General features: G+C 39.5%; 3 protein-coding genes and 1 pseudogene across 3 annotated transcripts; all 4 read right to left on the bottom strand.

The window, feature by feature from the left end:
• Window positions 1-177: 177 nt before the first annotated feature.
• Window positions 178-2548, bottom strand: LOC129251375 (putative nuclease HARBI1; annotated as a pseudogene).
• An 18747-nt stretch (window positions 2549-21295) lies between these two features.
• On the bottom strand, window positions 21296-22081 carry LOC129251374 (uncharacterized). The gene has a single exon (XM_054890773.1). The coding sequence runs from the start codon at window positions 22079-22081 to the stop codon at window positions 21296-21298; it is 786 nt and encodes a 261-aa protein (XP_054746748.1).
• Window positions 22082-24768: 2687 nt separating this feature from the next.
• Window positions 24769-58723, bottom strand: LOC129251373 (uncharacterized). The gene is made up of 3 exons (XM_054890772.1): window positions 57757-58723; window positions 53958-57480; window positions 24769-24985 (listed from the first exon to the last, which is right to left on the bottom strand). The coding sequence occupies exons 1-3, from the start codon at window positions 58721-58723 to the stop codon at window positions 24769-24771; spliced, it is 4707 nt and encodes a 1568-aa protein (XP_054746747.1).
• Window positions 58724-60660: 1937 nt separating this feature from the next.
• Window positions 60661-64378, bottom strand: LOC129251371 (uncharacterized). Its single transcript, XM_054890771.1, has 3 exons — window positions 63412-64378; window positions 60758-63135; window positions 60661-60678 (listed from the first exon to the last, which is right to left on the bottom strand). The coding sequence occupies exons 1-3, from the start codon at window positions 64376-64378 to the stop codon at window positions 60661-60663; spliced, it is 3363 nt and encodes a 1120-aa protein (XP_054746746.1).
• Window positions 64379-72089: the final 7711 nt, after the last annotated feature.

Below are 72089 nucleotides of genomic sequence, written 5' to 3'. Positions count from 1 at the left end.
ATTTTGTAACGCTATTAAATAAAACAAGAACAACTTTATAAACCAAAAAGGTGGTGGCGTGAGTTTTATTAATTACTCAGAACTAAGTACAACATTAAAGAGTGTTAAGTGTCTTATAAGTAAAAAACCTTTTTTGTGTTTATATAAAGCTTAAAAAATTTATTTTTTACAAAAGTTTTAAAGTGTAAGTGCGTTCATGCAATTTTGCTGCGCCCTTCTGCCTTCAGAATAATATGCTGTTGATATGCCTCGTTTTTGCAGCATATTGTGGAATACTGCGCATGTATAGATGATAGCTGCCGCATTTCTGTGCGAATATCTGAGAACGCGCTGTTTGGATAGTCACCGAAATCGGGATTTCAGGACTCCAAAGGCACGCTCAATTGTGTTCCCTGCTTTTATATGTGTTTTATTGAAAATCTCTTCGCCAGCGGAAGATGGTGTTGCTACTGGTGTTAGTAGCCATGGCTCCAAAGGATAACGTGAATCACCTAAAAGCCATTTAAATACTCCCAAAATGTGTTCCCTGATGTGTTTGATTCTCACCGGCGAAGTTGCCCAAATACCGGCGTCATGACATGATCCTGGGAATCATGCATTGACCTTTTGAAAAATTAGTTCGTCGCTGCAAATCTGGGAATGGGGTTATTAGTTATAAACATTACAAAATGTTGATAAACCAGGACTTATTTTTTATAAACTCACGGCTTCAACATTAATGCTGTAGTATCCCTTGCGATTCATATACTCATGAGGCACTACTCCAGCGATTAAAGATTGCGGGGAAAGTCTTGCAAAATGTGTGCAGTCAATAGCACCTATGACACCTTTTATTCCGAATTTGTTATGGAAACTGCAAATTTTAAGCCGTTGAAATGGTGCAAATGCATATTTTGTACCATGTTCAAAACTTACCCCATCTTTATGCTGTTGTAATGCTCCGCCGCATTGGGAAAACTAATTTCAAAGTAGTTCCACTACCATTTTGCAAATTTGCTCAATACATCTCGATACGCTTGGTTGCCTCATTGCCGAGAAGTGGCAGTTTCCTATAACGCTTTGGTAAGAGCCACTTGCCAGAAAATATAGTACTGAAACAAACTGAAAGTAATATGTTGTAATGCATACCTATATATTTTTATTAATATATCAAGCCCACAAGCTCAAATGGAATTCTCGAATTCCGCTCAAACTTGTCAAGTGGTTTGAGATCTTGACTAAGTTCCCAGCAGAAGGATTTCGGGAATCTAAAAAACCTCCTGAAAACGTCTTCTTCCAGAAGGAATGGGTCTTCCGTGCTGCGAAAACTTGCCAGAATCCGTCTACGCATGTTTATAAAACGTCAACAAGTACACAATTATTCGTGTTCTTAAGAAATTTTTACCCAAAACATATTACTTCGCTTCATTTTCGCGCTTTTTTTGCAATATATATAAAATAATTAATTCCTCTTCCATATTTTTCGTTTTGTGAGCTGCTTAGATTTTTTTTTAGACTAATGACGTGAGATTGCTTACTGAATTGCAACTAGTCTCAAAATCAAATTTCACCACGAATTTTTCAATTAGTGACTTGAGACTGCTTACAGAATTCGGGCATAAATATCATTCGAGAAGGCGGCTTCATGCCGACTTGCAAGGTAAAAGATACAACACACACAACCAATCAATCACACCAACACAATCAATTGCAACACATAACAACTACACATACACCACACACTACACCATCACGCGATCAGAAGCCACACCGTATTCTTCAAAAATAAATCAATTAATTATGCTATTTTAATTGTTCGCCATCACAGATACAAAGACAAATTTATCATTTGCATGGTTCAATGGTGCCAACACCAGATGAACCGCATCAATTTCTGCAAATATATTTCATTTCGTCGCTGGTGGATCAGCTGAATGTGCGGTCCAATATACAGGGAACACAACAGTTAAAGAGACGAATTATTGAACAGTTGCAAATGCATATTTTGTACCATGTTCAAAACTTACCCCATCTTTATGCTGTTGTAATGCTCCGCCGCATTGGGAAAACTAATTTCAAAGTAGTTCCACTACCATTTTGCAAATTTGCTCAATACATCTCGATACGCTTGGTTGCCTCATTGCCGAGAAGTGGCAGTTTCCTATAACGCTTTGGTAAGAGCCACTTGCCAGAAAATATAGTACTGAAACAAACTGAAAGTAATATGTTGTAATGCATACCTATATATTTTTATTAATATATCAAGCCCACAAGCTCAAATGGAATTCTCGAATTCCGCTCAAACTTGTCAAGTGGTTTGAGATCTTGACTAAGTTCCCAGCAGAAGGATTTCGGGAATCTAAAAAACCTCCTGAAAACGTCTTCTTCCAGAAGGAATGGGTCTTCCGTGCTGCGAAAACTTGCCAGAATCCGTCTACGCATGTTTATAAAACGTCAACAAGTACACAATTATTCGTGTTCTTAAGAAATTTTTACCCAAAACATATTACTTCGCTTCATTTTCGCGCTTTTTTTGCAATATATATAAAATAATTAATTCCTCTTCCATATTTTTCGTTTTGTGAGCTGCTTAGATTTTTTTTTAGACTAATGACGTGAGATTGCTTACTGAATTGCAACTAGTCTCAAAATCAAATTTCACCACGAATTTTTCAATTAGTGACTTGAGACTGCTTACAGAATTCGGGCATAAATATCATTCGAGAAGGCGGCTTCATGCCGACTTGCAAGGTAAAAGATACAACACACACAACCAATCAATCACACCAACACAATCAATTGCAACACATAACAACTACACATACACCACACACTACACCATCACGCGATCAGAAGCCACACCGTATTCTTCAAAAATAAATCAATTAATTATGCTATTTTAATTGTTCGCCATCACAGATACAAAGACAAATTTATCATTTGCATGGTTCAATGGTGCCAACACCAGATGAACCGCATCAATTTCTGCAAATATATTTCATTTCGTCGCTGGTGGATCAGCTGAATGTGCGGTCCAATATACAGGGAACACAACAGTTAAAGAGACGAATTATTGAACAGTTGCAAATGCATATTTTGTACCATGTTCAAAACTTACCCCATCTTTATGCTGTTGTAATGCTCCGCCGCATTGGGAAAACTAATTTCAAAGTAGTTCCACTACCATTTTGCAAATTTGCTCAATACATCTCGATACGCTTGGTTGCCTCATTGCCGAGAAGTGGCAGTTTCCTATAACGCTTTGGTAAGAGCCACTTGCCAGAAAATATAGTACTGAAACAAACTGAAAGTAATATGTTGTAATGCATACCTATATATTTTTATTAATATATCAAGCCCACAAGCTCAAATGGAATTCTCGAATTCCGCTCAAACTTGTCAAGTGGTTTGAGATCTTGACTAAGTTCCCAGCAGAAGGATTTCGGGAATCTAAAAAACCTCCTGAAAACGTCTTCTTCCAGAAGGAATGGGTCTTCCGTGCTGCGAAAACTTGCCAGAATCCGTCTACGCATGTTTATAAAACGTCAACAAGTACACAATTATTCATGTTCTTAAGAAATTTTTACCCAAAACATATTACTTCGCTTCATTTTCGCGCTTTTTTTGCAATATATATAAAATAATTAATTCCTCTTCCATATTTTTCGTTTTGTGAGCTGCTTAGATTTTTTTTTAGACTAATGACGTGAGATTGCTTACTGAATTGCAACTAGTCTCAAAATCAAATTTCACCACGAATTTTTAAATTAGTGACTTGAGACTGCTTACAGAATTCGGGCATAAATATCATTCGAGAAGGCGGCTTCATGCCGACTTGCAAGGTAAAAGATACAACACACACAACCAATCAATCACACCAACACAATCAATTGCAACACATAACAACTACACATACACCACACACTACACCATCACGCGATCAGAAGCCACACCGTATTCTTCAAAAATAAATCAATTAATTATGCTATTTTAATTGTTCGCCATCACAGATACAAAGACAAATTTATCATTTGCATGGTTCAATGGTGCCAACACCAGATGAACCGCATCAATTTCTGCAAATATATTTCATTTCGTCGCTGGTGGATCAGCTGAATGTGCGGTCCAATATACAGGGAACACAACAGTTAAAGAGACGAATTATTGAACAGTTGCAAATGCATATTTTGTACCATGTTCAAAACTTACCCCATCTTTATGCTGTTGTAATGCTCCGCCGCATTGGGAAAACTAATTTCAAAGTAGTTCCACTACCATTTTGCAAATTTGCTCAATACATCTCGATACGCTTGGTTGCCTCATTGCCGAGAAGTGGCAGTTTCCTATAACGCTTTGGTAAGAGCCACTTGCCAGAAAATATAGTACTGAAACAAACTGAAAGTAATATGTTGTAATGCATACCTATATATTTTTATTAATATATCAAGCCCACAAGCTCAAATGGAATTCTCGAATTCCGCTCAAACTTGTCAAGTGGTTTGAGATCTTGACTAAGTTCCCAGCAGAAGGATTTCGGGAATCTAAAAAACCTCCTGAAAACGTCTTCTTCCAGAAGGAATGGGTCTTCCGTGCTGCGAAAACTTGCCAGAATCCGTCTACGCATGTTTATAAAACGTCAACAAGTACACAATTATTCGTGTTCTTAAGAAATTTTTACCCAAAACATATTACTTCGCTTCATTTTCGCGCTTTTTTTGCAATATATATAAAATAATTAATTCCTCTTCCATATTTTTCGTTTTGTGAGCTGCTTAGATTTTTTTTTAGACTAATGACGTGAGATTGCTTACTGAATTGCAACTAGTCTCAAAATCAAATTTCACCACGAATTTTTCAATTAGTGACTTGAGACTGCTTACAGAATTCGGGCATAAATATCATTCGAGAAGGCGGCTTCATGCCGACTTGCAAGGTAAAAGATACAACACACACAACCAATCAATCACACCAACACAATCAATTGCAACACATAACAACTACACATACACCACACACTACACCATCACGCGATCAGAAGCCACACCGTATTCTTCAAAAATAAATCAATTAATTATGCTATTTTAATTGTTCGCCATCACAGATACAAAGACAAATTTATCATTTGCATGGTTCAATGGTGCCAACACCAGATGAACCGCATCAATTTCTGCAAATATATTTCATTTCGTCGCTGGTGGATCAGCTGAATGTGCGGTCCAATATACAGGGAACACAACAGTTAAAGAGACGAATTATTGAACAGTTGCAAATGCATATTTTGTACCATGTTCAAAACTTACCCCATCTTTATGCTGTTGTAATGCTCCGCCGCATTGGGAAAACTAATTTCAAAGTAGTTCCACTACCATTTTGCAAATTTGCTCAATACATCTCGATACGCTTGGTTGCCTCATTGCCGAGAAGTGGCAGTTTCCTATAACGCTTTGGTAAGAGCCACTTGCCAGAAAATATAGTACTGAAACAAACTGAAAGTAATATGTTGTAATGCATACCTATATATTTTTATTAATATATCAAGCCCACAAGCTCAAATGGAATTCTCGAATTCCGCTCAAACTTGTCAAGTGGTTTGAGATCTTGACTAAGTTCCCAGCAGAAGGATTTCGGGAATCTAAAAAACCTCCTGAAAACGTCTTCTTCCAGAAGGAATGGGTCTTCCGTGCTGCGAAAACTTGCCAGAATCCGTCTACGCATGTTTATAAAACGTCAACAAGTACACAATTATTCGTGTTCTTAAGAAATTTTTACCCAAAACATATTACTTCGCTTCATTTTCGCGCTTTTTTTGCAATATATATAAAATAATTAATTCCTCTTCCATATTTTTCGTTTTGTGAGCTGCTTAGATTTTTTTTTAGACTAATGACGTGAGATTGCTTACTGAATTGCAACTAGTCTCAAAATCAAATTTCACCACGAATTTTTCAATTAGTGACTTGAGACTGCTTACAGAATTCGGGCATAAATATCATTCGAGAAGGCGGCTTCATGCCGACTTGCAAGGTAAAAGATACAACACACACAACCAATCAATCACACCAACACAATCAATTGCAACACATAACAACTACACATACACCACACACTACACCATCACGCGATCAGAAGCCACACCGTATTCTTCAAAAATAAATCAATTAATTATGCTATTTTAATTGTTCGCCATCACAGATACAAAGACAAATTTATCATTTGCATGGTTCAATGGTGCCAACACCAGATGAACCGCATCAATTTCTGCAAATATATTTCATTTCGTCGCTGGTGGATCAGCTGAATGTGCGGTCCAATATACAGGGAACACAACAGTTAAAGAGACGAATTATTGAACAGTTGCAAATGCATATTTTGTACCATGTTCAAAACTTACCCCATCTTTATGCTGTTGTAATGCTCCGCCGCATTGGGAAAACTAATTTCAAAGTAGTTCCACTACCATTTTGCAAATTTGCTCAATACATCTCGATACGCTTGGTTGCCTCATTGCCGAGAAGTGGCAGTTTCCTATAACGCTTTGGTAAGAGCCACTTGCCAGAAAATATAGTACTGAAACAAACTGAAAGTAATATGTTGTAATGCATACCTATATATTTTTATTAATATATCAAGCCCACAAGCTCAAATGGAATTCTCGAATTCCGCTCAAACTTGTCAAGTGGTTTGAGATCTTGACTAAGTTCCCAGCAGAAGGATTTCGGGAATCTAAAAAACCTCCTGAAAACGTCTTCTTCCAGAAGGAATGGGTCTTCCGTGCTGCGAAAACTTGCCAGAATCCGTCTACGCATGTTTATAAAACGTCAACAAGTACACAATTATTCGTGTTCTTAAGAAATTTTTACCCAAAACATATTACTTCGCTTCATTTTCGCGCTTTTTTTGCAATATATATAAAATAATTAATTCCTCTTCCATATTTTTCGTTTTGTGAGCTGCTTAGATTTTTTTTTAGACTAATGACGTGAGATTGCTTACTGAATTGCAACTAGTCTCAAAATCAAATTTCACCACGAATTTTTAAATTAGTGACTTGAGACTGCTTACAGAATTCGGGCATAAATATCATTCGAGAAGGCGGCTTCATGCCGACTTGCAAGGTAAAAGATACAACACACACAACCAATCAATCACACCAACACAATCAATTGCAACACATAACAACTACACATACACCACACACTACACCATCACGCGATCAGAAGCCACACCGTATTCTTCAAAAATAAATCAATTAATTATGCTATTTTAATTGTTCGCCATCACAGATACAAAGACAAATTTATCATTTGCATGGTTCAATGGTGCCAACACCAGATGAACCGCATCAATTTCTGCAAATATATTTCATTTCGTCGCTGGTGGATCAGCTGAATGTGCGGTCCAATATACAGGGAACACAACAGTTAAAGAGACGAATTATTGAACAGTTGCAAATGCATATTTTGTACCATGTTCAAAACTTACCCCATCTTTATGCTGTTGTAATGCTCCGCCGCATTGGGAAAACTAATTTCAAAGTAGTTCCACTACCATTTTGCAAATTTGCTCAATACATCTCGATACGCTTGGTTGCCTCATTGCCGAGAAGTGGCAGTTTCCTATAACGCTTTGGTAAGAGCCACTTGCCAGAAAATATAGTACTGAAACAAACTGAAAGTAATATGTTGTAATGCATACCTATATATTTTTATTAATATATCAAGCCCACAAGCTCAAATGGAATTCTCGAATTCCGCTCAAACTTGTCAAGTGGTTTGAGATCTTGACTAAGTTCCCAGCAGAAGGATTTCGGGAATCTAAAAAACCTCCTGAAAACGTCTTCTTCCAGAAGGAATGGGTCTTCCGTGCTGCGAAAACTTGCCAGAATCCGTCTACGCATGTTTATAAAACGTCAACAAGTACACAATTATTCGTGTTCTTAAGAAATTTTTACCCAAAACATATTACTTCGCTTCATTTTCGCGCTTTTTTTGCAATATATATAAAATAATTAATTCCTCTTCCATATTTTTCGTTTTGTGAGCTGCTTAGATTTTTTTTTTAGACTAATGACGTGAGATTGCTTACTGAATTGCAACTAGTCTCAAAATCAAATTTCACCACGAATTTTTCAATTAGTGACTTGAGACTGCTTACAGAATTCGGGCATAAATATCATTCGAGAAGGCGGCTTCATGCCGACTTGCAAGGTAAAAGATACAACACACACAACCAATCACTCACACCAATCAATCACACCAACACAATCAATTGCAACACATAACAACTACACATACACCACACACTACACCATCACGCGATCAGAAGCCACACCGTATTCTTCAAAAATAAATCAATTAATTATGCTATTTTAATTGTTCGCCATCACAGATACAAAGACAAATTTATCATTTGCATGGTTCAATGGTGCCAACACCAGATGAACCGCATCAATTTCTGCAAATATATTTCATTTCGTCGCTGGTGGATCAGCTGAATGTGCGGTCCAATATACAGGGAACACAACAGTTAAAGAGACGAATTATTGAACAGTTGCAAGCATTTTTTCACACTAATAACGTTGTGTTTAATATGTATGTTCAAAACAGCATTGGAACGAATGCCAAAAAAATTTAGAAAATCATTGTTTTTCACATAGGCAGCTATATATACGTTGCGTGTTCTCCATAGGGCACACTGCATTATAAATTTAGCAGTAATCAGTAAAATTTTACTGATAATGAAGTTTAATTTGCATTACCAGTAAAAATTTGCAGTAAAAATATTTTTTTACTGATTACTGAAAAAAAATTGCAGTAAAAATATTTTTTTACTGATTACTGAAAAAAATTGCAGTAAAAATATTTTTTTACTAATTACTGAAAAAAATTGCAGTAAAAATATTTTTTTACTGATTACTGAAAAAAATTGCAGTAAAAATATTTTTCTACTGATTACTGAAAAAAATTGCAGTAAAAATATTTTTTTTACTGATTACTGAAAAAAATTGCAGTGAAATTACTGATGATGCTTTCCATTTCAATTCAATCGGGCTACTCGGGTCATGTTCTTCGATTTCGATGTAACTCAAATTTTTTTCAAGAGTTATCGGCAATTTTTTTTTCGGCTCAAAATCGATTTTTTTTTATTATATAAGACATTTTTTTTTTTGTTAAATGCTCATAACTTAGTCAAAAATGAACCGATTTTAATGATTCTGGGTTCAAAATGATCGTCATTACTAACACAAATGACTTCATGTAGAAACAATTGCAAAAAAGTAGTTGAACACTTTTTATTTTCCAAAAAACAAAAAGTGCGAAACAGGTTTTTTACACAAAAATTCATTACTCAAAAACAACTCATTTTAGCTACTGGGTATTCAGCTCAATTGAAGTTTGAGGTGTCCTCTTGATTTGGAAAAAGTTATAAAAAAAATACACTTTTTGAAATATTGAATTTCGAAAAAATTTCAATTTTTTTTTTTTTTTTTGCTAAATAAAAAATTTTCAACTACGTTTTTGCAATTGCTTCTACATAAAGTCGCTCGTGTAAGTAATGACTATCATTTTGAACCCAGAATTATTAAAATCGGTTCATTTTTGACTAAGTTATGAGCATTTAAAAAAAAAATTTTGACCAGAGAGCAACATATTTGAGTTACATCGAAATCGAAGAACATGTCCCGAATAGCCGGTTGAATTGAAATGGAAAGCATCTGATAATATAATTTGATTTGCATTATCAGTATAATATTTACTGTTTATGGGAAGTCAAAATGTAATACACTCTCATCACGAAATTCAATCATTTATGTACTCAATAATTCTTTTTTTTTTTTGGTTTCTCTTATTTTCTTAAATAACAAAATAATAACCCCATAACTATAACTCTCGTACAATCCAAACAAAAGAATTGGATGAAGATGTAAAGAAAAAAACAGGCCAATAAATATTTATTGCTCGCTACACATATCTATACAACATAGAAGGAGTAGAGGTTATAGATATATTATTTTTACATAAATTATTAGCTTCTTTGTCAGAATCGATTAACCTACGTTCTTTCGTTTGTCAAATCAAGTTTACTTCAATATAATAATAAGTACACTTTAAATTAAGAATTATCTTCAAGAAACGCTCTTATACCTGGCCGAACGAGAAGAAACAACAAGTTGCCTAAATAAATATCATCTGCACCTGTAGAACGGTTGTTTTCATTCGCTGGAATTGTAAATCGGTCCAGAAGGCGATGCAAATTTTGAAATGCTTGTGTTAAGAAAAGCTAATAGCTAATAGCAAATCAAATTATATTAACAGTATTTTTACTGCAATTTTTTTCAGTAATCAGTAAAAAAATATTTTTACTGGAATTTTTTCAGTAATCAGTAAACAAATATTTTTACTGCAATTTTTTTCAGTAATCAGTAAAAATATTTTTCAGTAATCAATAAAAGTTTACTGGTAATGAAAACTTAATTGCAATATCAGTAAAATATTATATTTACTGCATTTTTACTGTTACTGCAAAGTGCCCACCTATAGTGTTCACGAGTTGGGAAACCATCCGCTTTGTTTGTGTTAACGTCAGACCAAAGAACAAAAAATGTGGTTTACCAAAGAGCACTTCAATGAAACGGATAATTTGCGAACACGTATAACGAGTCGATTTCGTATTCGATTCAGTATTTACTTTGGATTCACTTTCATTTTTACTTAGAGAAGTTCAACTAAATTACTTTTCATTTTTGTAATCGAAATGAGTTCATCACTGTTGTGAAATGAAATACAATTTTTCCTTTTCAAATATAAAGCAAAATAGTTTTTCTTCATCTTTTAATCCCCAAACTAAATGTTACAAAAAACGAACCCATCTGGTGGCGAAACGGAGTTCACCAGTCCCGAATAAATAAATTATCGTCACCAGTTAATGAATAAATAAATTATCGTCGCCAAACTTCCAATTATAAGAAGAAAAAATTCTGCTACACTATAAACAGCATGGGGCATTTCGACTTGGTAAAATTTAGTTTAAGGCCCCATTGAATGCTACAAACGCGGATTGCATCGATCTTATCCTCTAAGTCCGTCAGAAGCTCGGAAAAAAGCACTAAGTCATCGGCGTACATTAAAGGTTTGATACGAAGATTAGTTATTTAAACCCACCAGGAAGGAAATCGTTTAAATCATTTAAATACAGAGAGAACAAGGTTGGACATAGGAGACAACCTTGTCTTACCCCTTTAATTTGCATAAAAAAGGGGGGAAAGTTCGTCTTGAACCCAAATATGATTTGAAGTGTCTTCGTATAACAGTTTTAATATTTCTATCATATGGGTCGAGAGGCCATAAGACGCTATTTTATAAAAAAGTATATCTCGCGAGATAGTATCGAATGCACATGAGAAGTCAACAAAAAATGCAAAACAGTTGGATGATGCAGTCAATTGTTGGATGATTGAGTCTCTCAGTTCTTCCATTTTTGTTTCTATTCTCTCCACTATAGTTGATGCAGACGTGAGAGGAGTTTGCAGGTTGTAGAGACTGTGGAAAAATCTCTGGAGGGCGAACAAGATTAAATAAGGGTAGGGTTAAGAAGTCCACGCAAGTGGGGAAAGTTACTGATCGCCATTCACTTGGGAGTGGCCAGGACGATTCTTCTGCATATGGTTCAAGCAGCTCACAACGTCCGGGATTAGCCCACGTATCCTCTGGATAGCTTCCGAACACCCGTTCGGAAGTGAGCTAACGTGAGAAGGTGGATAGCTGGTTGTGCGCTGGGTTTGGGACCCGCCACTCAGCCTGCACAACGAAACATCCGGTAACGGACAGAGGTTGATCGACCTCGCCGGGGCCCGAAACATGGTAGTCTGCAGCACCAGATTCCAGCATAAAAAGATCCACCAAGCTACCTGGCTGTCTCCTGATCGAAAAACGCGAAACCAGATCGATCATGTTGTGAAAGATGGAATACACGCTTCTAGTGTATTAGATGTACGTACGATCTGAGGACCCAACATCGACTCGGATCATTACCTTGTTGCAGCCAAACCTCGCACATGCCTCTGTGCAGCAAAAAACGTACATCTGCCTACGCAAAGAATGTTCAACATCGAAAAGCAGCAATCATAACAGACAGCCAGAAGATTCGCCACTCGACTCTCACTCCTGCTCTCTGAGAGCACTGCCCAATAAACCGGTACGAGCAATGGAGCAACATTTCTCGTTCCCTACGTACAGCTGCCGAAAAAGAAATCGGATTCCGGCAAGCCCGATAAAACAATTGGTACGACGAGGAATGTCATGCTGCCGCAGAAAGCAAAGATGCCGCCTATAGAGCCACGCTGCGATCGGGCGCAACGCGAGCCATGTGGGATCGCTACAGAGAGCTAAGAAAGGAAGAGCGACGTTTTATCCGAAAGAAAAAACGAGAGGCCGAAATACGTGAGTGCGAGGAGCTTGAGATCCTGGCCAACAGGAACAACGCCCGAAAATTCTATCAGAAAGTTCGGCGGCTTACAGAAGGTTTTAAGGCTGGGGCGTTTTCCAGTAAGAACAAAGACGGCGAACTGGTGACTGACATCCAGAGCAATCTTAAATTATGGAGGGAACACTTCTCGAACCTGTTAAACAGGGATAGCTGCGCATGTCACAGAGAATTTGAAGATACCGATACCCCAATCGATGACGACGGAATTGACGTTCCGCTACCCGACCATGACGAAGTGAGAATAGCGATAACGCGGCTAAAGAACAACAAGGCCGCAGGCGCCGACGGACTACCGGCTGAGCTATTCAAACATGGCGGCGAGGAGCTGGTAAGGTGCATGCATCAGCTCCTATGCAAAATATGGTCGGATGAAAGCATGCCTGCCGATAGGAATTTAAGTGTGCTCTGCCCGATCCATAAGAAGGGGGATGCTGCAATCTGTGCCAATTACCGCGAGATTAGTCTTCTAAATATCGCATATAAGGTTATAGCGAGCGTATTGTGTGAAAGGCTGAAGACCACCGTCAACCAACTGATTGGACCTTATCAGTGTGGCTTTAGACCTGGAGAGTCTACCATCGACCAAATATTTACGATACGCCAAATCTTGGAAAAGACCCACGAAACGAGAATCGACGCACACCATCTTTTCGTCGATTTCAAAGCTGCATTCGACACCACGAAAAGGAGTTGTCTGTATGCCGAGATGTCTGAATTTGGTATGCCCAAAAAACTAATACGGCTTTGCAAGATGACCTGATAACAATGTCAGCCTTGAAATCCAACGTAGAATCTCTCTTGCCAACAAGTGCTACTTTGGACTAAGCAGGCAACTGAGCAGTAAAGTCCTCTCTTGACGAACAAAACTAACACTCTACAATACTCTCATCATGCCCGTCTTAATGTATGGCGCAGAACCTTGGACGATGACAACATGCGATGAAGCGACACTTGGAGTGTTCGAGAGAAAGATTCTGCGTAAGATTTTTAGACCTTTGCACGTTGACAACGGCGAATATCGCAGACGATGGAACGATGAGCTGTAAAGCGCAGCGACTAAAGATCTAGCGGTTACGTTGGCTAAGTTATGTCGTCCGAATAGATACAAACGCTCCGGCTTTGAAAATATTCGATGATATTCGATGCGGTGCCAGCTGGTGGTAACAGAAGAATAGGAAGGCCTCCTCTGCGTTGGAAAGATCAGGTGGAGAAGGACTTGGCTTCCCTTGGTGTGTCCAATTGGCGTCGGTAAGCACGAGAAAGAAGGGACTGGCGCGCTTTGTTAGACTCAGCCAAAATTTCGTAAGTGGTTATCTCGACAATTAAGAAGAAGAGGGTTAAGAAAGTAGTATACGTCAATGACTTGGCCCTAATGTTATCGCTGGGCTGCCACTTGCGGCCTCCGAGTCCACTCTGAAAAAACGGTGCTGGTGCTATTTACTAGAAAATATAAACGTAAACACTTTAGACTTCCCTAAATAAACAACCATGTTCTCCCGCTTTCATCAGAAGTTAGGTATCTGGATGGATACTTGACTCCAAAATCCATTGGAAGCTACACATTGAAAGTCGAGTAAAGAAGGCAGGCGATGTTTTCTACTACTGCAAATCTGTGTTCGGCAAAAAATGGGGACTCAAGCCACAGGTCGTGCTGTGAATGTATAACGTAGTGGTTCTGCCAATTTTATCGTATGGATGCTTGGTTTGGTGGGAAGCTCTTCAGAAGGGCCATAATATTACTAAGCGGGAGAATGCAAAGGACTACATGTATTGGCATCACTGGTGTAAAACTTGCCCCGGTGGTGCCCTAAAGGTCGTTTTGCACTTCCCGTCGACGTCTACGTTATTTCCATCACAGTTCAAAGCTCAATAAGATTAAAGGATATTGGTCTCTGAAGGCAATCTTTCAAGGGACTTTGTAGAATTTTTGGACAGTTAACACCGTATTTTCTGGAAACATCGGACAGATCTCTCTATCCGCAAATTGGAGTTTGAGGGTCGAGCTAGGGCAATTTTTCTAAATGGGCAGGATTGGAGCCATGAGAAAATCTGCACCGAAGCTTGCACTCTGTCTTTACTGTCGGCTCCAAGCTGGAATTGGGAGTTGGAGCAGGCGTTTTCTCAAAATCAGTCAATTTATCTATCTTCTTAAAATTGCCAAATACTGCTAGTGTCTTTCAGACGGAAGTCTTGCTAGTAAACTCTTGTAAGAAGGAGATTAAATCTCTTGGACGGGCATATAACATTTCTCTGATCTGGGTTCCAGGACACTGGAACGTAGAGAAAAATGAAATTGCTGATGAGCTTCCCCGGAGGGGGCTCCTACCTGGTCATCGGCATCCCGCTGACAGTTATTAAAGGAGAATTGCTTAACTTATTCCTCAGTACAATAGAAAGAGAACTCAGAAAATCCTGGGGACTCCACGCTATTCAATTTCCAAACTCGTTACTGTATTTACCGTTCTTCGGACAACCGGCACACACGCGGAAAAGCCAGATTTGACACTTCATACAAATTGCAGAAGCTGTGGCACCTTTCAGAGAAGGAGACTGTTAAGCACTTTCTTTGTAAATATCCAGGTTTGGTAGCTAGACGATTAGCTGTTGAAGGTCTCATATTGGTATCAAAACGGCGCTTTAGTTCTACTTGGGGAGTATCAGAGTGGTACCTCAACCATTACACCTACCTACCTACGCTGTTGTAAAATAAAAGTCCAATTTGTTTTGATTCGAGAACCGGGTAAGAAAATCAACTTAGAAATTACTTCACTACAAGTTAACAGTAGGAAATTAATCAACATGGCTTGCGTACAGAATAGATTCGTTCATTTGATATGTCCATATGATTTGTATGCATGTTTACAGATTTTTTCTTTTCGGTTTTTTTATGAGAATTGCACGAAATTGTATGTATGCATGTTTATATATATTAGCATAGGACATATGTAATTAAGTTATGAAAATTGCGCGAAATTGTATGTGTGCATATCGATCATATAAAATTAATAACCTTCATAGAGAAATGATTCAGGCACACAGGAAGATAGCATATGCAAATGCAAATATGTGAATTTATATTCACATGCGCATATAACAGGTAGCGCTAAAGTAATCCTCCTATCAGAAAATGCTATAAATTTTGCGATTGGCCCCTAATGTCAGTTCTGTTTTGACATTTGTGTAGTAAACACATGCGAAATACACGTTAATAAACAATGTTACGCTACACTGCTCCAGAACGCGGAATATTGCTGGCTATTTATTTGACCAATAATCGGTCGGTGACTTTGGCACAACGTGAATTTCGTCCCAGATTTCCTCGCCGTCCAACGCCTACTGGTGAAACACTGCGACGTTTAGCCGCGCGCCTCGAAGATACTGGCACAACACGAGATGCTGCCAGGCGTGGCAGACCCCGGAGTAGCCGTTCTGCAGAGAATATTGCTGCTGTAGCCGAGGACGTCATGGAAGCGCCATCGACATCGACCAGACGACGTGCCACGCAAATGGATATCAGTCGACGGTCTTTACAGCGAATTTTGGTACAAGATTTGAAGATGTTTCCGTACAAAGTCCAGACGTGTCTAACATACGCTTAAGCCATCCTTAATCACCACCAAGAGGAAGATGATTTTTCATCAAAAATAATCATGAGTGATGAGGCCCATTTCCATCTTAGCGGGTACGTAAATAAGCAAAATTTACGCTTCTGGGGCACTAAAAACTCTCGTGTAACCCACGAAGAGCCATTACACCCACTCAAAGTCACTGTATGGTGTGTTGTTTTCGCTGAAGGAGTCATCGGACCTTTTTTCTTCGAAGACGTCGCGGGCCAAACGGTTACTGTGAATTGTGAGCGCTACAGAGCAATGATCAACGAGTTCTTTTTGCCGCAACTTGATGAATTGGGATTGGAAAACATGTGGTTCCAACAGGACGGTGCAACGGCACACACTGCACGTGCCACAACCGATATGCTGAAGGTTGCATTTCCCGGGCGCCTAATCTCCCGTTTTGGCGATTTGCACTGGCCAGCAAGATCGCCTGATTTGACCGCTCCAGACTTCTTTTTGAGGGGCTTTTTGAAGTCGCGGGTTTATGTCAACAAGCCTCAGACTCTTGCAGCTCTTAAAGACAATATCCGCCAAGAATGTGAGGACCTATCGCCGGAAGTTTTGGCCAAAGTGATGGAAAATGCCATAAAAAGGGCTCAAATGGCAATCAACTGTGCCGGCGGCCATTTACATGACATCATATTCTCGACTTAATGTAAAAAAATTACAAGACCAAATAAAAATAATCCACAAGAAGAATTAAAGTTTTTCATTTTTTTTTTTAAATTACAGCCAAAAAACATCGCAAGGTTACTTTTGCGCCACCTTGTATATGTTGTGTTCTCAAGAAATCCAGAGCACATTCATAGGCGCAGCATTGTATATACATACAGTAACCGTCAAATACTCTGATTTCAGAGTAAGTAACCTTGGCGATATACGAATATGCACATGTTTTTGTGCACTTTTTATCAATCGAAGATATACGTAAAGTATTATACTAATTAACTACTTACCTACTATCAGCTACATAAAATAACTGTTTCGAAATTTTCTGCAGTATTGAAATGCCGACACAGAACTTTTTTATAAGCTATTTGTGCTGTTTTCTGCAACTTACTGTGTGCTCATGCGCGCACTTGACGCACAGCAGCTGCGGCTGTCGAGTACGGAGCCGCGGCCACTCGTCTTCACAAAAATTCAAGATTTACCAAATATTGGCAAATAATTCTACGAGAAATATTCCAATATTGACTATTTTCGAATGGTCGAGAAAATTGACATATGGGCGGCTCGTTTTAGGAATGAAAGTACTTTGCTCATAGAAATATGAGCTCGAACTTATCAATGAATTTGTTTTTGTTGTACTTTACAATATTTGAAACTGTTCAACGGCGTCGCGGGTAAATAATCCCGACCGCTACAGCTGCGCCTATGAATGCATTTTGTTCTTGTAGTCGCTAGGCTTAGAATTTAAGTTTTGGATACATGCACATGTATTATATGTATGTACATATCATACTTATGTTTATACGAATATGCATTGTTTTGCTAAGCACAGAAACATCTACATCTACGTATATACGTATGCATAAGTAAACGCATACGGTTTAGATTAGTTTTTTGCATATGTTTATCTATTTGCTCCTTAATTTTTTATATGTATGTAGATATGCATATGAGTGATGTTATGAGGCAGGTCAAGATTTTTTTCTGCCACATAAATATGGATGGTATATGTATTTGTAGTATATGAAAATAAAAAGTACACCATATTGTTGAATACTAACCCTTGATGTAAATGAATGGTTTACAAAGTTTATTTTTTATGTGGATTTTTTGAAATAATTTTAAATTTTAATAACACACTTAATATCAATACAATTTAGTTAATTAGATGCTTAAAATTTCATACATACACATACTTAGAATTAATTTATTCATCTCCCAAGGAATAATCCATTTGCGCATGCAAAATGCCGACGGCAAATAAGCATGAAAAAAAAGTTCAACTTTGCTGTTATTTTATTTTGCCTAAACACCAAATCATGGCATTTTACATTTCAATGCAATCGCTATTTTTAATTCTGTTGACTACGCTCCGCTATGTCAAGTGAAATAATGCAAATTTCTTAGCCGCGTTTTGTTAGCATTTGACATTTATCCTGCTCATTCGTTCGTGAGCCTTCTCTATGAATTTACGTTCTCTGTAACTATATGTACAGGCGAAAATTTGAAATAATGACCGATCTTAGGTCATTGTTAGAAGTTATGAAAAAAGATTATTACAAGTTACCATCAGTAAAATTACGGCAAATACGCTTGAAGTTAGAAAAGTACAAGTTACATTTTACTTATCTACTAGGAGCATTTTTATATTTAGGAGATTGGCTATCACACAGTTACAGAAATATTATTTAAAAAGAAGATAAAATCAAAGGATTGGAAGAAATGGAAGAATTACATACGATTAATGCAAGTGAAGAAAAGGAGCAAAAATTAAAAGAGGAAACAACATAAGACATAATTTTGAAGATTTCTCGTGAAAATATAAGAAAAAAAAATATGGCAAAAAAAAAAAACTAAAATACATCAGGATTTAAGATGTTTATGGGAATATTTTTTTGTGGAACATTTGTCTTAAAGTAGCGAGATATGGTTTGGAGGAAATCAACAATTTATTTATGATATTAAGTCCACATTGGTCGGTGTTCTGCTGCATTTACGAGTATTAAATTCTCGAAACTTTTACAAATCTTTATTTCGTTGCTATTGTGCTTCTTCTGTGAAGATTCCTATAGGGGTTACTCCAAAATGTTGAACTACTGCAGCTCCATGGTACAGAATTTTGTGTATTGAGGCAGGCATGTGAAATCAGTTATATATTTGAATGTAGAGTGTTCACGTTTATGTTATAAAGTTCTTAAATTTGTCTACATCAGTTTGTCTACTACATGCAAGGGCTTGAAGGATGATAGATGAAAAATTAAGGTTTGATTCACACCTGATTCACACACATTTCTGATGCTGTTTCAGAGTCTTGGGAAAACGCCTGGGGGTATTGCCATCGTTAGCTGAACCTGAAACATGCTTCGGTACATCTATTACAAGACACACTCGTTCTTTGAAAAATAATTTAATTCGTGTTTTTTCTTCTCCAATGACTTTTTTTCTTCCTCGCTTCTTCTCAGCCCTTTTCGAATTCTTAAACGGTAACCAATATGTAGTACATATTCCATGAAACGTATCCATGCATAAGGAGTGGATAAACCGTATTTGTAATTCTCGGTTTCCACTTCTAATGTTTTTAGAATTGTCTCGTTGTTCATCTGCGAAGGTTTGTCTCCGCATAACGAACATGATGCGCATGTTCCATTCAGCATTGTTACTTTCAAATTGTGAGATATTTCAACGCGCCCAAGTGCATATTTTTCATACTTTACGGTGCATTTCATTGGTATAAGTTTTTCAATTTCACTACGAATAAGTGATATTCCAAATGTAGTTTTTCTGACGTATCTTTTGCGTATTCAAATCCAATTGTGCGACAATATCTTGTTGAACCGGTATTGTTATTACTCCATACTTTAATGCGATCATTACTTTGAGAGGTTTCTACTTCTATTAATAATGGGACAAGCCATATCGTAATAAAAAATAGTTTAAAAAAACTAAAAAACACGCTTTTATTGCTAATCGAACTAAAAAGTAGAAAATAAATTTTAATGACAAAGAGACCTATAATGAAGTAATAGCAAATCGAACGATCAGTCATAGTCAACTACCTCAGAACAGAATTATAACAAAAATTAAGATACAAATAGAATAATTCAAATTAGAGTCAAAAGCGTGGGATGCTTGATATAGTAAATATTGCAATCATTCTATTGGCAACTACCTATGTACAGAAGGTTATGAAAGTGAAGCTAAATGGTCCTAAAAATTAGGTTAAAAATGGTTGTTATTTCCAAACTGCTTTACACATCTTCAGATGGATCAAATGTCAAAAGAAACATTTCAGTGGTTTTTTGGGCTTCCATATAAATTTGTTGATTACACCTTGTTGATTAGAATTTGATTTTTGATTTAGGATATTTTTGGCAATTAATTCTTGATCAAATGTGTAAAGAAGGTCTTCTACTAGTCCTCTTATTGCCCTTGTTTGTTTCTCTTCATAACTGAGCCAAGGAATATTTTCGTTACTTAGAACTTCCTTACCATTATTTATTATCTTTACAAAGAACTTGGGAACACAATTTTTTAAAGTCATTAATAACAATTGGAGGTGGCCTAGCTGTTTTAATAGCTATTGTTTTTTTTTGCATTAGGATCCGGGGATCCGCGTTGATTACCCACTTCTGTCAAAGAATCGGCATTACGTTTTCTACTTGGTATTTTCTTTTTAAATATCTAGTTGGTTTCTTTGGCAAGTTCGGCTTCATAGATAAGTATAAGTTTGGTTTTCATACATAAGTATAAGTTTGGGTGTTTGGCCGAACTCCTCCCCCTATTTGTGGTGGGCGTCTTGATGTTGTTCCACAAATGCTTTAAGCCGACTCCGAACGGCAGATGTTTTTTATGAAGAGCTTTATCATGGCAGAAATACACTTCGGCGGTTTGCCATTGTCTGCCGAGGGGTGACCGCTATTAGAAAAAACTTTGGTGTATTATGCACGGATATTCAAACCTACGTACTTCCGAATGATAAACACGCACCAACCCATTTGGATACAGCGTCTGCTTCGGTTTCATATACTTGTTCTTTATTTTGTGTAGATTTTTTGGATGATTTTAATTTTTCGGTTTCCTATTAGTACACACATGGTTTTTAGAGTTTTGATTTTATTTATTAAGTCTTGTAAAGTTGTATTTCTTTTATTATTTAAACTTGTAAAGTTGTATTTCTTTTATTATTTAAAGCTTGTAAAGTTGGATTTTTTTTTCATAAAATGTAATTTACTTTATTGTAAAATTTAACTCTAGTATTTCTAATCGTAATAGAAACGCCGGAAAACGCCGATTACCAAACGGAATGGGGTTTTTCCAAAAGCGCGCAGGCTTTTTATAGGCAAAATCAATCAGTTTGAAAAAGACATCTAGTAATCATTACAATTTTAGCGCATTGCCATATAAGAAAACTTCAAATTAAATCTTAACAAGTTGAAGGTATTGCCATATAAAAATAAATACTTTAATAAATTATTAAATACAAGAATGTTACTGTCTCCCCCTTTGACGTGAGGAACTCGTCCCGAGAACAAGCCAACATCTACTGGTTACGGCTTTTCTTTGGTCGGCCACGCTTCTTCAAAGGCTGGAGAGGATTGGGAGGTTCTTCCTATCAGTGCCCTTATACTATATAATGTGAGAGGGGACACATGATATGTACCTAACGGCATGTTTAGGTTTTCCCGGGATGCAATCTCGTACGAGGTTGAACCAATCTTCCGTGCAATAACGTAAGGACCATCTCTTTTGGGCACGAATTTCGCTGTATGCCCCGTGCTGCTTGACTCAGAGTGTGCGTTGTCACTAGTTTGGGGACGTCTGTGTTTATCAACGAAAGTTTTGTTCTTGTCTTGAAGACGCTGCTCAATTTCTTTTGCTGGCTTTAAATTCTCAGTGATGTTTCGAAGATAAAGGGAAATTTGTGGAATAAAAGTTTCGCTCTCTACTATTGCCCGAACATCATGTTGTACATCGTCAAGAGTTCGCATTTCTCGTCCAAAAGTGAGATACGCTGGAGTAAAACTCGTGCTTTGGCATTTGGCGCTGTTCATTGCAAATCTAATGGAAGGTATATGCTGGACATCATTATCAGATTTCAGTCGACGAGGTATACCGTAACGTAGAAATATTTCGTCTATTAGTGTCTTTGCGCAGGCTTCGGAAGTAGCTTCACGTAGAGGAAAAACTTCGACCCAACGCGAGGCAACATCTTCTGCTATCAAAATCCACTGGAATCCACCTTCCGTTTGTGGCAATGGCCCAAAAAGATTAACTGATATAACCTCGAACCGTTTATTGCCACTTGTTGTTTGCAAAAGAGCCATTGCATTCATATTGGCTTCCGTGTATCGTTGGCATTCAATACAGCTTCTTATATGCTTAGCGATTTCTGTGCGCATACCTGGCCAATAGTATCGATTAGAAATACGAGATATTATGCGTGCTACACCGTAGTGACTAGCTGAATCTTCGTCGTGGTACTTCTTCAGGATCAGTTTGCGTTCATGAGTAGTTGTGGTTCCTACTGTGCGTCTTCTGTGTCGCTATTATAACAGTAGAGTATTCCATCGTTTAAACATACCCTCTGTTAGTCCAAAGCATCAGATTGTCATCTTGCGAATCCAAAGATAATATTATTCTTTAATGTACTCGTCCTTGAGTTGCTCCTCACGTATTTCTGTCCCATATCTTCTAGGCACGTCGACATGAAAAGCTCAAATACAGGTAGGCGAATTAGTATGATCCTCTGCATCGCATGGCGGAAGAGGTAACATGCCAGCTAAACAATAGCTTTTGCCGGGTGTATACTTCACTTGGAAGTTGTATTGTTGTATTTGCAACGCCCATCTTGCGAGACGTCCTGTTGGGGATTTCATCGTAAGTAACCATTTCAATGGCTGATGGTCAGTCATTAGTATAATTTCAGCTCCCTCGATATATCCTCGGAGCTTAGAACAATCCCATAATATAGCTAATGCTTCCCTCTCAGTTGTGGAATAATTTCGTTCTGCTGCGGTTAAAAGTCGGCTCGCGTATTCGATGGGATGCTCATCTTTCCCCTCCCCCTGGAGTAATGCTGCACCTAACGCATATGCGCTGGCATCTGTTTTAACTACAAATGGCATGTTGTCTTGAACCTGCTTTAAGATCGGCCCTGATGCCAACATAGTAGTTTTCAGAGCATGCAATGAGGATTTTTGCTTTTCTGACCAATACCATATAGCATTCTTTTTTGTTAAATCAGTTAGGGGTTTAGCTATTTCTGCGTATTGTTTAATAAATCGCCTGTACCATGAACATGTTTGGATAAAAGATATAAGTTCTTTCGTATTTCTAGGCTCTTTTCGCTGACTTATTGCGTTCGTCTTTTCTGGATCCACATATATACCAGCGAGGATATGACGAAGATATCTCACTTTTTACAGCAAAATGTACTTTTCAAATTGTTGATATGGAGCCTGAATTCGCACAGCTTGCCTAAGATGCTATGGAGACTCTCGATGTGTTGCATAAAGGATGGTGAGCAAACAATAAGGTCATCTCTATAGGCTAGAAGTTGCACTTTTGGAACTGCTGCTTTAAAGCGGTCAATAAGACGTTGAAACGTTGCAAGCGCATTCCGCAGCCCGAATGGCATTCGTTTGAAACAAAATGTGCCAAATGGTGTAATGATACATGTTTTATTACGATCTTGCTCTCGCACCTTGATTTGATAGTATCCGCTTTGGAGATCTAAGGTTGTCATAAACTTCGTGCTCTTTGCAGCGTGCAAAATATCATCTATGCGAGGTAACGGGTACCTGTCTGGTATAGTTACGGCATTTATCTTCCGATAATCAACACAAACACGTATTCTACCATCCTTCTTAGGTACCATGACTACTGGAGATGCCCATGCAGACTCACATTCTTCGATAATGCCGCTATCAATCATATTTTGTTTTTCACTCCTTAACTGACATGTTTCCGCGAAAGAGAGTCGTTAAGGTGAACTAAAAATAGGGTCATGGTCCCTCGTATCAATTTTGTGCTCTGCATATGGAGTCGGTTCGTCGATTTTCCCAAACGCTTCTACGTGATTATGAAGTACGCTGTCGAGCTGTCTTTTCTGCTCCTGATTCAAATCCTTACCATCAGTTGATGTTAATATTTTGAAGTCTATGGAATAAAGCCTCGTAAAATCGGTTTGCGACATTGTAAATTATACCATTAAATAGTGATGGCTGTAGTTTTCTGTCTGGAGTTACAGCATCGGCTGGCAAAGCATCTTTAAATATTACTTGTATTGAGTGTGATGAATAGTTATTATTTGGAATTTCTAGACCATAAGACTCGAACTCGGATATGTAAATTTTCTGTCTATCTATTACTCGCTCAGGCTCTTCTTGTACCCTTCGTTTCGGTCGCGTGCTCGACACTTTTACAGTCTCTATCAGATTCAGCCTTAGAGGCAAAGGTGGTGCAAAATCAAAATGCTTCATGGCATCGCTCTCGAAATACCAATATTTCTGGCCCATATTAAGAACTATACCAGCCTGTTCAAGAAAGTGCGTGCCAATCAAAGTCCGATTACTGGTAGCGTTAGGTACGAGTAACACCATGAACTGAATGATGAGACATCGACCTCCAATAATTATTTTACACACAGTGGATAAGCATTCTTGCGTAGAAGTACTACCATCAGCTAACGTAATTTCACACTTCACATTTCGGTATTTACAACATTTAAAGCTAAACCTGAAAATTGCAACGCAATGCCACTTCACTGTTAACACTTTTTGCAGTTTGATCGGAGTTTCCACTCCTACGTTCACTTAAAACAGTTCGGCTTCTCGAGCCTCGCTGAGCAAATTTTCATAAGATGATATCTTCTGTCGGCTTACTCTTTCCCGGATTTGTGCATGTACCATACCAAACAGCATATCTAGTTGTTCTGCTTCGGCAGGAACGACATCTACCTGCGAAAATAACGCTCGCTTCTTCCGAACAAAGGTGTCCTTCGGTTCACTCTTCTGTTGCTTTAAATCAAAGATTTCGGCATAAATCTCCAGGCCGGTTTTGAAGGTGCAAAACTTTCGCGCAGACTACGTGTAACGTCTGCAAAATCAGCGACTTGCTCCTTAATGCCACGCCACCATTCGGCAGCATCCACAATTTTCTCCACCGCTTTGAAAGTTGAAATTGCTGCAATGAACTCTTCAACTTTTGCTGGACTACGCTCACCATTATAACGCGCACTACACGTAGTAAATGTTCATGTGCGGTCGTTGCTGGTATGAACCAAATTTCTTTTATTATTTAAACTTGTAAAGTTGTATTTCTTTTATCATAAAATGTAGTTTACTTTTGTAAAATTTAACTCTAGTATTTTTAATCGTAATAGAAATGCCGGAAAACGCCGATTACCAAACGGAATGGGTTTTTTCCAAAAGCGCGCAGGCTTCTTATAAGCAAAATCAATCCTATTAGAAAATTCAAATTTAGATTTTGAAAAAGACATCTTGTAATCATTACAATTTTAGGGCATTGCCATATAAGACAACTTCAAATTAAATCTTAACAAGTTGAAGGTATTGCCATATAAAAATAAATACATTAATAAATTATAAAATACAAATATGCTACAGTCTCCATTTTCAATTTGAAGTTTCGGAATTTATTCTGTACTTCCACCACCAGGTCGTGGCGTATTGTTAGTATTCATATTTATCTTAAATATTTATTAGATAGCAAAACAATTTATTTTAGCGGCATTCACTAGTGTTTTCATCTGGCTTCGGTTTCCGCTAACAGCTGTTTGTCCTGATCTGTTCCACGTTAGGATGACGAGCGGGGCTATTAGAAACACTTCTGCCCAAACCACACACAAGAAATAGGAGAAGGAGCTCGGCCAAATACCCAATAAAAGGGCGAAACAGCCAGTTAAATGTATGCATATATGTTATGTAAGGTGGCAGGCTAAGCGTACACTAGATATCGGATGCAACCGGCATCAAAAATGTATGTGCCGAGTCGGGCGTTCGTTGGGAATCTCTGCCAAGAATTGCGCTTTTTTCCATTTTACATGTACTTTAAAACTTTACACATTATTTAAAATTACATTTCAATTAAGATACACATTGTTTCACACGAAGTATATTATTAATAAAACTATTAATTATCCCATGGGCGCTCTCGATTCAATAACACTGCGTTACAAAAACGAACTTTTTTTCTGTCCTATAAACCAAATATACTTTTTCGGAAAGGGGAGAAAAAATAAAAATACACGTGTATCGGCGATTTTCATGTACACGTCAGAATTTTTTTTTATGTATAAAATATAGAGCTCGTAGTCCGCCAGTGTGAAAAACTTTGGATCAATTTTTAACCCGTGATCCAATCGCGCTGAATTTCTGCAGGCAGACTAGTGGAAATGTTTTTATTATGTAAAATTAAAAAAAAAATGTTATCAATTCTCAGATTTTCTTGAATTTTTTTTTTTTTTTTAATTTTTTTTTCTAAATTTTCGGCATAACTTGAAGGGACTCCAAATTTTTAAACAACTTATTAACCTTTAATTTATTGTTTCATACAACACTCTCTGTACCGTTTGTGTGTTTGTTACAGTTCCAGAAGTTCTGATCATCTGACAGTTGCGCTACTAGGAGACGTATACTTTGACAATTGTTCTGTTGCGCGAAAACGTCTCTGTATATTTCATCTTACGAAAAATGCAGTGCCCGAGTCGAAATAACTTTTGTTACGTTTGTGGCTTATTCGCACCAAGTAAAAATTTTAAAAATATCACAAAAACATTGGTTAATTCGTTTCAGAAAATATTCAAGACTGCTTATGTTCCTCACTTGTGGTATACTCCGGAAGTCGTGTGCGACTATTGCTATAGAAATTTATGCAAGTTTACTGATGGAAGGTTAACAATAAAGTACTCTGTACCCACAATTTGGCTACCACGTACGGAGCACTGCAGTGAACTGTGCTACTTTTGCGTAACTTTTACTCAAACTAAAGGGTACCAATACTTTCGCCGCAACAAAATTCGCTACGCTAATGTAGAATCGGTTATTCCAGCGGTTCTGTACTCACCAGAAGAACGTATAGCGGCTTCAATGGAGATTTTTGATGATGTTCCCGAATTAAGGGAAGGAGAACCAACAGTAGCACCAACAATGCTATCAACATTTCTTGCATCGAATGTGAGATGCGGGGAACCAGAAGTATCGGAATTTGTACCAACACCCAGTGAACTTGGGACTGCAGTGCCGCATTTAGTAACGCAAGCCGACTTCAATGACCTTGTACGCGAAGGAAATTTGTCAAAGAGAACAGCCGAACTCTTTGCATCACGCTTTAAGCAGTGGAAGATAGTGGCGGCTGATTTTAAAATAACAGCCGCTCGTGATCGACTCAGCAGTATTCCATATGACGAATTTTTTAAATTGCACGAAGATCGGGGGAAAAACCTGGCTTATTGTTGTGATACTGATTCGATGTTTGAAAAAATTGGTTACCCTCATATTTCAGAGGAGTGGTGACTTTTCATCGATGCATCGGTCAACAGCCTTAAAGTAGTGCTGCTTCATATCGGTAACAAACATCCAGCTGTCCCGATCGCATATGCCCACAACCTCAAAGAAACATACGAAGGCATGGAATTAATATTACAGCTGATAAACTACCAAGAGCATAATTGGAAAATATGCTGCGATCTAAAAGTGGTCGGATTACTCATTAATTTAAGGGTGTTAAGCGTGGATTTCCAACCCACCCGTGCTTTTTGTGTACATGGGAAGGTCGCAAAAGAGATCAACATTACACTAAATTTAAGTGGAAGCCGCGAAGATGCTACAAAGTAGGCGTAGAAAGTATAGAAAATCTACCATTAGTGCAGTCATCTCAAATTATTTTGCCATCACTACACATTAAGCTCGGCGTCGTATCAAATTTTGTTAAAAAACTGGATCGTGAGGGCGAGGCGATTGCAAGTTTGCGCAATATTTTTCCGAAACTGAGTGGCGCAAAGATTACTTAGTAACTTTATTTTTTTAATGATGTGTATAATTTAAGGTGCTTTCAGTGGTCCGCAGATAAAAAAATAGTTACAGGTTATGCATTTTCATCAAAATTGGATGCTATCGAACAACGTGCATGGAAAGTCACAGTTGCCGTTATTGAGCAGTTTCTTGGCAACAAACGATCTGACAATTATAAAAATATTTTTGCAGAAATGATTTCGGCATATGGCGAAATGGGCATATTAATGTCGCTAAAGGTCCATTTCCTTCACAATCATTTAGATTGTTTCCCTAGTGATTTAGGAGCTTGTAGCGATGAACATGGCGAAAGGTTCCATCAGGACATTGCGGCTATTGAAACGCGCTTTAAAGGACAAGACATTACGTATATGCTTGGCGAATACTGTTGGTCTATTTGTCGCGATACTGACACAAATGCTTACAAACGTAAAAATAAAAGGCCCAAGTTTCTTTAAAAACATTAAAATTTTTAATGTAACAATTTTTAATTTTAATACAATAAAATTAATAAAAAAATTCGGGGTTTTATATCTCTATTGTAATGCGGAGTGAAATACCTTTCTTTCGATACCCACATCGGCATATCTCATGCAATTTTTTTTTTAAATATCGAACAGGTGGCAACCCTGTGAAACATTGTCAGTGGCAACACCTATGTGAAAAGTCTAGAAATGTGATACACTATCTGTGTGCCCAATTTCATTCAAATCCGTTAAGCTAATCCTGAGATCGTGTGGCTATACAGATATGCATACAAAAATTGTTCGTTTCAAGTTATAAAATACAAAAAAAAAATTGTGACGTGCACATGAAAATCGCCTATACACGTGTATTTTTATTTTTTCTCCCCTTTCCGAAAAAGTATATTTGGTTCATAGGACAGAATGTGTGTAACGCGGTGTAATACAAGGCTTTCTCTAGAAAGATTGTTTGTTGTTAACTCTAGAAACTTTTAGTAAAATTCAAGGAAAAGTAAAATTTTTAGAACAAACATCACCGGTGGCATCGTTGCTATTTGATTTTTTCATATTCGCTAACATTTTTTATTTATTTATTTATTTGTTTATTTGTCTTTGACTATGTTAAGCTAAAGTACAATAAAATCAGGACAAAGAGAATTGAAAAACAAATTTAAATCTGCTGATGCCCTAGAAATAGGAGCATTCGACCCATAATTGGTAACCGAGAAGTCAATTTTAAAGGTTTCGTGCTGTGAAAGGTCCCTATTAGGAATATTAGGTTGAATTTTACTTAAATGGAGGGACAATCATTAGTTCCAGTAATGATACGAATAATAAATGAGCACGATAGAATAGATCGTCTGCTATTAAATGTTTTTAATTCAGTCGATAAACATCAAGAACCGTACGATGGTAAAGGTTTGAAAAAGTTTAAAGATCGGAGCGCGAAACGAAGAAAAACTTTCAGAACTCTCTCAATCCGGTTAGAGAGACCTATTTGCTACGGTCTCCAAATAATTGCGGTATGCTCTAATTTCGATCTAACAAAAGCACAATACAATGTTTTGAGAGTGTGTGGGTTAGTAAATGCAGAACAATTTCGGCGTACGAATGTTAGCATCGAATACAACCGCATTATGACGTGGTTAACGTGGTTAGTGACATTCAACATAGAGGTGAAAATAACGCGTAAGTCTTTAATTTATTCAACGGATTGCAGAGGTAAGCCAGCAATACTATATAAAGTATGCAAAGGATTGGTTGATTTACGTGAAAGCATGTGCTTATATTGTATTTAGCGATTTAAATAGCATCAGTTCTGGGCATTGTATAAGTTGGATTGCAACTTTTCAGAGTCACTAGCACTGTTAATCACCGCAAATATTTTAAGATGATCAGCATAGCAAAAATGTTCAGCAAGTGAAAAGTATAAACCAATATCGTTAATAAAGAGAATAAAAAGGATCTAAAAAAGGTCCTAATACTTCTCTTCGGGTCACCAGAGGACGCAATAAATGTACGGACTGTCGCATTATCAACGGCTACGCAGTGCCTATTAGACAAATATGATTTGATCCACGACAAAAACGTGGGGTATATACCCATTGACGCAAGCTTCGACAAGAGTATTCGGTGCGATACTTTGTCAAATGCTTTAGAGGAGTCAGTATAAATTGTATCAACTTGAGATCTGTTCTGGAAGACTGAAATGCATTAATCATTGAAAATAGACAAATTAGTGACAGTTGATCAACTTGCAACGAAACCATGCTGGTTGGTAGATATTAGGCCTTTGACTGGAAAATATAACTTATCATTCACAGTTATCTCAAATAGATATGAGATAGACGATAGCTTCGAGACATCGTTTTATTTACACTCTTAAATATATGAGTATATATGTATATATATATTATATATAATTGGCGCGTACACACTTTTTGAGTGTTTGGCCGAGCCCCTCCTCCTATTTGTGGTATGCCTATTAATGTTGTTCCACAAATGGAAGGACCTTTAGTTCCAAGCCGACTCCAAACGGCAGATATATTTTATATGGAGCTTTTTCATGGCAGAAATACACTTCGGAGGTTTGCCATTGCTAGCCGAGGGGTGACCGCTATTAGAAAAAAACTTTTTCTTCATTTTGGTCTTTCACCGAGATTCGAACCTACGTTCTCTCTGAATTCCGAATGGTAGTCACGCACCAAGCCATTCGGCTACGGATGTTAATTTCCAGTTATCAACAAAGATACCAGAGGACAACGATTTATTAAATATATCATAGTTTTAACAGGCTCAGAAAGACACAAGCAGTTCTTCAGTAAGATGGCCGAGAGGCCATCCGAGTCAGTTTTCGATATGTGCTTGAACTTTATAATACTTTACGATATCAGTAACGGATAGGCACAATGACCCAAAATTAAAAAGTGAAAAACTATTAGAAGGCAAACTAGAATCGATATTCAAGTCGGGTTCAAAATTAGAACGAAAAGTCAGCAAATAAATTGACAGATTATATGACAGAATTTGTACATTTACTATTATAAAAAACATTGAATTTCCAAAAGGCCTTCGAGTTCAAAATAATATTGTTTTCGAAATTCAGGATGTAATTTCTGTATAAGAACTTGTTTAAATAGTAAAATTCCTGTAAACGGCACTGAAATCCAGAGTAATGCCTAAGGTGTTTTAATGCTTTCTTAAGATAAATAGGAATGTGCTACAAGCACAGCTCAGATACCTTTAATTTAAAGCACTGGTCAATAAACTGTATAACCAGAGAGTGTTCATGAAATGAGAAGGCTCAAATGCAGCTGTTAAGTACTTTCAGTACAATTGAGTTTTAAAAGGTTTGCTGGTAAGGGATTTTAGAGCATCGACGATACAAACACCACACGGAGTTTTGTCCACACAAAAATTGAAAACACCACACATTTCTCTCCACAGGTAGGTAGGTAGGTGAAGTGGTTGAGGTACCACTCTGGCACTCCTCAAGTAGCACTAAAGCGCAGTTTCAATACCTGTACAAGACCTCCAACAGGAAGCTATCTACAGCCACGCTGAGCTGTTAATGTAATTTAGAAGATTCATGGGATTTAGGTTAGCGCACTGTCCGATCCTTACGAAGAAAGGAGTACCCAGTGACCTAAATCGTCTAGCTGCTAAACCTGGATGTTTACAGAGAAAGTGCTTAACAGTCTCCTTCTCTGAAGGATCCCACAGCTTCTGCAATGTGTGTGAAATGTCGAACCTGGATTTAAGCCATGTGTGCCGATCGTCCAAAGACCGGTAAATACAGTTACGAGTTTGGAAATTGAATGGCGTGGAGTCCTCAGGATTTTCTGAGTTCTCTTTCTATTATACAGGAATAAGCTAAGCAATTCCCCTTTAATAGCTGTCAGGAGGATACCGATGACCCGGTAGGAGATTTGAAAGGCAAATTCAGTCCCCGTACTGGTAAGCTCATCAGCAACTTCATTTTCCTCTATGTTCCAATGTCCTGGAACGCAGATCAAAGAAATGTTAGCAGCGCGCTTAAAAGACTTTATCTCCTCCTTACAAGAGGTGACTTGGATTACCACCATGCATGGTCATGGCGATGACAGAGCCTTGATCACGGCTTAAATATCGGAAACAACTGTTAATATCTCCATCCCACGTTCCCTAAAAATTTTGCATGCCTGCAGGATCGCAAAGAATTCTGCCTGAAAAACCTTGGCAGGGTGAGTTAGAGAAAACCCCTGCTCCGACTCCCGATTCCATGTTGTATCCGTCAGTGAAGACAGTGGTACCAGCTTCGGCGCAGATTTTCCCCTCGATCCAATTCTGCCTATTTGCAAAGATTGCCGTGGCACGACCCTTAAACTCCAGTTTGCAGCCAATGCAGTCCTTTCCACCCTCCCCAGTTTAGTAATATTATAGCCCTTCCGAAGAATTTCCCACCAAACCAGGCATCCATACGTTAAAACTGGCAGAACCACTACGTTGTACAACCAAAGCACGATCGGTGGCGTGATCTCTCAGAAAACATTAAATTAAACCTTTCACACAGATTTTTTTCAATTACATAAAAAAATTATATAACAAAAATTGGCGCCCTGAGTTGATGTTGAGTATACATATACCGGGATAAACGCGCGGTGCGTTTTTTTCTACTACTAAGTTGTGAACCAAGGTTGTGTGTCTACGCGCCTGACGGGTGTAAATTTTAATAAAGTTCTGAAATTAATTCATGGTGTGTTTCATTACATATAATACATAAATGAACGTACATACTATATATCATACATAATAATGGTATATCACAATATAAAAATAATGTGTTGGCATTCACAAAACCATTTTAAACCAACTCTTATATTACGTATATTGTAATCCAATTTCAATTTTTCTAGAATATATACTTACATATGTACATATAATATATAAAAGTGGATCCATATTTTCTTTGATCACGGCATTACGTGTGAACGGCTAGACCGATTTGGTTAATTTTTTTTTGTTCTGCTTGTTATTGTCAGGAGAAGGTTCTTATAAAATAAAAAAACAATTAAGAAAATTGAGGGGAAAATTAGAAAGTTTAAGAATACTGAAACGCAATATTAATATTTGTAATGATTTTCTAATGTAACTTTCGCAGTTTTGACAATGTAAACTTTTTAATGTAACCTTATGGCGCTTGACATAACGTTGACAGAATGTGTGCCACAGATAAAAAAAACTGAATACCGTTTCAAACAAATGCTTCGGTCGAAGTTTTTATATTGATATAAAATACATATAAAATAATTTATGTATTTTTTCTTAAAAAGGATGTAAAAAAACTGAATTTCTTAGTGCATATCACGGTTAGTTCAGAGCTATCACGCGTAATATTAGGTTCAATTTAATATGGAGTTTTGGTAAGTTTGTGTAAACTACATCCACGTTACTAACATAACACATGATATATGTACTTGGTTATGAAGAATTAGACGTACAAACTTAAGTCGCAGAACTTGTAATGCTGGCAGCCAAAGATATACAAGAGCAAATCAATCTGGCGAACAACACGAAGCGCGGAATGAAGTTGTACGGTATCGATGAAATAAAAATAAATAACACAGACATGTTGTGTTTAACCCCTATCGAGCTGGATTCAATTATAACGTGCAAATCAATTACGAAATCATTTCTATTGGACCAATGAACGATGTGTGCCAATATTGCAACGTCTGTCGGGTCAGCTAGTAGCGTACATATTCGATGACATATTGCATATGCAAATGTATATAAACGTACATTTGTATAGGGTAAGACTCCATCAGAAAATATGAGATTTGCAAGTGGTCTTTCGATTTCTTTGAAACTTTGGGAAATATTAGTTCTAGGTAAGATACATTCGAGCCTAAAAGGATTTTGAAAAATTTTCAAAATTGAGTTATCTACGCCATGTTGAAAATCGGGACCGTGTTTTTTTCAAAAATCAATATTTCTTGAACCGTTGGATGGATTTCAATGCAATTTACAGACAATATAGAAACAAATAAGTAGTTTAAATTAGTATTATAGTTAAAAAAAAAATTTCGAAATTTTGACCAAAAAAAAGTCAAAAAAATTTTTTGAATCAATTTTTAGTTGATTTGGCCAGTTTTTTAGATTTTCTGTTATACACGTAACGATTCCTTATGATTTAACCTTTATTTTGAAAAAAAAAAATTTTATGGTGTCTATAATAGTTCTCGAGATATTGCGATTTTAGTGGAAGCGCGCACCGTCAAGTTCGCGGTTACGCAGCGCGTGAGTAGAAAAACGCGCACAGACCTGCAGCAGTCTGCTCCAGTCACTTCATACAGGAACACATAACGCAGCGCGAACCGTGCGTGCGTACGCGAACCGTGCGTGCGCGCTTCCACTAAAATCGCAATATCTCGAGAACTATTATAGACACCATAATTTTTTTTTTTTCAAAATAAAGGTTAAATCATAAGGAATCGTTACGTGTATAACAGAAAATCTAAAAAACTGACCAAATCAACTAAAAATTGATTCAAAAAATTTTTTTGACTTTTTTTTGGTCAAAATTTCGAAATTTTTTTTTTAACATAATACTAATTTAAACTACTTATTTGTTTCTATATTGTCTGTAAATTGCATTGAAATCCATCCAACGGTTCAAGAAATATTGATTTTTGAAAAAACACGGTCCCGATTTTCAACATGGCGTAGATAACTCAATTTTGAAAATTTTTCAAAATCCTTTTAGGCTCGAATGTATCTTACCTAGAACTAATATTTCCCAAAGTTTCAAAGAAATCGAAAGACCACTTGCAAATCTCATATTTTCTGACGGAGTCTTACCCTATATAAAAACAATAATTCACACATGCAACAACAACATCTCCCGAAATATCCTTGACTTATGTATTTACACATTTCAGTCCGCTTGGCTGCCGGTGAACACGATGTAGCCCTCATCAAAGAACCGTGGATCAAAATTTGCGGTTTGGGAGTGAAGGACTCGTACTTGTATATTAGTAAAAGATAATATAACCATATTTTTGCTTCCACAGCTTAGAAGCGGAGATTTGGTAGTCACAAGCATGGAGCTAGGTAAAAACAATTTTTAGGTAGCTTCTGATTACATGGCCCACGAAAAGAACGTCCCGCCAGACGAAGTGATGCCGCTTGTTAAGGAGGCAGCAAAATTGAAGAAACGCCTGGCTTTCTCCTGCGACGAAAATGTCCGGAAGGGACAAATTGTAGGGAAATAAAAAATAAACTTACAAATATATATATCCTCCTATTTGTGGTGTGCCTCTTGATGTTGTTCCACAAATGGAGGGACCTATAGTTTCAAGCCGATCCCGAACGGCAGATATTTTTATGAGGAGTTTTCTCATGGCAGAAATACGCTCGGAAGTTTGCCATTGTCTGCCGGCGGGGGGCGACCGCTATTAGAAAAATGTTTTTCTTAATTTTGGCGTTTCACCAAGATTCGAACCTACGCTCTGCCTGTGTATTCCGAATGGTGGTCACGCACCAACTCATTCGGCTACGGCGGCCGCTGAAAATAAACTTAGTATCCTGATTTTAGGCTCAGAGCCAACCTTCGAAACAAAAACTAAGTCAAAAGTTTTGTACTTAACCCTGACTTCTAACTTATTTTCTCTCCTTGTTAAGAGATGACGACGGGTTTTGAGAGGAAGATTTACCCTGACCATCTTACTCAAGTGTGTGAGCTTAGAAACATCCGAAAAACCGATTGGGGAGTTTACAACAACAAATTGAGGGCTTTACTGCCAAAGTGACCAGGACGGATAGGTTAATCAGGTAATGAAAAACATGAATAATTCTTTAGAAGCTTTGTATCTGGTTGTACACTATAGAGGACACCTTGGTGGACAAAACAAATAACTTTGTTACGAAAATCCAATAGGATTCTATTCCATTTGGCCAAGACCATGAGAAGTTGGGTAGCCTACAAAGCTGACTTTAAGATTTTCAAAAAGTAGTTAGAACTGCGCAACGCAAATCCTGGAAGAACTATTATAAGGGGGTTCAAGAAACTACAGAAGCGGTCATAGTAAGAAGAATTTTTAAAATGACAAAATGTAGTTTAGGCTATCTCAAAGGTCCGGGAAATACTTGAGCCACGTCAGAAAGAGTCTTAAGGTATCCGTCCAAACGCACACTTCTCAGGCAACAAGCCGGTACAGCATTAAGACTCTGCTAAAAATGGGGGGCAATCAATTCTGAAAAACAAAATGGATTAAAATGAGAAAATTAAATGGTCTATTAGCATAATAATATTAATCATCGGGACTAAGATAAATATCATATCCGGCAGAGTTACAGCTATCACGGGTTGTAATCTCTCTGTTCATTACTGTCATCGTTAGAAGTTACTTGAATAGGAGCTACATTCGGTTAAATTGGAGGGAAATGAAAGTCTTATTCATACCTAAGGCCCTCACATACTAATCCTTAAGGCTTCAAACCTGTCAGTATCTCATCCTTCCTCCTGAAAATTTTGAAAAGGAGTATTAACGAGGCGGAAACGAATCAGCAGGTTCTCCCCGGCACAACATGCTTCATAAAAGGCAAGTCTACAGAAATCATTTTACACTCGCCTTTCCTTGAAAGCTTTTGGAGACATTAACGGGTGTTCTAGAAGATTTTGGAGTCAAATCTAATGTTGCTGCTCTGATCGAGACTATGCATGTTTCCCAGAAGACCGGTAACTGCCAGATTAAGCAACACAATAATAAGGAGACAGGTGCAAAGGTACCCTTCAGAGACTGATCCTTTCCCCTCTCCTCTGGATTTTGACAATTAACCCCTTGCTGCTGACACTAGAGAGGGGGGGTTTGCTAGGTCACAGCTTACGCTGAAGATTTGTCAATCGCGGGTAAAGGCAAGTAATCCAGCACGCTTATAGATATTGTGCGCTCTAACCTGACCACTCTGGTAGCTAGTAACTGGACAGAGAGTAGGGAACTCGGAACAAACCCCGATAAAACTGAACTAATTCACTTTACAAGCACTTCCTTTACATAGACTGCCTAAAGTTTCCCCGATGATTTTCAAGGGCGGGGAAATTCCTTTGAAGAAGAATGTTAAATCCTTAATACTTATATTATACATTAAATATACATCTAACAAGGAGGACGGTCCTCCCAAAAAAACCGACGAAAGTGGACCCGACTGCTGCCACAACTGCGAGCAAGATAGTGATCAGACCGCTATTAATAAGAGATAGAGGGAGCTTAAGCGATAGGGCTGGTCCCAGCAGGACTGCAGGAGGCAGCGGGGGACGAGGAGTCTTGGTGAAATCGGTCTCCAAGCGATCAACACAAGGAGTTTCGGGATCAACTCCGCTTAGGGTGAGCAATATCCATTTTATATCAACCTCTTTCATAGGTTGCCATAGAAGTGCCTAGTACCTTTAGGCGGAGTACTATTATAGGACAGGGGGGTAAAGGGAGTAATATTCAACTTGGGAAAACCGGCGGGTGCTACTCCATGAAGGCAACGATCTGCAGAGAAAGCGAAAGAAAAGGTCGCCAAAAAGCAAAAAAATAGGTGGCCATAAATACCCAACATTCAGTGTGGTCGTAAAAGGCGGCGGTGAGATACAGGCCGTCATTGACAAGGGAGAGGAGGAAGGGAAAATTCCCAAGGAAAAATGGAGGTCGATTGTGGAGGCTATCGCCAAAGTATACCTCCAGATCCTAGAGGAACACCCCGGACCCCCTCCCCTTTGACATGATACAGGTTGGTATCAAGGTAGCAAGGAGCAAAGCTCATCGCCTGCGAAGATACTAGGTCAGCCACGCTCTACAGGTTGGCCGTAGCCAAGGTAGGAGAGGTTTGGCCGGGAGCCAGTAGTAAGGAAGAAATTCCAAGCACACCTCGAGCTCAAGCTTGGATTCCGGCCACGCCGGTAGAGCTCAACAAAATTGAACAAATGCTTAAAACGTGCAATAGCGACCTGCCAACTCGCAACTGAAGGTAGGGAAAGTAAAAGAGCCTATAGAGGGAAGAAGACAGGTGATGCTCATCCTCAATGGAGAATCGCTTGCCCCACTGGCGCAAAAAATTAATGTTGTAAGGCTCGGGTTTGTTGACGCAGCGTAACCCTCATTCAAGAGCCATGGATATGCGGCAACAAAATCTGCGGACTCGGAGTGAAGGGCTTCAAACTAATTGCCGTACAAAACACAGGTAAGATCCGCAGCTGCATCCTAGCTAGAAATAATATCAATATTTTCTTGCTTTCACTGCTCAGTAGCGGCGACTTGGTGGCGGTAAGCATTGAGCTGGGGAAAACCGGCTTTTGGCTAGCTTCCGCCTATATGGCCCAAGAAAAAGACTCCCGGCGGGAGGAGGTTTGGGTGCTCGTGAAAAAGGCAGCTCTGAAGAAGAAACACCTGGTTGTCTCCTGCGATGCAAATGCACATAACACCTTGTGGGGGAGTAGTGATATTAATGCTAGAGGTTTTTACTTGACTTTATTTTAGAAAGCAAAATTAGTGTATTGAATTTAGGCTCAGAGCCGACCTTTGTCACAATGAATAGAGAGGAATTTCTGGATATCACCCTGGCTTCCGACATGTTTTCCAACCACGGTAAGAGATGGCGCGTTTCAAACAAAAATTCGTCCTCAGACCATCGATTTATCGAGTTTGAAATCGACATTAGATCCCCTCAAGTCGGTAATATTAGAAATATACAAAAAACGGACAGGCGAGTTTACAATAATAACCTAAAAACCCCCAAAGACCTGTGGGAAGCTGGATAAATTGGTTAAGCAGGTAACTAAAGCAATGAATATCTCTTTAGCAGCTAGCTGCCGGGTGTCAGGCCCAGAGGAAAGTCTATACCCCCTTGGAGGACCAAGAAACTAACATCGTTACAAAAATACCATAGAACGTTATTTAATCTCTCCTAGGCCACGAGAAGGTCAGAGAACTGGCAAGCCTATAAGGCCGAACGGAAAAAGTATAAAAAAGCAGTCAGAACTGCGCAACGTGAATCTTGGCAAAATTATTGCGAAGTAATTGAAGAAACTTCAGAAGTGGGCAGATTAAGAAAAATTCTTTCAAAGAGGCCATGTAACCTAGGCTATCTACAAGGTCAAGGGAATACATGGACTACGTCAAGTGAGGAATAATTAGGTCTTCTATTATACTAGACACACACTTCCCAGGAAACAAGCTGGTGGAACAAAACGTTTCTGCTAATCATCAAAGGCAATCCCCCCTAGGAAGTCTATTAGTGACAAACGCAAGGATTAAATGGGATATCAACACTTTTGGTCCTTATGAATCACCTCGAATAGACGGTATCTATCCTGCGGAATTAAAGAAATCACGGGATATTGTCTCACAGCTTATTAAAATTATCATTAGAAGTTATCTTAACATGGGCCACATTCCGCTAGGATGCAGAGAGACAAAAACCTCTTTCATACCCAAGGCAGCCAGGTCCTCACAGACTAGCCCCAAAGTCTTCAAACCAATTAGTCTTACGTCTTTTCTCCTCAAGATTCTAGAGAGGATAGTGGACGAGTATATACGGGGCGTTATACCAATAAATAAGTTCTCTTCGGCGCAGCATGCCTACACTAAGGGAAAAATGTTTATCAGATAAAGAGTTTGCCTTGGTTGCCTTCGTAGATGTAGAAGGGGCCTTCAACAATTTAAAGGCGAGCGCTATAGTATGTAGCTGCTTTAGAAGACTTTGGAGTTGAACCACAAGTTGTTTCCCTGATAGAAGCAATACTCGTCAGAAGGAAGGTAACGGCTAATTTAGGCAGCACTACTCTAAGCAGACAGGTCTGCAGAGACACACCAGAAATAAATCCCGCAAAAATGGAATTTTCAAACAAGCATAGACTCCCTGTAATCCCACCGCTAAGTTTTAAGGGTATGGAGATTCCTCTGAAAGAAAATGTCAAGTACCTAGGACTCATATTAGACTGGAAACTTACATGGAAACCTAACATTGAGGAAGGAGTAAAAAAGGCCAACGTTGCATTATATGTATTCTTGCAAAAGAGCGGTCGGTATTAAATAGGGGTTAACACCTCGCATTACTCATTGTATATATATTTCGGTTGTTGGACCAATCTTAATATATGGAATACTTGTATGGTGGCCATCTGCTCTAAAGGCGAGTTACGCTTAAATCATGAGTAAGGTCCAAGCTTTAAGGACTACACAAACAAAGCGCTAGAAGAGCTAATCAATTTACCTGCACTAAATCTCATAGGGAAAAACGTGTCCGCCGCCTCGGCGCTTAGACTCAAAAGTATGGCTCTATGGAAAGAACGGTGGGTTGGCCACGCCTGTATTTTGCACACTCTGAACAGTCACACACAAGAAATAGACTATTCTATTCCTAGACTTACCTTCGACAAGCTCTTCAAGGCAAGTATACCGTCAAGAAGGGAATGGCAGACACCAATGCCATAGAGAAGGGGTAATTAAATATTTATACAGATGGTTCCAAGCTAGACGATAAAGTTGGCTATGGAGTATTTTCGAAATAATAAAGACTGGAACTATCCGTTCGACTACCAGACTACTGTAGCGTCTATCAGGCAGAGGTTCTAGCTATAAAATAAGTGGCTACATATCTAAATACGCTTGCCGTAACAAAAACGACTATAAATATATTCCCAAATAGCCAAGCGGCCATTAAATCAATGAATGCGGCTATACTAAGATCAACGTTTGCACAGAAATGTCCGCCTTATTTGGGTTCCGGGACACAGAGATATTGAGGAAAACTGTAGAGCTGATGAGCTAGCCAAAAAAGGTACTGCTCTTCAACTGCTCCGTGATAAAAATACCATTGGAATACCTTTGGCCACGAGTAAATTAATAATAAATAACAACATTACCGAAGAGGCCAATAAGTCATGGGAAGATGAAGATACATGCATAACAGCTAGGCTACTATGGCCGGAAATAAACAAGAAAAGGGCAAAGGAATTGCTTAGCCTCTCAAGAGAAGATATCTCGAAGGTCTTGGCTTGTCTCACCGGCCACTGGCTATTTGGCAGGCATTCCTTGAGGCTAGGAGTATTCTTCCTTTGCAATTGTCCAGCCTTAGCTAAAATCAGAGCAGTTTGTCTAGGTAAACAGTTTTTCAGTTCTCTTACAGAACTATCTGGCGCGAGGATTAGACCAATCCTGCGCTTCATAAGGCCTCAAAATAGTTTCATGAAAATTAATAAACAAGGTTCCCGTGTCGCGCAGTGGTATCACAACGGACCTGTAAGGTCTAAGTGAGTTGGTCATATGCACCGACTACCACCATAACCTAACAGAACCTATATTATACAGGAAACTTTCGTGCGACCCTAATATTGAGAATAGGGTTCAAAAGACAAACAATGCATCTATATATAAATTATATATAAATTAAGCCCAAAAAAAAGTGTGCATTTGTCCGGGGTAATCTCAGCAACGCGTGTAAGTAAAACAATGAAAGTTTCACACATTGTTGGTGTTGCTTTGGCAAAGGTTTCTGTGAAGTATGATTGAAATCCAATAGCGCGTGTGTGTGCAGTGCGTCGGTTAAGTGACGCTATTTGCCGCACGTATTTTTTGTACCGCACATAGCATTCATTAGAAGTGAATACATTTTGGTCGTGTGTGTCTGGGCCGATTATTATGAAATTTGGTATATATATATATTTTTCCACAGAGAAGGTTAGTATAATCTGCTTATTGACTCCACTCGCCACCAGGTGGCGCTGCCGAAGGCCAAAACGAGGACCCGGGTAACCCTAGGATGTGTTTTTACATTGTGGGTATCAAATCAAAGCTACTGATGAGTGCTTTAATACAGAGTATTTTTTAGATCTCTGAGTGACCAGGGTCTCGAGATGTAGCCGAAAAGGTGGACCAAGGTACCCTTGGATGTGTTTGTACAATATGGGTATCAGATGGAAGCTGTTGATGAAAGCATTTAAGTTAGGTAATTTTTACTGCCCGTTTCCGGGATAAAGAAAGGAGATGGAGCTGGAGATGGAAGAGGAAAAGGAATAGCTACAGGAAGAGGAAGATGAAGATGAAGAGGAAGAGAAAGATAAAGAGGAAAAGGAAGAGGAAGACCACTTATTATTAAAAATTAAAAAAAAATTCTAGAAAAATTTAAAAATGTTACATATACGCTTATTATATAAACGTTAATCTGAAGTCAGTTATAGTGAAAAATTCATTGTATCATTGCCGGCGTGATTGGTGATCGTTTCCTTAATTTTTTGCAGAAAGGTTATGCTAATATGAGATATTACCTATGTCATTCATATATTTACGTATTACCTGTGTACTCACAAATATACGGTTGAAGCAAATATATGTCAGTTTTTTTAGTTCGCCTGGAAAGGTTTATATAAATTTAAGAAGAGTAAATAGAACTTATTTTATATCAGACTTCACGCAAAAAAATCATTTGCACCTGAACAAATAGCTGGGTTGAAGCTGGGGGGAATAGAACAGTTCTCTTCCCCTTCTCCGCTTATTCGCACACGTAATTGTATGGGATAAGTGCACGATGGCACAAAAAAAGTCACTGGAAGCGCTTGATAGGACATTACGAGACTTACGTAGTAAAAATGAAATGTTTGGTCGTGCCTTAGTGCTGCTGGCCGGTGATTTTAGACAAACACTGCCTGTTATTCCTCGAGCAACTGTAGCAGATGAATTGGCTGCATGTTTGAAATCATCATATTTGTGCAGACATGTTCAAACACTCAAACTAACTACGAATGTACGTGTTCTAATGCAAAATGATCCATCAGCTGCTGCATTTTCACAGCAATTATTGGATATTGGAAATGGCAAAGTTCCTGTCGATAATTTAACTGGCTTAATAACTTTATAACCAAACTTTTGTCAAATAAGTCAAACGAAAGAACGGTTAATTCAAAGTATTTTCCCAAATTTACCTCAAAATTACAAAAATCATGATTGGCTTAGTGAACGAGCCATCATGGCTGGCAAAAATAAAGATGTGAATGAAATGAATGCGGCTAATTTGGCTAACATACCAAGTCCAGAAAAAACATATGGATCCGTTGACACTGTTACAAATCAAGATGATATTGTAAATTATCCCACTGAATTTTTGAATTCCCTTGATTTACCTGGGTTACCGCCACACATGCTAAACTTGAAAATAGGAGCACCGATTATTATGTTGAGAAACATAAATCAACCACGACTATGTAATGGCACTCGATTAACAGTTAAGAGATTGATGAATAACGTCATTGAAGCAACAATTTTGAATGGAAAATACTCTGGTGAAGACGTTTTAATACCGCGAATACCAATGATACCATCGGATACGCCGTTCAAACGTCTTCAATTTCCTGTTCGCCTTGCATTCGCGATTACTATTAATAAGTCACAAGGCCAAACTTTATCAATTTGTGGTATTGATTTAGAATACCCATGTTTTTCTCATGGCCAACTTTATGTTTCATGCTCAAGAGTTGGAAAGCCATCGGTATTGTTCATCTATTCAACAACGCATGGAAAAACGAAGAATATTGTATACCAAAGAGCATTACAATAAAAAAAGTAATAAAGTAAATCACATCAAACGTTTTTTAATTGCTACTACTATTTAAAACTTCTTTCATTACTATTAATGAGCGAGTATTTTTATAAAATACACACAGTATTTTTCGGCTTAATTTAATTTATTAATCTAGATTTTTTTAAAGACGACCAGCGGAACGGGCGGGTTTTCGCTAGTTGCAAATATAAAAAAAAGTAGTCGGAATTACATGGGGATTAACATTTAGTATTACACATGTGATTCACACTTCAGTATTTCGGCATATTTTGCTGTATGGAATATTTGTGTGGGTGCCATCAACTCAAAAGGCAAGTTATACGAGACTGTTGAGCAAATTCCAAAGAACTGCGTTTCTATGCATCACCGGCACTTTACGAAATAAATAAATAAAGCGCTAAAGGTGCTAGTCATGTTGTCTGCTCTAAAACTGGTAGGAAAACACGTGGCAACCGCTTCAGCACTCAGACTTTATTACATGGTATATCGTTACGGAAGTAACGAAAGATGGTTCGGCCCCGCCCCTATACTACATCCTATGAGTAGTTATAATCAAGAAATCGCCAAGTCCTTCTCTACCTGGTTTTTTTAACGCAGAGGAGGCCTTCCTCTTCCTCTACTACCACCAGCTGGTACCGTATCGAATACTTTCAGAGCCGGAGCGATTGAATCCATTCGGACGACATGACCCAGCCAACGTAGCCGCTGGATCTTTATTCGCTGCCCGATGTTTATGTCGTTGTAAAGCTCATACAGCTCATCGTTCCATCGCCTGTGACAATCGCCGTTGTCAACGTGCAAAGGCCCAAAAATTTTACGCAAAATCTTTATCTCAAACACTCCAAGTGCTGCTTCATCGGATGTTGTCATCGTCCAAGCTTCTGTGTTCAGTTGCCTACTTAGTTCAAAGTAGCACTTGTTATCAAGAGAGATTCTACGATGGATTTCAAGGCTGACATTGTTAATGCTGGTTCCTAAGTAAACGAAGTCTTTTGCAACCTCGAAATTATAACTGTCTACAGTGATGTGGATGCCGATACGGGAGTGTGCCGACTGTTTGTTTGAAGACAGGATGTACTTCGCTTTGTCCTCGTTCACCCATTCGCTTTGCCTCTTTATCCAGTTTAGAGAAGGCAGAACTAACAGCGCGGTTGTTAAGGCCGATGATATCGCTCTCATAAAATATTGTCCCTGAGCGATTAAGTTCTGCGGTTCGTACGATGCTCTCCAACATCAGGTTAAAGAAGTCACACGCGAGTCAGCCTGTCTGAAACCTCGTTTGGTATCAAACGGCTTGGAGAGGTCCTTCCCAATTTTGACAGCGCTGCCAAATTCAGACATCGCGGCATACAAGTAACTCCTTTCCCTACTGTCGAAAGCAGCTTTGAAATCGACGAAAAGATGGTGTGTGTCGATTCTCCTTTCATGGGTCTTCTAAACATTTGGCGTGTTGTGAATATTTGGTCGATGGTAGACTTTCTAAAGCTACGCTGATAAAGTCCAATCAGTTTGTTGATGCTGGGCTTCAGCCTTTCACACAATACGCTCGCCAGAATTTAGAAGACTAATCCCGTTATAATTGGCACAGATTGCAGGATCACCCTTCTAATGGCACACTTAAATTCCAACCGGCAGGCATGCTTTGATCCAACCATATTTTACATAGAAGTCTTTGCATGCACCTTATCAGCTCCTCGCCGATATGTTTGAATAGCTAAGCTGGCCGTCCGGCCGTGGGCGCCGGCTTTGTTGTTCTTTAGCCGCGGTATTGCTATTCTCACCTCGTCATGGTCGGGTAGCGGAACAACAATTCCATCGTCAACGGTTGGGGTATTCGGATCTTCACATTCTCTGTGACATGCGCAGCTGTTACTGTTTAACAGGTTCGAGAAGTGTTCCCTCCATAATTAAAGATTGCTCTGTACGTCAGTCACCAGTTTGCCGTCTTTGTTCTTAAAGGAAAACGCCCCGGTCTTAAAACCTTCTGTAAGCCACTGAACTTTCTGGTATAATTTTCGGGCGTTGTTTCTATTGGCCAGCATCTCAAGCTCTTCGCACTCACGTATTTCGGCCTCTCGTTCCTTCTTTCGGATAATACGTCTCTCTTCCTTTTTAAGGTATCTGTAGCGATCCCACATGGCTCGCGTTGCGCCCGATCGCAGCGTGTCTCTATAGGCGCCATCCTTTCTTTCAGCGGCAGCATGACATTCCTCGTCGTACCAACTGTTTTCTTCGGGCTCGCAGATATCCGATTTCTTCTTCGGCGGCGGAACGTAGGGAACGAGAAATGTTGCTCCGTTGCTCGTGCATGCCGAGCAGGAGTGAGAGTCGAATGGCCAACCGTCTGGCTATCTGTTTTGAGTGCAGCTTTTCGATGTTGAACATTCTTTGCGTAGGTGGATGTACGTTTTTTGCTGCACAGAGGCGTGTGCTCACTTTGGCCATAACAAGGTAATGATCCGAGTCGATGCTGAGTCCTCGGATCGTACGTACATCTAATACACTAGAAGCGTGTCTTCCATCTAGCTTGGTGCATCTTTTTATGCTGGAATCTGGTGCTGCAAACTACCATGTTTCGGACCCTGGCAAAGTTGATCAGCCTCTGTCCGTTACCGGATGTTTCGTTGTGCAGGCTGAATTTTCCGACTATGGGACTGAAAATTCCCTCCTTGCCCACCCTGGCGTTGAAGTCGCCAAGCCCGATTTTTATGTCGTGGCGGGGACAGCGCTCATAGGAACGTTCCAGGCGCTCATAGAAGGAATCTTTGATCGCACCGTCCTTCTCTTCCATCGGGGCGTGGGCGCAAATTAGCGATATGTTAAAAAAACAGGCTTTGATGCGGATTGTTGCGAAACACTCGTCCACCGGAGTGAACGACAGTACTTGGCGACGAAGTCTCTTTCCCACAACAAATCCAACACCGAATTTGCGCTCCTTTACATGGCAGCTGTAGTAGATGTCGGAAGGTCCAATGGTTTTCTTGCCTCGCCCCGTCCATCGCATCTCTTGGATAGCAGTGATGTCAGCCTATACTCTCACGAGGACATCAACCAGCCGGGCAGAGGCACCTTCCTCATCAAGGGACCGGACATTCCAGGTGCATGCCCTCAAATCATATTCCTAACACATACGCCGTAAGAAAAACCACGATAAATACCTTGTCGGATAGCCAGGGGGTCACCAAATCATTAGATGCAGTTGTACTAAGATCAAAGGCTGCTGAGGAATGTCTGGCAGCTCTTAATGATATTAGCACCGTCTTCAAATTAGTCTTATTTGGGTTCCAGGACGTAGAGATATTCAAGGAAATTGGGAAGGTCGTGGCTTGTGTCACCGGTCATTTGGGGTGATCTCGGCTTTGGAGTATTTTCCCATGGATTCTGGAGAAGTTGCAGAGACGAGAAACAGTAGAACACTTCCTCTGTCATTGTCTAGCCTTAGCTAGGAGCAGAGCAAGATTATTAGGAAAATATTCTTTTGACTCTGTTACGGAACGAATCCAGTGTTGGGATAAAACGCTTCATAAGAACTTTTGAATGGTTCCATGATGAACTGACTAAGGGGGCTTCAATAAGTACCCGTATTAGAAAAGAAGACAACATTTCTTCAAAATGTATTTTTTCATTTTTCAACATAGTCCGCTTATAGAAAGATACACTTCTCCCAACGCTCCGACCAGTTTTTTAACTCTTCCAAAAAATAGGACTCGTCGAAATCTTCAAAATACGCCGCTGACTCGGCGATTACTTCCTCGTTTGAATTAAATTATTTTCCGCGAGACTTTTCGTCATGTTAGGGAGCAAGAAAAAATTGCATTGAGTCAGGTCGAGTGAATATGCGGGGGGCGGCATGAATGTGCTGGTGCGTTATCGTGGTGAAGCAACTTCTTTCTTTTCGCAAAATGTGGACATTTCTCCTTCAATTGTTTATGAGAGAGTTCCAATAACTCTCTGTACTATTGTCCAGTGATCGTTCTTCCTTTTTCTAAAGAATCCATGAGGATGACGCCGTTCTCATCCCAAAAAATCGTCGTAATGACTTTTGCGGCCAATGGAACTGTCTTCGCTTTCTCTGGAGAAATCTATTGTTTTGATTTGTGCTTAGTTTCTGCTGTGTAATGATGAATCCAGGTTTCATCTACGGTGACAACTCGACGCAAAATTTCTTCGGATGTCGCTTAAGTTGCTCCAAACACGGATTCGAAGTCAACAGCCGCATCCGCTTGTTGTTGCTTGTGAGCAAACGTGGCACCCATCGGGCCGACAGTTTTTTCATTACCAACTTGTCATGTAAAATATTCATTGCCTTTCCGGTCGACACACCTGTGGCCTCTGTTACTTCACACACTTTCGTTCGTCGCTCAGCGAGAACCATGTCGTGGACATTTTGAATGATCAAAAATGATCATCAAAAACGGATGTTCGCCCAGGTTTAAATTCGTTGAACCAATATCTAACTTCCGCCATAGAGGCATGAAGCCAATCAATTTTCTTCTGTATTCTGGACTAATTTTGTTCCACTCTTCAAGTATGGCATTTTTAACATTAGATTTGTTTGGATGTCATATTTTCTCATATTTGTCTTCAAAATCGACGACAAATTTCTGTTGATGTTCAAATCCGGTGATTGTGGAGGAATTCCAAATATGTGGGGACATTTATATACCCTATGATCAGAAAGTTCCGGGATTGTTTAAATAAAACCAAATAGAGTTAAATTTCAGGCAAATTTATTTTATCTCCTTCAAATTATGACCCGCCTGATGCAACACATATGTGACAACGTTTAACCCTGTCCTCCATGCACTCCTGGTAGGCCGACGAAGGAATGGCCTTCAGCTCCTTCATCGCTTTCTTTTTGATCTCATCTATCGTCTGAAATTTCCTTCCACGAATTGGTAACAACAACTTGGGAAACAAAAAGAAGTCGCACGGGCCCATATCAGGTAAATACGGTGCTTGCACGTTGGTATATAGTTGGTGGGCTCGGTGTGATGGCGCGTTATCATCATGAAAAATACAAGAATTGTTTGCCACATTTCCGGCCGTTTGCGACGTACAGCATCTCTCAAACGCTTCAAATGGATAAATAATATTCTTTATTGACTGTCTGGCCTAATAGAACGCACTTATGGTGCACTACGCATAGCAATCGAAGAAAGCAGTCAACATAACCTTTACTTTTGAGTGTCTTTGGCGCGACTTTTTCTGTTCCGGCTCGTCTTCGAAGCGCCACTCAGACGATTGTTGCTTGGTTTCCATGTCAAATTCATAGTCTCGTCACCAGTAATTATCAGTTTCATGAAGGTTGGATCACTTTGGGCTTCAGAATTCATTTACTCAGCAAATGTCTTTCGGTGGTGTTTTTGCATGAAATTAGGTCCTTTGGAACGAGCCTGGCTGTAACACGTCTCATACCCAAAACATCAACCACAATTTGTTGTGCCGTTCCATATGGAATACGAAGTTCACTAGAAATCTCTCTTAAGCTGGTACGACGATTTTCAAGCACGATTTCTTTCACTTTCCTCACGTTTTTATGGGTGTTCGACGTTGATGGGCGTCCGGAACGAGGCAAATCTTCCACCACTGTACGACCACTTTTAAAGTCCTTATATCACTCGCCAAATGCTTTTTGCATTATTTTCAGTGCATCGGAACACGAAATTTCGTTCGCAACACAAAATTTCAAACAAACTCTTTGTTCAACAAAATTACCCATGGTAAAATGCGACAAATTGAAAAAAGGTGACTGATGTAAACAAACGCTAGACAGACACTAATGATCCGATGGCGCTAAAAGATGTGTGTCTTGCAGTCCTACCAACATAAGAAAAAAATATGGACCGGTTCCTACGTGCGCGGTTTGTTTAAATTAAACATTCCCGGTACTTTTTGATCATAGGGTATTAACCATGTTTGCGCTCCAAAGTGCCACGGTATTTTATAGCAGCTGGCAAATTTTGGAGTTTGAACTCCGCATTGACCTCGTGCTATATAAAAGGTCTGCTATCTGGTCCAAAGAAGTTTATTTTTACCTCGTCTGCAAAAAGTATGGTCGTCTAAAATGATGGGGTTCAATTTAATTGTCACGCGCAAACTGCAATTTCTTACTTCTATTCCATGCACTTACGAAAGGTATATTACGGGCTAAGTATTTTTCGAACAGCTTATGGATGGCCTAAATAACTAAATCCTGTTTGGCCATTTCAGTTAACTTTGGAGCGCTTGTTGCTCTTTCGCATACTAAATAGTGGTACTTTTAACCCCAAAGTAGAGGTGCCATAACCATATCGCCATAAATTTGCAGATCGAATCAACATATGGACAACATTGTAATCGATTAGAGGTGAGTTGCCGTAATTTCGTAGTCATAACCATAACCATAGAGACCAATTGAATTTTGGTTTTCGTCGTAACCATAACCAGTTGCATGGTGTTGCATTGTGGTATATATGTTGTTATCTTTTTTTTAGTTTCTGCACTTCGAAATGCACAAATATGTGGTAATATATGCAAATATCAATTTGTACGGCGGCCGCCGTAATCGAATGAGTTGGTGTGTGGCTTCTATTCGGAAGTCGTAGATTCGAGACTCCGTGAAACACCAAAATGAAGAAAAATTTGTTTCTAATAGCAGTCGCACCTCGGCTGTCAACGGCAAACCTCCTAGTGCATTTCAGCATTTCTGCCATGAATAAGCTCTGCATAAAATATATTTCCCGTTCGGAGTCGGCTTAAAACTGTAGGTCCCCCATTTGTCGAATAACCTCAAGACGCACGCCGCAAATAGCCGGCTACCAATAGCACTATTTATATATATATATATATATATGTATATATATATCTATATAAACAAAAGATAACAACATATATACCACAATGCAACACCATGCAACTGGTTATGGTTATATATACATATATATATGCCACCGCTAATGTATCCAACAACAAGTACGTCTGTTCGCGCATCAGCGTTCTCTGCAGATCGCTCTGCGTTGTGGTTCGCTCAATTAGAATCGCAATTCAGAATTCGATCCGTTTCTTATGTAGACGACATGCTCTACTATGCGGTTTCACTGATTGACACGCAATCAGCAGCGGAGGAAGAAGATATAATTCTTCGTCCTTCTACATCGACGCCATACACTTTTTTGAAGATGACCTTAATCGAACGCCTTACGAAGTCAAAAGACGCCAAACACTTTCAGCTTTTAGATTGTGAAAAAATTGGTGATCGCATCGAGTCACAATTTTTCCGCCACCTTTGTAGTCTTTGTCCAGAAGTTTTAGACAACGTAATTAAAGCAGTCTCAACTAACACCGCAAACACGTGCGTGCTTGGCAGCAAAACTCGATGCCTCACTAGAAGATCTCGGTAGACAACAAAGCCTGCAAACTCGTGGCAAACGTAGACTTTTATTCCCGGAGCGGAGAACAACGAAAAAAAATAAAACACACGGTTTTAAAGTTGAATCAATAATAAGTTATCTTTCTTTATTTTACACTTTCTTAAATACTATTATTTAGCTTTCCGTTGCATTTTCGTTAGCGGAAATGCACTTGGACAAATAAATTTACATATTGTGGGGAAAGAATACAATTAATAAAGTTATGAAATTTAATACTATTATTTTGCTTCCTGTTGCATTTTCGTTAGCGGAAATGCATTTGGACAAATATACATATTTTGGGGAAAAAATACAATTAATAAAGTTAAGAAATTTAATACTATTTGTCTAAGATTATGAAGTTATTTAAACTATGTCATTTGAATTACCCTGTTGTTTTCCTTTGCTATTGTCTATTCTTTATTTTTGCTGTTTAATGTTCGCCCATTTGTCGCTCTCTTTTAATTTGGACGTGGAATAAAGTGGATGTGCTATAAGCTAAGCTCAAGATTTTTTACTAAACACTATTATTTTGCTTTCTGTTGCATTTTCGTTAGCGGAAATGCATTTGGACAAATAAACATATTTTGGGGAAAAAATACAATTAATAAAGTAAAGAAATTTAGTACTATTATTTTGCTTTTCGTTGCATTTTCGTTAGCGGATATGCATTTGGACAAATAAATATAGGTATTGTGCAAAAATAATACAATTAATAAAGTTATAAATATATAATATATGCACTATAACACCCCACCGTTTGTTTGAGGCTCCGACGAAATTATATTATTTTTATTGGGTGGTTTATAGTGGTTTCATTTTTTAGCTGCAGGTTTGGGATATAGTATGTTGTTTGTCTGTTCTTAAAGAAGTATATAAAAGTAACTAAGATAGGTATTGCTATGATAGTTAAGATATCTATACTATAACTAATTATTTTTGAATTTTTATCTGTATGTAGTGCTTGTTTTAGTGTTTTTTCGTATTCTTTTTTTTAGATATAAGGATTCAATTTTTATGCCGGCTAGTGTTGTATTACTAGTGTCTTTAATTTTTGTTATAAGATTAGGTAAGATAATTTTATCGTACAATTTTATTTTAACATTGGTAAAAGTTTTATTCAATATGTTTATTTCACAATTTTCAAATTTGATTAAACAATTTCTCGTAATTTCCAATTTAGCTTTGTTGCAATTATGGGATAATGTATTGTTAAAGTGCTTAAGTATCAATATTCCAGGAATTATTTCGATTATTTCTTGTGTATTTGATGTTTGCGTTTTGCAGTTAGCTTCTTCAAAGTTTAGTATATTATTTTATCTTTTTAGATGATCCTTAACATATGTACTATAAATATTGTTTTCTAAATCTATGAGAACATCAGAATGGTCAAACTTTGTGGACTTATTGTTCTGGTCAGGAATGGGTGCGAATGTCAACGTGGATAGTGGGTCTTGCGAATATTGTGGTATAGAGAGGATTATTATAATGTTATTTTCGTGAAGTGCTATGGCTACTTTTATGTTGGTATAGCTGTCAAAGTTCGTGATTAATTCTAGTTCGGTTTGGGTTCGAATATCTGTGGGGATGATTCCCAGTTTTCCGGAGAAAATAATCTGTCCGATGTCGTCTACATGGTGCCTTAAAAGTGAAATGTCGTTGTTAATCTGATATATGTGCTCTATAAATATTATCTCGTCTTCTATGGTTGAAATTTTGTTCCCTATAATATTCTTGATTTTAATTAAGTATAGTTTTTTGCTGATAGTTTATATGATTAGTTATGTTCTGGATTTGGGAGTTCATGACATTGCTTATATAAGTTAGTTTGTCCACCTTTTTTGTTATGTTTTCGTCACTTGCGTGTAATAATTTAAGAGTCTTACTTATTTGTTCTTCGTCGTCGCTGTCCATTGTACCTGCAATGATTTTAAGACCTTTACCTATAATGTTTAAGAAGGCCCGTTTCTTTCGGAAGATAGGATTAAGATTCTCTATTTTTGCCCTTAGTAGCATAAAGTTCTTGTTTACTGTAGTTATTATTTTTTTTGATTCGCTACTGGATGTCTTTAGAGTGTCAATGTTGGTTTTGATTATTTCCATAGTTCGTTCGTATTCTGTGGTGTTTATTATATGCAGTACTTTTGTGTAGTGTTCAATAATTTTGGTTTCCCCTGTTTTTATTGGTATGTACCCGTTATTGTTCGATAGGTCTTCAAAGTCTATGGTGTGAGCCTTGAATGTTGGAACAATTGTTACCATTATTATGATCCATTTAATCATCTAAAACAAAAATATATTTATCTAATTGTTGCCTTGATTTTGGGATTATATTTGTCTTGGTATTTCTTCGTAGGTCTAAAGTGAGTTTTATAGTATTTATGTCCAGTTTCTGTCGTCTGTATGTGGTCGTCATCTATTTTTTCTGCATTAACTTTCCTATATTTTCTGTGGTTTTTTCCACCTCTTATCTCTTTAATATAATTTGGTCCGCTTTCCAGTTCAAAATCTTTCCGGTTTTCATTTAACTTCTGAGTATATTTTTCATTTTTTGCGTTTATAAGATCACGAATTTCTATATATCTACCCTCATGAACTTTGCCATTTACAAAATCAATCGGCTTGATGCCGATCGTGCTATGTATGGTGTTTAGTAAAAATCAGGAGCTCAGCTTATTTGCACATCCACTTTATTCAAAGTCCAAATTAAAAGAGAGAGAGCCACAAATGGGCGAACAGTAAACAGCAAAAATAAAGAATAGATAATAGCAAAGGAAAACAACAGGGTAATTCAAATGACATAGTATAAATAACTTCATAATCTTAGACATCCTCCCCGGTTGAAACGTTGGTTTCAATGTGATCCTCCAAAGAAGGCATAGCTTCTGCACGGCCCGGGTGCACGAACCATGTGCGGTTGCAAGTGTAACATTTCTGACTGCTCCGTCGGTGCCTGGGTGGAGTTCAGTGACGCGTGCTAGCCTCCAATGTGTAGGTGGTAGATTTTCGTGGCGTATTACCACGATGTCACCCAGTCTTATGTTAGGAACCCGTCGTTGCCACTTTGTCCTCGCCTGTAAGGTTGCCAAATACTCCTCATTCCATCTTTTCCAAAAGAGCTGATGCATCTGCCGTAACCATTGCCAGTGCTTCACTCGGTTGGCAGGAATCTCCGAAACGTCTGGCTCTGGGATAGCTATTATTTGAGATCCTATTAAGAAGTCTGCTGGAGTTAATGCATACTTGTCATCCGGGTCATCGTGCAATGGTACGAGTGGGCGAGAATTCAGACAAGCCTCGATGCGAGTCGCCAACGTCTGTAGCTGAGAGTACCAAAGTGCTTGCGTACCCACTACGCGTACTAAGTGCCGCTTTGCAGACTTCACAGCTGCTTCCCATAGGCCTCCTTGATGGGGAGCGCTCGGCGTTATAAAATGCCACCGGGTACCCAAATCAGCCAGTGACTGAATACTCCGTTCATTAAACCAGGCGGCTAAGTCTTCCTTCAGAACGCGGTTAGCTCCAACGAACGCAGTTCCGTTGTCGCTGTACAAGTCCCTGCATGGGCCTCGCCGGCTAACAAACCGAGTAAATACGTCCAAAAAAGCCTGTGTGGAGAGATCATCAGCAACCTCAATATGAACAGCCTTCGTCGCCGTACAAACAAAAATCGCCAAGTACGTTTTCACTGTAGTCCGCGATCTTTTGGTTCCAATACGCAAGTTGAACGGGCCACAGTAATCAACACCGGACGCAATGAAGGGTCGAGCTGCCTGAACCCGATGCCGAGGTAGCGAGGCCATTTGTTGTGTTAAAACAGCTCCCCGGTTGCGACGACATATGACACATTTGAGGATCAGACTACGTACTGCTACTCTCCCATGAATAATCCAAAAGCGACATCGAAGAGTTTGAAGAGTCAGCTGAGTTCCGCCGTGAAGAGTGTCGATATGTGCCTGTGTAATAAGCAGCCGTACTAGCCCCGTTGACTTCGGAAGAATGATTGGGTGTCTATGTGCCTCGATTAACGCAGATTTCGAAATGCGGCCTCCAACTCGTAATAGTCCGTGGTCATCTAGATAAGGATTTAACGGGAGTATACTACTAGCAGTTGGTAATGCCGACCCACCCTGTATGCACCTAATGTCTTTCGGAAACGCATTCATTTGATCGATTCTCATGAGCCATTCTAATGCCGTCTCCATCTCCTGGGGGTCAATTGTGGAACGGCGAAAACTTCGACTTCTAGGAAGCCACCTCAGTATTAACGCCGTAGTATGTATAAGTTTTTTTAACGAGCTGAATCGATCTGTAAGCGGAATAATTTCACCGTCTAAGCGTCGCGTTGTCAATGTTAAATGAGTGACTGTGACGGCTAAACACTGTACCCTTCTCTCGCTATTCACTACAGCTTCATCGCAATCACGTAGTTTAGGGTGACAGGTGGGATCTATTGTGTCATCCCGTAGCCAACTGGGACCACTCCACCATAAATGGTGGTCCAAAAGTTCTGAAGCAGATATGCCTCTACTAGCGCAATCCGCTGGGTTTTGCGATGAACGTACATAATGCCATTCATCCCTCAAAGTTAACTCTTGTATTTGCCGGACCCTATTTGATACATAGGGTTTAAGCGTCTCAGGCTGCTTTCGCAACCAACAGAGGGTGATAGTCGAGTCTGACCACAAAGATGCTACTTGGTCGACTAATCCTAATGCACTTCGGACGTTTCGAAGAGTCTCAGCTAGTAACTGTGCCGCACATAGCTCTAAGCGAGGTATAGTGGCTCCTCTTAGGGGTGCCACCTTGGTTCGGGCCGTAATTAAAGCTACGTGAACGTCCCCCTGAGAATTCGTTGTTCGAGCGTACACCACGGCAGCATATGCCTTTTGGCTGGCATCGCAGAACCCATAAAGCGTGGTAGTTGACCCTTCCTTCATCCCAAGCCAACGAGGTATCCGAAGCATGTTGAGAGCAGTAAGGTCATTGCGAAATGTTAGCCAAATTTCGCGTAATTCCGTTGTTAGAGCAGTATCCCAATCAATACCTGCGGACCAAAGAGTTTGAATAAATATCTTACCCACCACCACTACGGGTGACAAGAATCCTGTTGGGTCAAACAACTTCGCCACCTCGCTGAGCACACTGCGCTTGGTGTATACACCGCCGGGTTGCTTGAGTTCCACGTTGAACAGCAGGATGTCGTCGACTGGACTCCATCGCAAACCTAGCACAGAGGCAACTGATGCATCAATAGGGCATTCCGTAGGTGATAAGCCCTTCCCTAATGGAATCAATACGGCGGCGTCATTAGAATTCCACTTCCTTAACTTAAAGCCTCCAGCTCTCAGAATGGTGTCGATATTCGTTGCTAAAGTGATAGCACTTTCGACGGTGCTACAACTGGTGAGGAAATCATCCACGTAGAATGATGAGAGAATGGATTCTCGCGCTTGGATGCCCATATTGCGATTGTGAATCTTGTCGAAGCTGTCGTACGCACACTGATGCATAGCCCTTATCGCATTATGAGGACTGCATGCCATGCCATACGTGACAGTAGACAGTCGGTAAGTAATTACTTCCTCTGATGGAGATTCACGCCAAAGTATACGCTGAAAGTCTCTGTCTTGTGGTGCCACGAGAACCTGGCGAAACATCTTCTCCACATCGGCTGTGATCGCGATGGCATAGCGTCGGAAGCGGAGGATAATGTTGATTAACGAATCTTGAATGGGGGATCCAACCAGTTGGATATCGTTAAGCGAAAACCCGTTGGAGGTAGGAGCGGATGCATTGAACACCACTCTAAACTTCCCCAATACAGCATGGTGGGGAATATAATAGCATCCGGATTGAACAACTGGCTGAACAACTCTTTCCATATGGCCAAGGGACTCATATTCCCTCATAAACGCTATATATTTTGCCTGCATGTCCGGATCAGCAGCCAGACGTCGCTCCAAACGCGAGAACTGACGTCGAGCGTTGACGTAAGAGTCGCCTAACGGTTGACCATCTTGACAGAATGGCAATCTCACAACATAGCGTCCGTCGGCCATACGTTGGTGTGTAGTGGCAAAGAACCGCTCGCATTCATCATCCGAGCTCTTAGTTGTCACCGGTACTTCTTCGAGCTTCCAAAAATTACAAATGAGATCCTCCAAGTAAGACTCGTCTCTAATCTGCGCGCAATAATTGCCAACTGTTGTACTAGAATGGCCCGGAACGGACGCTGGCCCAAATACAACCCAACCAAGTCGGGTAAGCTGTGCGTGAGGTTCATCATACCCTCCATGTATGACATCCCCTTCTACAATCGAACCCCAGACATCAGCACCAAGAAGTACATCAACATGACCCGGAGTACCAAAATATGGGTCTGCCAATTGGAGATTTGCCAAATGTCTCCATTGCCCAATATCGACACTAACCGCTGGTGTAACTGAAGTAATCGAACCAATAACCAATGCATGAATGTCCAGTTCAAATTTAGAAAAAATGCTTTTTATCGTAAATCGGACGCTACCCTTGGTCCTCGAACATGCCACTCCACTAATCCCCTCCACCATAATCTCACACTTGCTCCTATAAAGACCCAAACCATTAGCCAAACATTCCGAGATCAGACTTACTTGAGATCCAGGATCGCATAATACACGAGACACCCGTTGCTTGAGATCCTTGCCGATGACGTGGGCACGTGCTGTAGCTAATAGAACAGTCTGGCTTCCCTTTTCGATGCTAGTAACGATTGTATTGCTTGCTAGTCATAATGATGGTGGATTGGATATTATGTCTGGCTTAGCCACAGAAGAATCTACCTCGTTGCTTGAAATAGGTTGTTGTGATTTGTGGCGGCAAAAAATAGTATGATGTCGGTGGCCGCACTGGCGACAGTTACCAGAGGAACAAAGCTTGGATGAATGCCCGGACCGCAAACAGTTAAAGCATAGGTTCGATCGCTTTAAAGCTTCAAAACGTTGCTCTGGTTTCAAAGCTAGAATCACCGGACAACGCATAACCTTGTGTGATCCTCTACAGTGTTGACAGTTGCCATCATCAGTTGTGGCGAGGTTGGACTTTAGAAGACGGAGTGTGTTTTTCTGCTTTGACGAAGAATGCAGCACTTCATGATGATCCGCTACCGGGCAAAGTTCTGTCGAAAGACTGTGCGCTCGTTTTTCTAAAAATGCTAGCAACTCAGTTAAAGTGGATAGCTCGGTAGGGGAGCAATTCATGCACCATTCTCGCTGTGTGCGAGTAGAGAGTTTAGAAACCACAATGGGGACGGTAAGGGCATCCCATTTGTCGACAGGTAACTTCATTACCGCTAACGCTCGCAAGGACTCGTTTACCCCATCAACGACACCCAGTAACGCCCTGGACGTATCCTCAGTCTGTGACTTCATGTTCAGAAATCTAGCAACGTGGATCTCCGCTAATTGCTTAGGGTTGTCATATCGATTTTTCAGCGCCGTCCACACTTCTTCATAGCCACCCGAATACAAACCTCCAACCAACGGAACCGCCTCTGCCTTAACTGCCTGACGCAATTTCCCCAACTTGTATGCCACCGGCAAATCCCGTTGATGAACCAATGTCTCAAATGCATCCTTAAATGCAAGCCACTTATAAGCGGATCCGTCAAACGATGGTATACACAGCGGCTCTAATTTTAATTCCATTGGCGAAACTTTGTGCGAATTGTTGGCAGGCAGAGATTCACCCTCCAACTCTCTTCGTCGTTGATTCAGCGTTGCGCACAAATCTATGTAGGCAGCTTCGGTGGAGTCCCACCATCCTGAGTGTACCTCTAAGTCCTCCTCCTTGGCTGCGGCAACCAAAGCCTCATGATTTGTGAGCATCCGATCAAAATGGACGGCAGCAGATTTTATACGCTGATCAATTTGAGTGACATTGAGGTCACCAGCCCTCCCCTCTTTCGTTTGGTCATACATCCGCAAAATAGCGGCCGCATGGAACTGGCGTAGATTTAACTCCGACATGTTCCAACCTCGAATAAGTTATCTGCAATTATCCAGGAAATCAGGCCTAATCCAACGCGAAGCCTTTGTGCACCGTAATCGTGCGAATTAAGCTGATGTTATAGTGAATTTATCAATCCTCACAGGAGGCACCAAAAAATGTTTAGTAAAAATCAGGAGCTCAGCTTATTTGCACATCCACTTTATTCAAAGTCCAAATTAAAAGAGAGAGAGCCACAAATGGGCGAACAGTAAACAGCAAAAATAAAGAATAGATAATAGCAAAGGAAAACAACAGGGTAATTCAAATGACATAGTATAAATAACTTCATAATCTTAGACATCTGCACATCCACTTTATTCAAAGTCCAAATTAAAAGAGAGAGAGCCACAAATGGGCGAACAGTAAACAGCAAAAATAAAGAATAGATAATAGCAAAGGAAAACAACAGGGTAATTCAAATGACATAGTATAAATAACTTCATAATCTTAGACATCCTCCCCGGTTGAAACGTTGGTTTCAATGTGATCCTCCAAAGAAGGCATAGCTTCTGCACGGCCCGGGTGCACGAACCATGTGCGGTTGCAAGTGTAACATTTCTGACTGCTCCGTCGGTGCCTGGGTGGAGTTCAGTGACGCGTGCTAGCCTCCAATGTGTAGGTGGTAGATTTTCGTGGCGTATTACCACGATGTCACCCAGTCTTATGTTAGGAACCCGTCGTTGCCACTTTGTCCTCGCCTGTAAGGTTGCCAAATACTCCTCATTCCATCTTTTCCAAAAGAGCTGATGCATCTGCCGTAACCATTGCCAGTGCTTCACTCGGTTGGCAGGAATCTCCGAAACGTCTGGCTCTGGGATAGCTATTATTTGAGATCCTATTAAGAAGTCTGCTGGAGTTAATGCATACTTGTCATCCGGGTCATCGTGCAATGGTACGAGTGGGCGAGAATTCAGACAAGCCTCGATGCGAGTCGCCAACGTCTGTAGCTGAGAGTACCAAAGTGCTTGCGTACCCACTACGCGTACTAAGTGCCGCTTTGCAGACTTCACAGCTGCTTCCCATAGGCCTCCTTGATGGGGAGCGCTCGGCGTTATAAAATGCCACCGGGTACCCAAATCAGCCAGTGACTGAATACTCCGTTCATTAAACCAGGCGGCTAAGTCTTCCTTCAGAACGCGGTTAGCTCCAACGAACGCAGTTCCGTTGTCGCTGTACAAGTCCCTGCATGGGCCTCGCCGGCTAACAAACCGAGTAAATACGTCCAAAAAAGCCTGTGTGGAGAGATCATCAGCAACCTCAATATGAACAGCCTTCGTCGCCGTACAAACAAAAATCGCCAAGTACGTTTTCACTGTAGTCCGCGATCTTTTGGTTCCAATACGCAAGTTGAACGGGCCACAGTAATCAACACCGGACGCAATGAAGGGTCGAGCTGCCTGAACCCGATGCCGAGGTAGCGAGGCCATTTGTTGTGTTAAAACAGCTCCCCGGTTGCGACGACATATGACACATTTGAGGATCAGACTACGTACTGCTACTCTCCCATGAATAATCCAAAAGCGACATCGAAGAGTTTGAAGAGTCAGCTGAGTTCCGCCGTGAAGAGTGTCGATATGTGCCTGTGTAATAAGCAGCCGTACTAGCCCCGTTGACTTCGGAAGAATGATTGGGTGTCTATGTGCCTCGATTAACGCAGATTTCGAAATGCGGCCTCCAACTCGTAATAGTCCGTGGTCATCTAGATAAGGATTTAACGGGAGTATACTACTAGCAGTTGGTAATGCCGACCCACCCTGTATGCACCTAATGTCTTTCGGAAACGCATTCATTTGATCGATTCTCATGAGCCATTCTAATGCCGTCTCCATCTCCTGGGGGTCAATTGTGGAACGGCGAAAACTTCGACTTCTAGGAAGCCACCTCAGTATTAACGCCGTAGTATGTATAAGTTTTTTTAACGAGCTGAATCGATCTGTAAGCGGAATAATTTCACCGTCTAAGCGTCGCGTTGTCAATGTTAAATGAGTGACTGTGACGGCTAAACACTGTACCCTTCTCTCGCTATTCACTACAGCTTCATCGCAATCACGTAGTTTAGGGTGACAGGTGGGATCTATTGTGTCATCCCGTAGCCAACTGGGACCACTCCACCATAAATGGTGGTCCAAAAGTTCTGAAGCAGATATGCCTCTACTAGCGCAATCCGCTGGGTTTTGCGATGAACGTACATAATGCCATTCATCCCTCAAAGTTAACTCTTGTATTTGCCGGACCCTATTTGATACATAGGGTTTAAGCGTCTCAGGCTGCTTTCGCAACCAACAGAGGGTGATAGTCGAGTCTGACCACAAAGATGCTACTTGGTCGACTAATCCTAATGCACTTCGGACGTTTCGAAGAGTCTCAGCTAGTAACTGTGCCGCACATAGCTCTAAGCGAGGTATAGTGGCTCCTCTTAGGGGTGCCACCTTGGTTCGGGCCGTAATTAAAGCTACGTGAACGTCCCCCTGAGAATTCGTTGTTCGAGCGTACACCACGGCAGCATATGCCTTTTGGCTGGCATCGCAGAACCCATAAAGCGTGGTAGTTGACCCTTCCTTCATCCCAAGCCAACGAGGTATCCGAAGCATGTTGAGAGCAGTAAGGTCATTGCGAAATGTTAGCCAAATTTCGCGTAATTCCGTTGTTAGAGCAGTATCCCAATCAATACCTGCGGACCAAAGAGTTTGAATAAATATCTTACCCACCACCACTACGGGTGACAAGAATCCTGTTGGGTCAAACAACTTCGCCACCTCGCTGAGCACACTGCGCTTGGTGTATACACCGCCGGGTTGCTTGAGTTCCACGTTGAACAGCAGGATGTCGTCGACTGGACTCCATCGCAAACCTAGCACAGAGGCAACTGATGCATCAATAGGGCATTCCGTAGGTGATAAGCCCTTCCCTAATGGAATCAATACGGCGGCGTCATTAGAATTCCACTTCCTTAACTTAAAGCCTCCAGCTCTCAGAATGGTGTCGATATTCGTTGCTAAAGTGATAGCACTTTCGACGGTGCTACAACTGGTGAGGAAATCATCCACGTAGAATGATGAGAGAATGGATTCTCGCGCTTGGATGCCCATATTGCGATTGTGAATCTTGTCGAAGCTGTCGTACGCACACTGATGCATAGCCCTTATCGCATTATGAGGACTGCATGCCATGCCATACGTGACAGTAGACAGTCGGTAAGTAATTACTTCCTCTGATGGAGATTCACGCCAAAGTATACGCTGAAAGTCTCTGTCTTGTGGTGCCACGAGAACCTGGCGAAACATCTTCTCCACATCGGCTGTGATCGCGATGGCATAGCGTCGGAAGCGGAGGATAATGTTGATTAACGAATCTTGAATGGGGGATCCAACCAGTTGGATATCGTTAAGCGAAAACCCGTTGGAGGTAGGAGCGGATGCATTGAACACCACTCTAAACTTCCCCAATACAGCATGGTGGGGAATATAATAGCATCCGGATTGAACAACTGGCTGAACAACTCTTTCCATATGGCCAAGGGACTCATATTCCCTCATAAACGCTATATATTTTGCCTGCATGTCCGGATCAGCAGCCAGACGTCGCTCCAAACGCGAGAACTGACGTCGAGCGTTGACGTAAGAGTCGCCTAACGGTTGACCATCTTGACAGAATGGCAATCTCACAACATAGCGTCCGTCGGCCATACGTTGGTGTGTAGTGGCAAAGAACCGCTCGCATTCATCATCCGAGCTCTTAGTTGTCACCGGTACTTCTTCGAGCTTCCAAAAATTACAAATGAGATCCTCCAAGTAAGACTCGTCTCTAATCTGCGCGCAATAATTGCCAACTGTTGTACTAGAATGGCCCGGAACGGACGCTGGCCCAAATACAACCCAACCAAGTCGGGTAAGCTGTGCGTGAGGTTCATCATACCCTCCATGTATGACATCCCCTTCTACAATCGAACCCCAGACATCAGCACCAAGAAGTACATCAACATGACCCGGAGTACCAAAATATGGGTCTGCCAATTGGAGATTTGCCAAATGTCTCCATTGCCCAATATCGACACTAACCGCTGGTGTAACTGAAGTAATCGAACCAATAACCAATGCATGAATGTCCAGTTCAAATTTAGAAAAAATGCTTTTTATCGTAAATCGGACGCTACCCTTGGTCCTCGAACATGCCACTCCACTAATCCCCTCCACCATAATCTCACACTTGCTCCTATAAAGACCCAAACCATTAGCCAAACATTCCGAGATCAGACTTACTTGAGATCCAGGATCGCATAATACACGAGACACCCGTTGCTTGAGATCCTTGCCGATGACGTGGGCACGTGCTGTAGCTAATAGAACAGTCTGGCTTCCCTTTTCGATGCTAGTAACGATTGTATTGCTTGCTAGTCATAATGATGGTGGATTGGATATTATGTCTGGCTTAGCCACAGAAGAATCTACCTCGTTGCTTGAAATAGGTTGTTGTGATTTGTGGCGGCAAAAAATAGTATGATGTCGGTGGCCGCACTGGCGACAGTTACCAGAGGAACAAAGCTTGGATGAATGCCCGGACCGCAAACAGTTAAAGCATAGGTTCGATCGCTTTAAAGCTTCAAAACGTTGCTCTGGTTTCAAAGCTAGAATCACCGGACAACGCATAACCTTGTGTGATCCTCTACAGTGTTGACAGTTGCCATCATCAGTTGTGGCGAGGTTGGACTTTAGAAGACGGAGTGTGTTTTTCTGCTTTGACGAAGAATGCAGCACTTCATGATGATCCGCTACCGGGCAAAGTTCTGTCGAAAGACTGTGCGCTCGTTTTTCTAAAAATGCTAGCAACTCAGTTAAAGTGGATAGCTCGGTAGGGGAGCAATTCATGCACCATTCTCGCTGTGTGCGAGTAGAGAGTTTAGAAACCACAATGGGGACGGTAAGGGCATCCCATTTGTCGACAGGTAACTTCATTACCGCTAACGCTCGCAAGGACTCGTTTACCCCATCAACGACACCCAGTAACGCCCTGGACGTATCCTCAGTCTGTGACTTCATGTTCAGAAATCTAGCAACGTGGATCTCCGCTAATTGCTTAGGGTTGTCATATCGATTTTTCAGCGCCGTCCACACTTCTTCATAGCCACCCGAATACAAACCTCCAACCAACGGAACCGCCTCTGCCTTAACTGCCTGACGCAATTTCCCCAACTTGTATGCCACCGGCAAATCCCGTTGATGAACCAATGTCTCAAATGCATCCTTAAATGCAAGCCACTTATAAGCGGATCCGTCAAACGATGGTATACACAGCGGCTCTAATTTTAATTCCATTGGCGAAACTTTGTGCGAATTGTTGGCAGGCAGAGATTCACCCTCCAACTCTCTTCGTCGTTGATTCAGCGTTGCGCACAAATCTATGTAGGCAGCTTCGGTGGAGTCCCACCATCCTGAGTGTACCTCTAAGTCCTCCTCCTTGGCTGCGGCAACCAAAGCCTCATGATTTGTGAGCATCCGATCAAAATGGACGGCAGCAGATTTTATACGCTGATCAATTTGAGTGACATTGAGGTCACCAGCCCTCCCCTCTTTCGTTTGGTCATACATCCGCAAAATAGCGGCCGCATGGAACTGGCGTAGATTTAACTCCGACATGTTCCAACCTCGAATAAGTTATCTGCAATTATCCAGGAAATCAGGCCTAATCCAACGCGAAGCCTTTGTGCACCGTAATCGTGCGAATTAAGCTGATGTTATAGTGAATTTATCAATCCTCACAGGAGGCACCAAAAAATGTTTAGTAAAAATCAGGAGCTCAGCTTATTTGCACATCCACTTTATTCAAAGTCCAAATTAAAAGAGAGAGAGCCACAAATGGGCGAACAGTAAACAGCAAAAATAAAGAATAGATAATAGCAAAGGAAAACAACAGGGTAATTCAAATGACATAGTATAAATAACTTCATAATCTTAGACATATGGTATTGTTATAAAAACCTATTATTCTAATCATTTTACCTTCCGTACTTTCGTCTTTGTTTTCTTTATCATGTCTTAGCAAACGTATGTGCTCATTGATTGTGTTATGATTATGTCTTTCTATGTCAGCGTTGGACATATGATTACTATTTGAGGTATAGTGAATATCTATGTCCTCTTTTTTCAAAAGTTCCTGCATTGGTATAGCCTTAAATCCTAATTCGTTGTCCACGATTATTCTATTTATTTTCCCATAGGTATTGATTATCAGCAATAGTTTTGTTTTGAATTCCGTCCAACTTCTACCGTTTATTTGAAATGCAAAAGCGAATTTTGAGAATTTGTCGATTGCTGTCATAAAGAGTTTCTTATCTAAGGTATAAAATACGTCTATGTGTAATATTTCGAGAGGTTTATATGGGGTTTCCGTAATTTTATTGGGGATCTTTGGGGGTTTCCTGTCATATTTTTCTAAGTTACAAATTTCACAATTATTTATGAACTGAGTTATTCTTTGTTTCAATTTCGGATTGTAAATTCGCGTAATTATGGTTTTTGTTAAGGTGTTGATTTTTAATAATTTCGGTTAACCGCTTTTCATCTTCTATGTCTTCTGCCATGAGTGCATTTGTGTCTGTCATTTGTGTTATTTGAAAATAGTTCTTCATAAACATTGTATAAAATTCATCTTGGATAAAAATAGCGTTCGGCTGTGTTGGCTTAAAATGATTCTTTAGTATTGCAATTGTTGTTTCCCTGTCCATTTCTTTCATAAAAATTATTTTAAAATTATGTTACAACTTTTTTCATACTCTGGGTCATTTATGTTTATCTTTGAATCCTTCTTCAAGTATTTAGTCATTTGTTTAGCGATAGATGAGTAGTCTTTTATGAACTTTCTGTAGTAGCCTGTGAGCCCTAAGAATTGTTTGATCTGTTTTGTCGTTTTGGGTATTGGAAAGTTAACAACGCATTCTATGTTTTTAGGATTGGGCTTGACTCCTCCCGTTATAATTATGTGCCCAAGGAACTCCGTTTCTTTTTTTTGAAATTCTGATTTATCCAGTTGGACTTTCAGGTTTGCCTCCTGTAATCTTGCGATTATAAGTTTGAGTGAGTCATATGTTCTTGTAAGGATGTTGAAAATATGATTATGTCGTACAGTTATACCAATGATGTAATCTTGAAGGATATTGTTCATCAATATCTGGAATTTTGTAGGGGCTGTTTTTAGTCCGAAAGGCTTTCGCAGAAATTCATAGTGCCCTCTTTCGACACTGAAAGCGGTTTTGTGGATGTTTTCTTCCTCTATCTCGATGTGGTAAAACCCCTTTGCCAGATCGAGTGTAGTAAAATACTGGCTTCTTTCCAGTTTTTCAAGTATCTAGTCTATGTTCGGGATGGGGAACTTGTCATCGATCGTTACTTCGTTCAGTTTACGATAATCGATTACAAGTCTCCACTTTGGTTTTCCACTGGCATCGGCCTTCTTCGGCACGATCCAAATTGGGACTGAATAGGGAGATTTGTTATTCCTAATTATCTTATTTTCCAACATCTCTTGGATTTGATCTGCAACTTCTTTTTTATGTACGTACGGGTATCTATATGACTTAGAGAATATGGGTATATTGTTTGTAGTCCTAATTCTATATTTTATTGCGGAAGTAAATGAAAGTCTATCATTTTCTTGATAAAAAAGATTATGATATCTATGTATTATCTGTAATAGTTGTGATCTTTCATCAGGGTTCAAGTGTCTTATTCTAATTTGGTCGTTCTGCGTAGTCACGCGATTAGTTACAGATAGTAAGTTTATCTCTCCTTCTCCATTTTCTACATTTAAAATTCCTTCTCTTAAAATATTTGCGCCGTTTTCCTCCTTATAATATACTAGGTCGGAGTTATCTGGTGCTATTATCCTTTTCTTATTTAGGTTTTCCCTTTCGAAGTGCATTGTGAGTTTCTTGTTACCGATGACTATTTCTTTCTTTCTATAATCGATACAGACATTTAGTGCTCTCAATATATCGTTACCTTTAGACCATCGTAAAAATTATGAAATCTTATTATATAAAATTCTAGTGTTTTATTTGTTCCAATATCGCTAAATTCCTCGAAAATAGGTATTATGGATTTTTCGTTAACGTAAATTTGGTGTTGAAGAGTTTTAATTAAAAGTGGGTTGGTTGATTGAATTCTTTTGGGGTCACAGATCCCCGGATTTAAAATTGAGTTTGTTGCGCCTGTGTCTATTATAATTTTTATAAAACCTATCTTAGTTTTTATTATTATAAATGGTAATTTATTCTTGAGGCTAATTCCTGAAAATTTTCAGACGCTTCTATTTTTCCTATGTCCATCGGTTCTGGCTAGTTCCTAAAATCTGGTCTGTGGAATGGTGGATTTTCAGCATTGGGGTTGCTTGTTGGTATATGCGGTGTTGTTGGAATGGTTGTTGGTATGGGCGGTGATGTTGGAATGATTGTTGGTAAGGGCGGTGTTGTTGGAATGGTTGTTGGTAAGGGCGGTGTTGTTGGAATGGTTGTTGGTAAGGGCGGTGTGGTTGGAATGGTTGTTGGGGGTTCTCGTATTGTGCTCTATTCCTACTATTTTTTTTTATTGTATTGTGTGTTGTTTCTATAGTTATTATTCCTATTACTTGATTGAGTTTTAAACTCTGGGCCGTTCCCATTATTGCTCCCAATATATGCGTACCCGGCTTGAAACAGTATATCCATAGCCTGTTCTAGGTCATCTGGGTTCCTACAGAATTGGATGAATTTCATTGGGTCAGGGATTTTGCGTTTGAAGATGTTGAGGGTGATGCGTTTGTTGTTCATCGCGCTCTGTCTAGTTGCTTCAGATTCTCCTAGAATAACTACTAATTTGTTGTTCAGTCTGTGTAATTTATTTTTCATATCGCTGTAGAAATCTAAAGTGTTTGTTCTAAAAGTTACACTTCGTAGTTCGTCAAAAAGTTCTTCGTAGGAACCTCTATTACCATCATCTGTTTCATATCACCATCATCTGTTTTTAATATCTGTCCAAGAAGTCGCGTGGCAGTTTATTTCGATTGCCTGCCTTGCTCGTCCTTTGAGCTTTGATTTTATCACGTCTGAAAAAAGTAGTTTGGACAGTTCATCGTATGTTTGTAGGTGTGGGTGTATTCTGTCGATGAGTGTAGTGAACGTCTGTAAATCGTTTGAGTCGCCACAGAATTCAGGTAAGTTGTTTAAGTATTTCAAAGGGTTTATAGCTTATCAGTTCATTGGGTTTTCAGCCTCTACTGCCATTTTTACTTTTTAGTTTTTAAAGATGGATTTGGGAAAAGGAAAAAAAAAACAAAAAAAAATATGCTCTCCTTTTTATATACGAACGTGTTTTTCTATAAATTTTTTTATTTTTTTTTTAAATAATTTTCTTTGCTTAGGTTTTTATCGAGCTTATTTTATGTAGGGATTCTTGCACCTTTTTTGATTCTTGTCCTCTACATATATAGTAATTTTCAACTCAATGCTTAACTTTATAGTTACATGATATTAATAAATAATAATAATAATATATAATTCATCAAATTCTTACTTTTTGATTTGCTGATGTTGAAAATTGATAATGCTGTCTGCTTGGCTCTGTGTTTCCACTGTTGAGGTTAAAGTTGATTTCTGATATGTTCTTTGCTGGTGTTGAAAATTTTATAATGCTGTCCTTGGCTCTGTGTTTCCACTGTTGAGGTTAAAGTTGATTTCTGATATGTTCTTTGCTGGTGTTGAAAATTTTATAATGCTGTCCTTGGCTCTGTGTTTCCACTGTTGAGGTTAAAGTTGATTTCTGATATGTTCTTTGCTGGTGTTGAAAATTTATAATGATGTCTGCTTGGCTCTGTGTTTCCACTGTTGAGGTTAAAGTTGACTGATTAATTGAATATATCTTTACATCCCGGCTTTATTATTGATAAGGGTAAACCTTTTTATCCCTTGTTGTGTTTTGTTTTTTTTTTAGTTCAATTAAAAAATTTGTGTTTCCTTTAATCTTTAAAAGGATTTGAAAATTTCACTTTAACTAAAGTTATTTTTTTTCACAAAAGTTTGTGCTTCCTTTAATCTTTTAAAGGATTCGGAAATGTCTCTTTTAACTAAAGTTCTTTTCTTTTCACAAAGAATTTGTGTTTCCTTTAACCTTTTAAAGGATTCGAAAATGTCACTTTAACTTAAGTTCTTTTTTTTTCACAAAAAATTTGTGCTTCCTTTAATCTTTTAAAGGAGTCGGAAATGTCACTTTTAACTAAAGTTCTTTTCTTTTCACAAAGAATTTGTGTTTCCTTTAATCTTTTAAAGAATTCGAAAATGTCACTTTAACTAAAGTTCTTTTTTTTCACATATCCAAAAAATATCTAATATCCTCGAAACTGAATGATTTACACAAGGATACACGGCTATCCTACCGACTGCGCCACTTTTATTCCCGGAGCGGAGAACAACGAAAAAAAAATAAAACACACGGTTTTAAAGTTGAATCAATAATAAGTTATCTTTCTTTATTTTACACTTTCTTAAATACTATTATTTAGCTTTCCGTTGCATTTTCGTTAGCGGAAATGCACTTGAACAAATAAATTTACATATTGTGGGAAAAGAATACAATTAATAAAGTTAAGAAATTTAATACTATTATTTTGCTTTCCGTCGCATTTTCGTTAGCGGAAATGCATTTGGACAAATAAACATATTTTGGGGAAAAAATACAATTAATAAAGTTAAGAAATTTAATACTATTATTTTGCTTTCCGTTGCATTTTCGTTAGCGGAAATGCATTTGGACAAATAAATATACGTATTGTGAGAAAATAATACAATTAATAAAGTTATAAATATATTATATATGCACTATAACAACGTAGCTCGTCACACAGTCGCGTGCGTTTGTCTACAGACGGCCAATATTTGTACTACAAAAAATTGCAAGTTTGCAAAAAACGTAAAAGAGGGTCTATAAAGGCGGTAAAAGACTCCCAATTACAACATCGCACAGTCTCTTTTTGACAGATCGCGCTTCTGGGACACAATTTCTTATGGATACAGGCGCTGATTTATCTGTTTTCTCTCACTCGCGAATCAATACAAACGTAACTCCTGTTGGATATCAGTGGTACAGCTACAGACGCAGCAATTGAAACATACGGGCATCACATGCTAGGCTTAATTGCCGACGTAACGAAGCCGCTTATTGGAGCGGACTTTATAAGTAATTTTTTGGTTTGTTATAATATATATAATTGTTATAATATATATAATTGGCGCTTACGCCCTTTTTGGGTGTTTGACCGAGCTCCTTCTCCTATTTGTCGTGTGCGTCTTGATGTTGTTTCACAAATCCAGAGACCTAAAGTTTCAAGCCGACTCCGAACGGCAGATATTTGTATGAGGAGCTTTTCACGGCAGAAATACACTCGGAGGTTTGCCATTGCCTGCCGAGGGGTGACCGCTATTAGAAAAAACTTTGCTATCATTTGATGTTCATGCACCGAGATTCGAACTTACGTTCCCTCCGTATTCCAAATGATAGTCACGCTCCAAACCATTCGGCTACCGTTTGTTAGTCGACTTAAAAAACAAGCAAATTAGCGACGGGAAAACAGGTATAACATCCCAAGGGCTGGTGCGAGACGGATCGCACCTTAATGCAATCAAGGGGATTCCCAATCGATCGCTCTACCTTCTAAAAGAATTTCCAGCCAAACCTAACGGTGCATTCAAATTCGACAAGCAAATTCCAGTTGCCAAACAAGACATTATAAAACCGGAATTATCACACCGTTCGGGTTGTTTGAATTTCAGTTCATGACTTTTGACTGAGAAATGCAGCAGAAACGTTCCATTCCCGAAATCACTCGGGATCTATCGTTTGTATTTCCGCATATTCACGATTACCCGTGGCTTGAGACGATAAGCCGCAGCATCTTAAACGCTTAAAAATTTCGTTTCAACGTCTTGAACACTACGGACTGGTAATTAATAATGCAAAGTCCTTGTTCGGCCAACCTGAAGCCAAGTTTCTTGGTCATCACATTTCAAGAAGTGGTATTAGGCCTCTACCCGAAAACGTCAGTGCGATTCGACAACTAACGCTACCAACAACAGTAAGAAAATTGTGAGCTTTCATAGGCATGGTGAACTTCTATTGGAAATTTATTAAAAACGCGGCGGAGTTACACGCTCCGCTGAACGAAACATTAGCTGGCCCGGGGGTTTAAGGATCACATCCATTAGCATGGACGAAAGCACTTAAAGATTCACTCGAGCAATATGTTTTTAAGCAAAGATCAGCGCGCGCAACACCATGACAATTTCGCCGCATAGATTTTATAGACCAATTCACCACAGAAATGATGCATTTGAGTGAGCAGAACAGTATAGTGGCTGATACGTTATCGCGAATAGAAACAATCACAGCCCCTGTGACAGCTCAACAGTTAGCTGATGCTCAAGGAAGCGACGCAGAGCTTCAACAGCTTATCGCTAACTCTAACTCGACGCTTCAACTGATAAATTTGCATTTTTCGGATCATAACGCTAGTTTATACTGCGATATATCTTCATGCACAGTTCGTTCATTCGCAGCGGCGTCTCTAAGGATAGCGGTATTCGATTCCTTACATTCGCTCTCCCATCCCAGAATACGATGTTCACAGAATTGTCGCGAATGGGCGAGATCCTGCATTGATGTCAACGGAACAATATCCAACGTCATGTTATTACAACACCAGCAAGATTCGAGTTACCGCGACGGCGATTCGAAAACATACATATTAATCTCATTACGTTGCCTCCTTACAAAGGCTTTCGCCAATGCCTGAAAATAATCGTGTCTTCACTAGATTTCCTTAAGTTATTCCATTGGTAAACGGTAATACTGAAACAATCGCGCACGCAGTAGTATATCACTGGATAGCAATATATGGTGTTCCACTTAGAATAACTTCGGACCGCGGAGGGCAGTTTGAGTCAGCCCTGTTTCCCCAGCTTGCACAATTTTTCGCTATATGTCACTTAAAAACGACCACTTATCATCCACAAGCAAATAGGCTAATAGAACGCTTACATAGGAAATTGAAGTCGGCGTCACTGTGCTACGATAACACTTGGTATGACGCACTCCCAATCGTGCTCTTAGGTCTACGCGCTTCATGGAAAAACGACGTCTCTACGACGCCCGCTGAGTTGGTGTAAGGTGAACAAATTCGTCCGGTGAATTTATCAATGAAGCAAATAAAGAACAACCTACTCACAACTTGCTAAACTACTTAAGAAATCATTTCCATAGCTTAACACCAGCCGATATGTTAAGACACTGGAAACGTTGTGTTTTTCGTTGACTTGGACACTTG

Source organism: Anastrepha obliqua, unplaced genomic scaffold (assembly GCF_027943255.1).
Source record: "Anastrepha obliqua isolate idAnaObli1 unplaced genomic scaffold, idAnaObli1_1.0 ptg000012l, whole genome shotgun sequence".
Lineage (NCBI taxonomy): Eukaryota > Metazoa > Arthropoda > Insecta > Diptera > Tephritidae > Anastrepha > Anastrepha obliqua.
This window is presented reverse-complemented; position numbering and strand designations above follow the sequence as displayed.

Bases quoted from the DNA above. Each gene is read 5' to 3' on its own strand.
- LOC129251374 (XM_054890773.1), bottom strand. From the start codon at position 22,081: ATGAATGCAATGGCTCTTTTGCAAACAACAAGTGGCAATAAACGGTTC.
- LOC129251373 (XM_054890772.1), bottom strand. From the start codon at position 58,723: ATGTCGGAGTTAAATCTACGCCAGTTCCATGCGGCCGCTATTTTGCGG. The intron at 57,481-57,756 runs GTAGAGGATCAC...CATTATGACTAG, and splicing joins TGATGGCAACTGTCAACACT to CAAGCAATACAATCGTTACT. The intron at 24,986-53,957 runs GTATGCATTAAC...TACTACGTGTAG, and splicing joins CACGATGACCCGGATGACAA to TGCGCGTTATAATGGTGAGC.
- LOC129251371 (XM_054890771.1), bottom strand. From the start codon at position 64,378: ATGTCGGAGTTAAATCTACGCCAGTTCCATGCGGCCGCTATTTTGCGG. The intron at 63,136-63,411 runs GTAGAGGATCAC...CATTATGACTAG, and splicing joins TGATGGCAACTGTCAACACT to CAAGCAATACAATCGTTACT.